General features: G+C 36.1%; 2 protein-coding genes and 3 long non-coding RNA genes across 6 annotated transcripts; 3 read left to right on the top strand and 2 right to left on the bottom strand.

The window, feature by feature from the left end:
* Positions 1–10,965: 10,965 nt before the first annotated feature.
* Positions 10,966–14,096, bottom strand: LOC110933848. Its single transcript, XM_022177049.1, has 2 exons — positions 12,059–14,096; positions 10,966–11,069 (listed from the first exon to the last, which is right to left on the bottom strand). The coding sequence occupies exons 1-2, from the start codon at positions 14,094–14,096 to the stop codon at positions 10,966–10,968; spliced, it is 2,142 nt and encodes a 713-aa protein (XP_022032741.1).
* A 15,539-nt stretch (positions 14,097–29,635) lies between these two features.
* LOC110937176 (protein trichome birefringence-like 38) lies at positions 29,636–40,991 on the top strand. The gene is made up of 5 exons (XM_022179575.2): positions 29,636–30,224; positions 31,100–31,268; positions 40,060–40,235; positions 40,319–40,477; positions 40,585–40,991. Exons 1-5 carry the CDS (start codon positions 29,878–29,880, stop codon positions 40,868–40,870), a joined length of 1,137 nt encoding a protein of 378 aa, XP_022035267.1. The 5' UTR covers positions 29,636–29,877; the 3' UTR covers positions 40,871–40,991.
* Positions 37,765–38,792, top strand: LOC118491123. Its single transcript, XR_004890450.1, has 2 exons — positions 37,765–37,935; positions 38,468–38,792. It is a non-coding gene; the product is annotated as an uncharacterized LOC118491123 (long non-coding RNA).
* A 3,148-nt stretch (positions 40,992–44,139) lies between the features above and the next one.
* Positions 44,140–48,929, top strand: LOC118491124. Of its 2 annotated transcripts, XR_004890452.1 has the most exons (4): positions 44,140–46,216; positions 46,310–47,298; positions 48,115–48,404; positions 48,485–48,929. It is a non-coding gene; the product is annotated as an uncharacterized LOC118491124 (long non-coding RNA). The 2 variants fall into 2 exon arrangements; XR_004890451.1 differs by having other exon boundaries at positions 44,140–47,298.
* Positions 48,930–52,219: 3,290 nt separating this feature from the next.
* LOC110937177 lies at positions 52,220–59,461 on the bottom strand. The gene is made up of 2 exons (XR_002590623.2): positions 59,187–59,461; positions 52,220–52,491 (listed from the first exon to the last, which is right to left on the bottom strand). It is a non-coding gene; the product is annotated as an uncharacterized LOC110937177 (long non-coding RNA).
* Between the last annotated feature and the right edge of the window lie 12,628 nt (positions 59,462–72,089).

Here is a 72,089-nt window from a genome sequence, read left to right on the forward strand (position 1 = left end):
TCCTGAACAGCTGGCAGGAATACATAATACTTTCCATGTATCAAATTTAAGGAAGTGCCTAGTGGACGAAGCCCAACAAATACCCCTGGAAGAGGTACAGGTTGACGAAAAACTCAACTTCATTGAAGAACCACTACAAATCGAAGATAGAAAGGTTAAAAAGTTACGCAAGAAGGAAATCCCGTTAGTCAAAGTCAAGTGGAACGCACGTCATGGACCCAACTTTACATGGGAACTAGAAAACATAATGAAAGATAAGTACCCTCATCTTTTTAAGTAATGACAAATTTCGAGGACGAAATTTTTGTAAGGAGGGAAGGATGTAATACCCCGAATCTTAATGTGCTGGTTATAAACGTGTGAAATATGTAATTTATATTTCATATATTGTTAAACGAGTAAGATAATTGTGTGAAAGGTAAAATATCTTGACAAACCTTGGCTAATATAGGAGACCGTTAATATTAATAATTAAATATATTATTTTATTTACCTTACTCCGTTTTTAATGAAACTTAGGTTAAAACGTAGATAAAAATATGCTCGTTCTAATGACATATTCGTCGTTTTATAAAACGTCATATTTTAAAAGTTATACAAGAAAAACGAGTTAAGCAGCTGAATTAATATATATAAGCAAGCAAGCTAGCAGGTCAAGCAGGTAGGTAGGCACGTCAATTGAATCCCACATCGACCAGGATTTGAGGTGCCTGCTTGCTTGCTTTAAATAAGAGTCTCAGTAGTTTGTTTAGGTACCAGTTTCTTTAACGGGAATGCTCTAGTATAGAGAATCCCGAGTATACGATACCCCGTTGGGTGTTGTTAGTAGTCGTTTTTGGAGCGTGAGTAGGAGCAGGAGTAGGGAAACTCTACATCAACGTGCCGTAGATAGTTTTGAGGTATACTCTCGTTTAAGTTTATGTTTAGTTATTTATTGTTTATTTTTAGTAGTTAATATTAGTTTTATTATTAGTAATAATATATTAGTAGTAGTAGTGTTAGTATTATTTTTAGGTACTAGGGTTATTGTCAGGGGCGGGTATTGGGTAGCCTAGCCTTAGTTAGGCATGGACTGATCACCCATGCTTAAACAAGGTAGGGTTAACCAATATCCAACCATGATAATGACTAGTTAGGTGTACCATTACCTAACCTAGGATTATGTAATTGTGTCAGGACCTTGAGACATAACCCAGTATTTCTAGCGGCTGTTAAGCAATTGCTAATCAGGTGAGTCATCATACTTGTCTTTTAAAACTGTGATAGTATACTCGTCCATAACTGGTAATAATGAGAATGCTGCAGTATGCATGTGTCAGTAGGGGTATATGGGATCCTATTATGCTTAATGAGGTGTGTCACTCTGGGAAGGGTAATAAGGTGTTGTACCCACAGGCACTTCGTGCTTATAAGGTCCAGCGACACACACTCATACCTATGTGACGACCGTAGGGGGACACAGCTGGAGGACCAGTATGTCTCTTGTACGGTGGTTTGTGACAAGTCAGATGTGACCTATAAGGTTCAATGAGGCCCAACCTGACTATAATGTGGTCACATGCCCATATTGTGTATGCATATAATGTAAAATGTGGTCTGTCTTTATAAAAATTGTATAGTATGAGCTCACCAGTATATATCTGACGTCGTTTTGAGTATACTTATCTCAGGTGAGTCATGAGGAAAGCTATAGGAAATACTTGACAGTTGTGGAGTTTTAGAAGATCAAGGAGTTCTTAGTTGCCAAAAGATTGTAAATAAATAAAGTGTGTACTCAGAATATTATAAGTTTTAATGAAAGTTTAGTTTGTTTCCGCTGTAAGTGTATCAATTGTGCATAATCACCCGGGTTACGGGGTGGGTGTTACAGTTGGTGATCTTTATAAAGACGTGTTGTATCTCGTATGAGAGTTTTAAGGTTGTGTGTTTATGGTGGTGATGATATGGCTTTGCATTTTGCATGACATTGTGTAATGTAGCCATGCTTAGCTTTTGAGTCCTATGGCTTCGGTTTCTTTGATCCTTTTAGGTCGTTTAAGCATGCGATGGCATTTTGGTAACCCTTAATGGCTTTTATATTTTTCGGTATCTATTATAATACTATCAATTTGTAACCACCTGATTCTTTTTGGCTTGTATGCTTTACATATATTGTATTTATGCAATGTTGTGTTGTACCTTATGTTAATTCCTTTGTACCATTTGTGGGTGTCTATACCTAAACGTTGGGTTGTATGTTGTGTTGCTATATTTTGTCTATGTTGATGTGTGGTTACTTGACTTGTAGCAGTAACATTTGTGTATGCTTATGGGTTATTTTGGTTTTAACTACTTGTGGTGTATTGGTTGTTGTGTAATAGTTTGCATTCTTTTAAAAAGTTGTTTCATTTCTATGGTGTTGTGCGTCAATTGGCGAGCCAAACTTTGTTGCAGTCGTGGCTCAACGTTGGGTTATATGTTGTGTTGTTATGCTTGTGTAGGCTCCTGGATGGTAACTTGACTTGTAGCATTGGCATTTGTGTATGCTTGTGGGTTTTTTGGTTTTACCCTCTTGTGGTGTGTTAACTGTTGTGTAACAGTTTGCATTCTGTTGCAAAGGTGTTTGGTTACTATGGTGTTGCGCATCATTTAGCGAGGCAAACTTTGTTGAAGCCGTGACCTGATGAAAAGTATTGGTGACCCAGAGATTTTGTTGCAAATTGATACAATTATAATTTAAAAAATTTGTTGGCGTTTGTTAACGGCTATGGTGTTTTAAATCTAGTTTTGTATAGTCTGTGATGGCTTTATCAAAGAAACCGACATGACCCAGATTTCTCAGCCAAAAATATTCTTTTTTCATACTATAAAAATCCGTTTTATCTTTTGTTTTTTGGATTTCTTTCGTTTTTGTTTTATGCTAAGTGTTATTGGCGATGATGAGTATGCAATTTCATACGGTCTTTATGACTATCGGCAACACAACGATTATGTTCTCTAGCCTATTCGTAACTACACACTCATAAGCTTATATTTTTTAAATTACATCGTATTTGGTTATGTTATAATCTAAATGATATCTTAACTCCTTTGTTTTAGTATGTCAACTTCCGACAATCATGCATACGTCTTCGAACGACTAGCTAGGCTTTTAAGGACGTCGTAGAGTCGAACCGCCAAATTGCTAACAAACTGAATAACCTAAGTGAAGTGCTAGGATGATACGTGCTAAATAGGCCGAGTTGCAAGTCGAAGTTGACGCGCTCATCGCGCATTTCTCCAGGCGTGATGTTGTTAGCGCGGCAAAATAAAATGCTAATATATTTGTAGTTTAAAACATTGATTGTTAATTTTGTTGTGTTAGATATGAACAATGAACGTTAATAAATGTAGTTTTAACTTATTTAGCAAATCGGATACGAAACATCTTTGAAGTCGCCTCGATCACACATCCAAAACCATGAACAATTATAAAGCATATGAAGAAAAATGCCTCGCTCACACGGTGTAAAATTTACTAGCCCGCGAGTCTAAATTCAAGTTATCTATTAATTTTTGAAAGTACTATCTTTTAGAACTATTATCAAAAGTATCATGCCTTCTTAACTATTGTAGAAGGGTAGCTAATCCCCGAAGGCTAGATCCACATCTTCTCGAAAACCAAATCGTTGGTTTGGTACCTTGGTTATGATTATAATGTATAACAACCCTCAAAAAATAGTCCTAAAACGCCACGTAACCGAAAAACCGAACTGGCATAACGTTATTTAGTTTGAAAAATGAAAAAAATAATAATTTTATGTCTGTCGCGGGCCGTGCCAGACTAAGCATAACCTTCCGCGGGTCGCGGAAGACCTGTAACTTTCCGGACACGCCTTGGGACACGTGTCGTCCACGTGTCACACCTACACCGGTGACTGGTCAATCCAAAACCCTAGCTAGAGGGTATCGCGGGCCGCGGCAGGATTAGCTTAGGGCTCCGCGGGCCGCGACGGGGTCTCAAAAATCGTATAAATCGAGCCTTCAGTCTGCAGTTGCAACTCGTTAAATTCTTTTCTTTCTCTCAACATTCTAAACGAAAATATATAACCCAGTACCCCTATTTTCACAAATTGCTCTGCCCCGTTGTAAGTGTTTTAACCCCTGATCACTGATTCAGTACCTTGTCCGATCGATCTTCTACCCAGGAACGGATGTCAAGGCGCTGCCTGATAAAGGCTATGCTTTGTAAACTACGTTGGCATTCTGATCTCGTGATGTATTAATAAAGTTGAATTGGGTTATTATACTAACACGGGTGCATTGTATATTTTTATTAGGAACTCAGGATATTCACCAGAAAATATTATCAGGAATCATATAGTAAAACCTAAGTTTACAATGTGAGTCATTCTCCTTTTTTCTCACATTATTGTGAGCCATTTCATTTAAAATGCTTTGCAAAACCTTAAATGCTTTTCGGTTATACTTACAGTGATTAAGTCTTTGTATTCTCCAAATTACTACCGGTATTATGGGGTTTTGTATATATTACTTGATAACCTTCACAATTGGACATGAGTAGCCAATGTGTGATATGACCATAGTCACAGATCCGTCGAGTGACAAGTACTTTGGAGTTTTTGTTAGATATAAACATTATAATCGCTCTTGATACTGTAAAATATAACAATGTGTCTTTTCATAAACTAGAATGAACTCGCCAGTATTTTCTTGATGATAAAATGTTTTCAAAACGCGTTTCAGGTAACTTGATGTGAAGCTATTAGAAGCCAGCTATGAAGCGCTGAAGGCTTAAATAAAGTGGCTATAGTACCTAAATAAAAGAAGGAAATTATGTTTTCAGCAACTAGGCTTTATCCCTATAAATACATTCTAAATGAAATATGGGTTTTAGCCTATTTGTTTAATATAAAAAGTTTGGTGTTTTACAAACTCTAAAATTATTTCCTAACTACGATCCTGATGATTTAATTCCGCTGTAAATTAATAAACACCGATACCACAAGTCAGGCTCGTCGCACCCGCTCCCAGGGTGGGGTCGGGGGTCGCAACTTAATGCCTAGTTTTTTGTTCGTTGAGCATGGAAAAGGCTGTAGGAAATGAGTTCACATGTATTGACATGTTACTTTCATATATATATATATATATATATATATATATATATAGTGTGAGGTTCATTGGAGAACATTAAAAAGTGGGGAACCGGGGAACACTCTTAACAATTTAACTTAACATGTTAAAAATTAGTTTTTTTTTTAAATTTGTTTCGGCACTTTTTTTTATATATACTTTTAGAATCATTTTTAATTAAAAAAATAAAAAATTAAAGATATTAAAAAAACAGTTAAAAAAAGGCTTAATTTTTTTTACAAAAATGATTTTTTGTTGGAATAGTTTCTACTCATTTTTATAAGGAAAAACGCTGAAAAAAAATTAAAAAAATTTATTTTTAACATGTTAAGTTAATTTTTTAAGATATATTTTTTTAAACATATTTTTATGTTTTTTAGTTTTTATTTTTTATTAAAAATGTTTCTACATATATTTATACGGAAAAACGATAATTTTTTTTTAGGAAAAGTTGATTTTTAACTTGTTAACTTGAATTTTTAAAAGTGTTCACCGGTTCCTCACTTTTTTAGTGTTCCCCAATGAACTCTCCCATATATACAGGGGAAAAATAAATTGAAAACCCATGTGAGTTGAGAAAACTCAAATAAATCCTATGTAACATTTTTATTTTTTATTTTTATAAAAGGAACAGGGAATGTAATATAAATGTACACGAACATTTTTATGAAAAAAAGCAAAAAAAAAAAACGCTTACTAGTTTTTTTTTATAAAAAAGTTGAAAATTTGTATGTTACATTTTTTTGATATATATATATATATATATATATATATTATGTAACATGAAATTTGTAACATTTAAAAAAAAACTACTCGGTGTTTTTTTGTGTTTCTTTTTTAAAAATGTTCAAATATATGTATATTAGAATTCCTATTTTTTTTTTTAGAAAAAAATGTTACATGGGTTTTTTACAAAGGTTTCTTGAGTTTACACAACTCAAGTGGGTTTTCTCTATAGCATTCCCCTATATATATATATATATATGTATGTATGTATATCACAGGAATATGATAATGAAGCGTTGAAAAAAATATAGTAGGATGGACTAGAAACACGCTATATTTTAGATTATATTATGTTGTTTAATTGTATGTTCTAGATGTTGTATTTCCTCTTGAACAATGTACTTCTTCTATTATGAAATGAAATTCGAATTATTTAAATATTGTCGCAAATAGTAAGTTATGAAGTATCGAGCAATCTCGTTTTCGTCTCACTCGGATGTTTCTGCCATCGGTTGGAGTGTGACAAACGTGACTCACGTTATTCGTAAGAAGTATGATAGTACAATGGGGTAACAAACTTACATGACAAATAAATATAAAATACGATTTTATATGTACCGAACGTGATTCAACCGTGTCTTTGGTGGGTGCATCGAACACCATTCATCTAGTGTTCATAACTCTAGTATTCATCTATTATGTCTTCAACCCCCGTTTTTTTACTACACCAATTGGCATACAAAATAGTAACAACTTTTGGTTGAGGACACACGACGATATTAAAACAGATACCACGCCTCCTCTATGACGAATGCGTATGTCTCTCAGGGTACAACAACTGAAACATTATGTGTACTACCGGAGATGGCTCTCGCACCAAGATAGCACCGGGTATAATGGTGTTCTAATTCATATGGAAAAGTAAAAGGATGAAGTTGGTGATGGTGGAAGAATTAAAGAGTACTCCTCTTTAATTTTTATAAAACTTTGTACACCTGTAATTTCTTTAGCATCTCCGTTTCATCTTTTCTCTCTCTCTCTCTCTCTCTTGTCTCCAACAATGAATTATGAGGTTCTTTTTATACTAAAACGTGAAACTCCATATTTAATTTCTATTATTTAAAGATAATTAACACAATAAAAACCTTTATTAGGAGTCAAATAAATGATTAATTTGATTTATGATATGTTAATGCCATATTAAATAAAATAATAAGAAATAACTGTTTCTAGTTTATTATTTTTCAAAATAATTGTTTCTAACCCGCTGGTAAGTAATTATTTTGAAATAATTTTTTTGTAACACGCCGATAGAAAACCTAAACATCTTCAAAACTTGTTAGTTTTATAAATTCATCATTTCTAACACGCTCATTAGAAAATGTTGATTTTTTAGAACTTATTATTTAACAAAATAATCATTTCTAATACGCTTGTTAGAAAATATAAATAGATAAAACATGTTATATAGCAACTGGGTAAGGATAGTGTAAAAAGGGGCTAAAGTGTGAGAAGTGTAAGAAGTGTATTATAACACTATATATAATACTATATAACACCATATAAACACTGTATAACAATATGTAACACCATATAATATTATATAACACTATGTAACACTATATATCATTATATAACAAATATAACACTATACATCTATCATAGACATGCTATCAGACAACCTATAGTGTTATATTTGTTATATAATGATATATAGTGTTACATAGTGTTATATGGTATTATATGGTGTTACATATTGTTATACGGTGTTTATATGGTGTTATATAGTATTATATATAGTGTTATAATACACTTCTCACACTTCTTACACTTTGAGCACTTTTTACAGGATCCTCTACCTATAGCAACTAATCATTTCTAACATGCTCGTTAGAAAAATATAGATGTTTTAAAAGTCATTGTTTATAAAAAAATAGACATTTCTGACACACTCGTTAAAAAATAGATCTTTTATAAACTTGTTGCTTTTATAAAATAATGAACTTCTAAGACTGCTCGTTAAAAATTATAATCTCCAACACACTTGTAAGAAAGAAAGAAATTTAAATGTTAACAAATGTTTTATATGAGTTTACAAAGTATACTTTTCTAATAGGCTTATTAGAACATGTTAGTATTTCAACAAAAAAAAAAAGATTTTAAACATACATGTTATTTTGTATATAATCGGTTCAGTAAAACCCATGAAACCCAAATATCGAATCAGCATTCATTTTGTAATAAGGTATCCAGATTAAGGATTGTACTTCAACTGTAAAGTTAATCTGACTCGTTTGTACTATATAAATATTTTTCAAAAGATATTTACAAGATTTTAAAAAATCTCGGTTAATATTTAAAAGAGTATAATGTCATTTTCGTCTTTGAGGTTTGACCTCTTTTGCGACTTTCGTCCCTCGAGATGTCATTTTCATCCAAAAAGTTTGAAATTTTATCATTTTCATTCCCTGAGGGCCAAATTTTGAGAGACAAAAGTCCCAATAAATTGTCAAAATCAAGAACGAAATGGCAATAAAATGCAAACTAGAAGGACTCGAATGCACAAAAAAGTCATTTTAGATGAAATAAGCAAAAATGATTAAACCTCAGGGACGATCTTAGTATTTTACTCTATTTAAAACTTTCATCATCCCAAAATCCTATATCAGAAGGTTTTTAAGATTGAATTAACAATCTTTACGAAAGTGTGTTTTAAAAATGTAGTAACTGAGTTCACTTCTATTAAAATAATAATCAAAATATATCATAATATGCCTCTCGTTATTAGTAAAAAATATGATAGTACAATCCGGTTACAAACTTATTAATAGAAAATACAATTTTATATGTACCGAACGCGATTCACCGCATCTTTGGTAGGTGCATCAAACGTCATTCATCTAGTGTTCATGGCTTTAGCATTCATCCGTTGTGTCTTCAACCCCACTTCTTGACTGCACCAATTAGCATACTAAAAAATTAACAGTTTTTGGTTGAAGACTGTGTTTGACATGAGGCCATTAAAATAGATTTCGCACCTCTTCTAAGACGAATGCGTCTGTCTCTCAGGGTACAACAACCTGAATGGTATGTGTACTGTCGGACATGGCTCTCGCGCACGAGATAGCACTAGGTATAATGGTGTTCTAGTTTATGTGAAAAAATAAAAGGATACAGTTGGTGATGGTGGAAGAATTGAAGAGTACCCCTCTCTAAATTCAATAAAACTTTGTACACAAATATTTTCTTTAGTATCTCTCTTTCATATCATATTTCTCTATTTTCTCTCTTGTCTCCAACAATGGATCATGAGGTTCTTTTTTTACTCAAACTAGAATTACGACCCGCCGCAATGCGGCGGGAATTCTTTAGTTATAACTAAGTCGATTTAGGACGCGCAGGTTATGTTGAACCTGTCAAGCGGGAAAAAATAGACAATGTAAAAATGTTCACCCACACACGTACGTTGCATCGTGTTAACTCGCAAAATTTAGAACGAAATGTAAAAACTTTAAACCAAAGACGCACGTTTACGATGTGTTAAGTCACAAAATTTAGAACGAAGCATAAAGAGAAAATTTTGCAGAAAATGAAAACTATAAAGGACCAAAGTTGAAAGCAAAAAAAGTTGTGAGGATAGATTGCAAAAGATAAAAATTTTGTGTTAAAAGTAAAAAACAAATAGTTTTGGGTTAAAAGTAATTTATGAAATACTTTTGTGTTAAAAGTAAAAAACAAATAGTTTTGGGTTAAAAGTAATTTATGAAATACTTTTGTGTGAAAAGTAAAAAAAAAAATTTATGTAAAACCCCCAAAGTGAAGGTTACAACACATAAGTAAAAAAATGAAACTGGTTAAATCGCAAAAGATGAAACTTTTGAATTAGAAGTGAAAAATCAAATTAATCAAAGGGGTTAAATTGTATAAGATGGAAACTTTTGAATTAGAAGTGAAAAATCAAATTAATTAAAGGGGTTAAATTACCAAAGATTAAAACTTTAAACTCAAATTGTCAAAGATTAAAACTTTAGGGTTAAAAAGGAAACAAATATTGTCAAAATTAAAACTTTAAACTCAAATTGTCAAAGATTAAAACTTTAGGGTTAAAAAGAAAACAAATATTAAAACTTTAGGGTTAAAAAGAAAACAAATATTAAAACTTTAAACTTAACTTGCCAAAAGATTGAAAATTGAGGGTTAAAAAGAAAAAATCCAATTTTTTTTGAGAAACTCCCAAAGCCATTGTTACAACTAACATATGCATAAAGTATTTGCTTTTTAATAAGGTTTTAATACCAAAACTCTATACTTGATTTCTATTATTTAAAGATAATTAACACAATAAAAACTATCATTATGAGTCAAATAAATATTAATTTGATTTATGACATGTTAATGTATATATTATCCTATATGTTAATAATAAAATGAAATGAATAGTAGAAATAACCAACCACACACCTGGCAATATTTCATTGGCTAAAACATTACTTCCTTCGTCTCATTAAAAGTGTCATATCTTGAATTTTCAAAGTCTTTATTTATAAACTTTGACCTTAAATAATTTTGTTTGTGTTAGATAATACTTGATGAAAGTTATATGATTTGAGTGTGTTTTACAAGTGTTTTTATCGGGTTAATTTTCATTAAGTTTTATATAACATAAAAAATATATAATTAAAGTCAAAGTTTATATTAAATAAAATAATAAGACATACTAAAACGTTTATCATATCATGATTCTTGAATAGAGATTAAGAGTCATATAACAACCAATTTACGACAAAGATAAATTTATACTAGAGTCATCAAAGTTTAGAAACATTTACTTAAACCACTCAACTTCGAGCATCGACATCTCATTCATCTTACCTGTATTTTGGACGTGGGCTGATTAACTTGTGAAACTCTCACATCGTAGAACACAAACTCATAAATAATTATCTATATAAGTCATATATAAATACTATTATTTATTGTCCAAAATTAGTAAAAATCCGTTTTCACTAAAATTTCCAACAAAGGCGTCACATAATTGCAACTAGAGGGTCGCATCTTTTGCATGTTATTGGGATCTCTAAGCTCAGGCTCTAGTCCTTGAGTTATGGGTCTTCTACCGCTTATGGTCTAGGCGTTTTTTTCACTGAATGGAATACCTGGGTCTCCAACCCTTAGATTCAAAACACATATATGATGATTAGGTGGTTGGGATACCGAAAGTAACGATTCCACTATAATCCATATAATCCACAATAGAAACCATATAATATTTTTCTCCAAACTAGTCCAAGTCTAAATGCCAATGGTTAGATTAATTTAATTATAGGCACCTTTAGGAAACGACAATAGTATACAAAGAATGTTTAAAAGTGCATGTAGCCCAATGGTATCAAGATAAGGTATTAATGTCAATCTCCTACAGTGGTGAGGTTTCTAGTTTCATTAGAAATATGTGGTGTAGATTGAAGAGTAATGTAATTTGTCGTTAAAAAGATTACACAAAATACGGTTAGAGTTTATTATCAACCAAATAAAAGAGAATTGCAATGAAACAAAGGAAAACATGATAACTAAATAGGACCTTTTTTTATAGAGTTAACCTAGCTAACATGGCTGAAAGTCTAATACAAAAAGAGTTCAATATTATCATGCTAACACTCGTAATAATATGAAAGGTGACACGGGTATAAATGAGGTAGAGTTTGGTCCAAATAGATTGATCGTTTAATCTGTTCAATGCATGAATCTTGCTTGGGTTTGGGTTTGGCTGTCGATGAACGGCGCAATATGTCAGTCTATTTAAACCCAAAACTAAACATATACAAATTGTAGATTACAACCAAATAAATGACCAACATCTTGACAACCCCATCAATTTGCTTGAATCGTATTAATAAGCGAGTTACACATATTATGTTCGGGTTTTATGATAAAGTTCAAATTCTGTGTTTGGGTTGAATTATTTTTTACAAGATTGACTAAAGGGTTATACTAAGATAATATGATATGTTTTTTTTTTTTTTGGCTAGTGAATGACATTTTTTTATTTACTAGTTTAATAAAAACTGGCCGAGTTACATCAATATCGCAGGTAAGCGAGCAACAAGCTGCGCCGCTACCCCTTTCTGAATAGCAAACCCTAGCCTATTAAAGATAAACCCCTGCCCCCCTGTTGATGAGCAGCTGCTGTGGACAACCTTTTGGACCCTAGTCAACAAACGGATGGCTTCTGGAGCTAGGGAGCCAAATGTGTCGAAGGCGAAGGGGACAAAAGCATGTTGATTATCAGCACATGCTTTAGCATGTTTATCCACCTTTTTAGATTCCGCTTTCCTTATAGCTTGTCCTGCTACAAACCCGCTTTCCCTTAAACCAGCTAAGGGGGAGACTCCTGTGAGATCCACACAAGCATGTTTCCCTCCCGCCCAGCCAAAGACGAGCAGATCCGCTGGTCTCAATGTAGATCTTCCTTCCATGGGATCTGTAAGGAAATTCACAGGGGCCTCCTTCTTGGCAGAAATCCCCGCTCTCCTCAATATGTCCCCCAAAACATCCCTCACCCAGTCGTGCCGATATTTGAAACCAGGGAGCTCCTTACAATGAATAGCATGCTCCCCGTATTTATCCATGCAGCCTTTACGGCAAATTGGGCAGATTTCGTCTTCTAAATACATAGGGATCATCAGCCGGTATTTGAGGATAGCCCTATACTCAACCGCCGACATGCATTGCCCCAGCCCCTCGATCGGGATAACAGTTAAAAAGTCTTGCGCATGGGGGCCTTTCAAGCACTCAATCACCGCCTTCTGGCGGGGAGACAAATCAAACACTTCTCCCAGACTCCGAGCGATTTTGTCAAATAGGGCATTCGCCAAAGTTTTTTGTGGCTTTGGGGGGGCGGTGTCCATATTATAGAAACCGCCAATATCAAAGTCTGGAAGAGAGACCCTTAAGTACTCAAGAGCCTGTTTGTAGTCTACGTCAAGTTTAACAACCCCACTGTTCCGAAGGATATGATCTTGCAATACACACGACTGAGCTCTAGATGCCACAAAAGCATAAACTCCAACATCCTGAGCTGAGAGGAGGCCCAAACCACCCAGACGCATCGGCAAAGATGCCAAACGCCACTGAAGGTCACCGAAGTAGGACCCCCCGCAAACAACAATGTCTTCGATAGCCTCTCGAAGACCATCATCAAAACAGGATACCGCATTTGCCATCAAGTGGGGTTGGCAGGTCCGCAGCCCAAACAGTAACTTAGCTACCCCCATGCATGACCTTAAAAGAAGAAGCTCGCACTGGGGGTCCTGGAGGCAGGGAAAGAGTTTCATAAGGTCAACCGCTGTCAAAGCCCGCCGCCCTGCTAATTCCTCGATAAAAACAGAATCTCGGCTAACCGCCCCCCCCCCCCCCCCAAGGAGTTTAACCCCCCTCTCAGGTCTACCTATCCCTCTCGGGAAAAGACTGTCCTGAACCTTGAGACCGTCACAAGATGGCCAGTACACTTCCGTTTTCTTAATATTGAGATGGAGCCCTAGGGATGGTCCCTCCGTGTTGATGATTTCCAATGCTTTAGCAACTTCCATTGCATTACCTATAATCGTGCCATCATCCAAATACCAAGCATGAAAGGGGAGGTTACAGTGCTCCTGGACACGGAGAATAAGGGGGTGTAAAGCTAGGGCAAAGAGAAGGGGCCCCAAGGGATCCCCTTGTTGCACTCCAGTGGTGGCCCTAAAACACTCGCTGCCAACATACAACCTAGCGGGTTGGGCGTACAGGAACTGGACCCACCGATAGATAGATGGACAACGTTGGTGGACCTGTTGGAGGAACGCTGAGCGGTCAACCATGTTGAAAGCATTGGTGAAGTCTACCGTAAGCAAGGCCATGGACCCATCTTCATGAAAAGAGTTCAGGAACCTGTTCGCACTATGAAGCACCGCCTCCGCCCCATTTGGTGTGCCAACCCCGAATTGAAAATCCCCCAAATACTGGGCCATGTCCTTCCCAACCTTCTTCATAGCCACCTTAGAGACCAACCTACGCCAGATGCCCCCCACGGCGATAGGCCTAATACCATTATCAGGTTTCAATAAGGGGGTGAGGGGGGCTGAGGCCACAAACTCGGCCAACACCTTAGGGCACAACCCCTCAAGCCACAGGTTGACAACTCCCGTAATAGCTTTGAGCAAACCCGAGGAACTTACCGAACCCTCACAACCAATAGTGTCCACCAAGTGTTGGGCCCGCATCCCATCTCTGCCACAAGATGTCCCTCTAGGGAAGGATTGGATACATTTAAGCACGTCATCCTCTGCTGCAATAATAGTGGGTTAGACAATAGGGTTGGAAGGCAATGATGGGGGTGGCACCACAGGGTGTTTATCAATAAGAGCTTTCATGGTCGATTCTCCAAAGGGGGCAACCCCACTGGAACATAAAACTTTGACCGCCGCCGTGAAATGCCCATCCCTGACCTTTCGCAGGCATTGCTTGATATTGGGATCCTTTTTATTGTCTTCGCCCCTTCCGGAATCCATCCTAGGAACCACAGCATCCCCCCCACTATTCAAGAGAGAAGATACCAAATCTGTGAAACCAACCCCATCTTTCCACAATGCAAGCGCCTGCAAAATGCTGCTGCACTGCAGGGATTTTCTATTACCTGATCTCCGCTCTTGCCTGGAAGAAGGCCTGACAACCCTCAGAGTACAACACGGCAACAAAAGCAACTGAACCCAGTTTTCAACCGAGCTTGGAGATGCCACCACTTTACGTAGGGCACCCGTTAAAACCTGAGCGAACGCCAGTCGACAACTGGGGGGAATGCATTTAACGGTTTGAAAACGAAGTGAAAAAACACGCTCGAGAAGGGCAAATGGTTTAACTGTAAAATCAATAGATTTTAAGGGACAAGTATAAAATCAGTAGATTTAAAAACCAAATCTAATTAAAGTTTGATAAATTTTTCATCTTGTTGAGGTATTGTATGATGTTTCAAAGTGGGATGATACCCAAGATGATGCGTAAATTATAAAATAAATGATATAAGTGACGAAAGAGGTTGCTAGACAAACTCTTTGTGACTAAAGAGGTTATATCATTTTGCACATTGATGATTTAGGTAACGCATTTCTGATCGGGTATGTTAAACTTTTTGTGGGGCTCATTTTTTCCATTTTACAATTCATCATGATGAAAGGTCATACAAGTTGTATACACCACTATTGGTAATCATTGGGTCGTTGACATATAGTAGCGGTAGCATAATTTGGACAGGATGGGCATTTGTTTTTTTTAATGACTTTTTTTTTTAATTTTTATCGTCGGTGAGACTTGAACTTAAGACCTTCTTATTTCAAATTCAGGTATTTAAAGACTTTGTCAAGGGACCAATATCACATTTGTGGGCATTTGTTAATAAATCATTTTTTAAAGTAAATTTTGTTAGAGAAAAAAAAACAATTTTAGTTCCTATGCTTTCTTTCGGAAAAGTTATGACCGTTTTAAAAATCGTAAGACAAAAATGTTTTGAAAGCTAACAATATGTTCTAAAGAATTGTATCATATGGTTTAAAATTTGTAATTACTTAAACTTCTAAAATATGTAAAATTATATATTTTGTTTTGTCCTTCTTATAATATAATATAATATAATATAGATTAACAAACATTTACAAGTTTTTGGATTACGTCATCTATAATACACGTTACTTTATTTTAGAGTTAAGTGTTATTTACGTTCTTGTGGTTTGTCTATTTTAGTCATTTCAGACGAAATTTTAAAGTTGTACTATTTTCCTCTCTAAAATTCTTCAAATATGTCATATAATTCCAAAAAACTAATCTAGTTAAAAATACTCATAACTCAGTCAGCTTAGGGCCGTAAATGACACTTAAACTCTAGAGATGTAAATGATATTTAACTCCTAAATTTTTTATTTTCTATTTTTTTTAAATTCTTCTTCTTATATTTATTAAATGGCACTTAAATCCTAGATTTTTTATTTTTAAAAACTTATTATTATATTAAATGGCACTTAAATCCTATATTTTTTTATTTTTAGAAACTTATTATTATTATTATTATTATTATTATTATTATTACTACTATTACTATTACTGTTGCTGACACTTAACTACTAGATTTTTTATTTTTTGGGTTTTTAAACTTCTTTTATTATTATTATTATTATTATTATTATTATTATTATTATTATTATTATTATTATTATCATTATTATTATTATTATTATATGACACTTAACTCGTAGAATTTTTATGTTTTACTCATAGGAGTTAAGTGACCTTTACATCCGTAGAGTTGAAGTGCCCTTCATATTTCTGAACTAACTGAGTTATGAGTTTTTTTTTTTTTTAATTGGGTTAGTTTTTTGAACTAAAATAGTATGTTTCGAGAATGTCATGGAGGAAAATGATAAAATTTTGAAATTTGGCTTGAAATGGCAAAAGTGGACAAACCACATGAACGTAAATGACACTTAACAAGGCATTGGTTCATGTTCGTTCGTTAATGAAATCAATGTGTTCATGAACACAAATGAACATTCATGATTACAAACGAACACAAAAAAGTGTTTATGAGAACAATCGAACAAGAACGAACATATATTAAATTTTAAATAAAATTAGCATCTTTCATCATAAAGGGTTAAAAGGTATATAGTATACTATATACTAGTGGTTTAGAAGACAAAGCCGGTGGTGGCCAAGAAGACGAAGTTGGTGGTCCTCGAGAAGACAACGCCAAGGACGTAGGTTTTTGAAGGTTGTGATTTTACGAAGGTTGTGAACCCTACTATCACGACCCCCGACCCCACCCTGGACGGAATCGGGAGCCGCGAACAGCCAAGTGGTACCGATGGTTATTTAGAAAAGTAGTGCAACGGAAATTTCATTAGGACCCTGAGTTAGGAAAAATTATCAGAATTTAGAAAACACCGGATTTTTATTTATTAAATAGATGGGATAAAACCATGTTTTGAAAGGTAGCTTTATTATAGAATAAATCCGAATACATAAAACAACTTTTCTTAATTTAATTTAATTGATAAATCAAGCCACTTCTGTAAGCCTTTTGGTGCCGTATCCAACTCTTATTCCGATCTGCTGTAATTACCTGAAACGCGTTTTAAAAAAGTTTTGTCAGGAGGAAATACTGGTGAATCATTCTTTTTGTCTAAAACGACGCATTGTTATAATTTACAGTATTAAGAGCGATTACAATGTTTATATATATCAACCATCTACCCAACGGTATTTCTCACTCGACCACCTATTCGCTATCTCGTTGTCCAATGGTGTCTGTGACTATGGTCATATCACCCCTTGGCTAACTCGTTGTCCAATGGTGACGGTTATCAAGTAATATATACAAAACCCCACATACCGGCTTTAATTGAAGACTACAAAGACTTAATCCCTGTAATTATAACTTTAAAACCAAACATGATTTTGAAAGCAAAATTTGTAAAAAAAGAGAATGACTCATAGTATAAGCATGATTTAGCAAGCTTCTTGATTCTATTCCTTCTAATAATTAAGCGTATACTTTATTGTTCTGAATCTTCTGATGATTTAACAGCTTGTTTGATTGTAAGTGTGTAGTTGGGAGTATTCTGGTAGTTTAACAGAATGGAATACGTATTTGTGTAAAACCCAAATCAAACCTAACGGTTCACGAGATTCGAACCATAACAAAATTCACAAAGTATCACACTATGGATTCCGTTTACCGAAATTCACAAAGTACAGCACTTTGGCATTTGTTAGATGGTTCCTGAATTGCTCGGACAGAACATCGCATCGGTGATTATTGGTTAGAACACTAACGTATAGAGAGAAAAATAGAAGAAATGAACAAAGGAAATGAATTCCTAAGCTTCCTATTTATAGGTAAGAAGTATGAAACTTCTAGGAAATTTCCTATAGCTTTTCTAGGAAGCTAGCTATACATTTTCTAGGAAGCTTCCTACTCACATATATCTATCCTCTTACACCTTCCTAGCACCTTTCTTTGATATTATCTATTTTCTATATATATATATATATATATATATATATATTTCATGTATATCTATTTAGGTGTTTAATAAATCTTACTTAGCTGATTAATTAATCTTACTTGGCTTAATTAATCTTGCTTAATCTTAATTAATCGCACTTAGCTTAATTAATCTAGCTTAGCTTAATTAATTTGGCTTAGCTTAGCTTAATTAATCTCGCTTAACTAATTAATCATAATTAACTTAATTAACAAATTAATTAATCTACTCAGCTAACTTAACTGCTAAGTTTATTTAACTATTAAGTTTACGTAGCTATTAAGTATTCTAGAAGCTCCTGCTTACGAGTTCTAATTTCTAGATACAATGGAACTCGTATCAGTGTATTAACTCAATTCAACTTTAACGATAATCACGAGATCAAAACCCTCACGACGAATGACAAAGTGCAACACTTAAACATCCATCGGACGGTTTTAATCGATCGGACGTAGAATCGTAGCAGTGACTAGAGTTATTACCCTAATACTGGCAGAGTTTCGGGATTTAGAATATAATACCCGAGCTATTACTTTTCTATAATAGAAGCTGAAAGAAGAAAAGAATTGAGCGAATTGAATTGAAACTATCTACTGCTATTTATAGGACTGGAAACAGGGCGCCTCGCGGCCCGCGTAACCTTAAAGGAACATTTACGCGGCCCGCGTGGGAGTGTGGATCAGATCGGAGGTTGCTGAGTCATCGGTGGTCGCGACACGTGGACAACACGTGTCCCTTAAGCTTATCCGGAGATCTGCCTTGCTGTTGCGGCCCGCGTAGACTACCATTATGTCTTACGAGGCCCGCGTGGACTCTCAATTTCTTGATTTCTTAGTTTTTCACAAGGATTAGGGTTTCAGGGGTCCGGGTTTCCACTTATGGAGCGTTTTTAGGATATTTTTGTGCGAGTCGTTACATCCTCCCCACCTTGTTTTAAATCTCGTCCTCGAGATTTGGGCTACGATATCTCTTTTAAAGTTATGTCACGTCTTGGTCAATAAGAATAATATTAAGGTAAATGATACCGAATCAAAATATCAAATTTTGTGAATATGAGTTGTACAATAAATAGGACTCAATGATTCAACTGCATTAATTCAAGAAATCGATGTCAAACGAATGAGATGAAATGATATAATTTCCAAGGTGACTAGGTTCAAGCCAAAAGAAATATATGATCAATAGATGTCTAAGTTGAATGTTTACAAGTTGTGAATGACTTTTAGGAACAATAGGATTTATTGTCAAAAGAAAACTTTCTTTGATTGTCAAGTGAGGAAGATTCAGAATCAACAAGCTCAACATGAAATAGACGCACGAAAATAATTTGTCAATTATCGAATTATGATATGAGAAAAATGTGTTGACATTTATTGAATTGCAAGGATACACCGATATACAACAGAGTTTGGTGTATCATTGTCTTAACACATAGTTGTATTAAGACCATTTTCAAGAATGAGTCAAGCGAAAGGTATATATAGATTAGCTCAAGCTACAAGTCTATACCGACGCCACAAGGTGTCGTAGTAATCGAAATAATAATAGCGGTGACTGAATGAGTTCACCATGCTTGAAACCAAATGAAAGTTCAACGAAGTAAATCCGAATGTTTGTTTCAAACAATTCTAGTAGGATTTCCGATTGAAAATGAAACAACTGAATACTGTTTTTCGATCGAAAATGATAAAGCAATAATTATCATGAAAGGCTCGATTGATGTTGTAAGAACCATTAAGAGATGAGATACACTGAAATATGACATGAATTTGTGTATCATTATCTTAGCACACGATTGTGTTAAGATTGCTTTTATAGGATAAACCAACAAAGTGGATTCAATATAATAAATAAATAATTAAATCCGTATATGATGTGTGCAAATGAGATTAGCACAAGTTTCAAATTTGGGAAAACGTCACCACAAGGTGATCGTGATCAAAGAAACAAATTTGTAATGAAGTCGAAGACTAAACAAGCCTGTTATGGTTCAAAACAAATGAAGTGCTTGTTGGGACTATTTTGAATATGATAGCTACAATCCCTCATATGGGACCTTGAATTGAATACATAATGCGAACAAGTTCGAACAATTGAACTTGGTTAAAACAAAACGAGTTCATATATCCATAAGAAAGTTCTGACATGGTTACAACAAAAACCATGTATACTATTCGAAAGAAATCGAGTTTTTTCAAAAAATCATCGATTTGATATCAAAGAATCATCGTTTTGTAAAAACGCGATTTACAAATGCAAAGATCAAGTATAGTGAAACGATATTTGAGTTTGGATAAAATAACAAATTGGAATGAAGCCCTCCAGTGGTCTTCATAAATCAAACGAACCACATGCGCAACAAACAGTGCATGTGTAACGTGTGGATTTACCAAGAAATGAAATAGATCAATAATTGCTACTATGAAAGAAATCCTCATGGTATGATGACCATTAGGGGAAGTAGAAACGTGAAGGCTAACTCATTATATGCAGAAGTCAGGATTTCAACGAAAGAAATATAAGAACTTTATCAGGAATTTCGTGTGATAACCGTTGTTAAGTGACGTTATCATGGAATGTAGAATAAAATGAAATAGAGGGAGTTGCAAAGGTATGTGACTCCTTTTTCAGTGATAATAATTATGACTCTGATTAGACTGTGCACCGATGGTTGTGAAATCTTGTCCCAACGTACCTCAGCGATATTCAGATCGTTTGTAGGATCATGTGGCAAAGTGCCGCTTTTTGATTAGTAGTTCTTCCACTGACGGAATTAGTATTGGTGTCGTCGTGCCCAATCATATTTTCCAAAGGTCTTGCCTCGAAAGTCGTGTGTTTTATACTTCGACGTCTGTGGTCGTATAATTTTAAGTTTTATGTGTTTTCTGTGCACTAGCACAACTTTACATGCTTCTTACTTGCGTTAATAGTTTATGGTAACGCATTGGAAATTCTTATACTTTTGATGGCGTACCAACTTAAAGGGTTCCCGTCATTTATTTTGTCGCATGAGTTACGAGACAAATGATCAAACGAAATAAGGTTTGATATCGGAATTAAAGATATATGCAAGAGATTTCTGATAAAGAAATCTAGATTTATTATTGACACATATGCTTGTGCTTTATTCCAAATTGTCAATTCTTATGGTTGTTGGATTTCCTTACAGATATACATATCTATATAATCATATATTTCACAAGCTGTAATATACATACCCTTAGTAAGGTCAATGTATTTAACAGATTCATATTTCCAGAAACAAGTCAGATATCAGGTCATGATACTATTTAGTGAAATCTTGTCACTTGTTTGACATATTATATACCTTCTTACCCGGTTCTAGCCGGAGAGGTAACCCCGTTATATCCGGACAAGCTGGAGAGTCTGCTACACCATACCCAGTCTTGCCAGAGAAGAAATTTGTATTTCCCATAAATAGTATTTTTCTTAAATCATGATTTGGAAAGTGCATTATTACTTTCAACAAAGATTAAGCAAATTAGTCTTCACATGACGAATCATGTTCTAGAACAAAGTAGTACTAATAAATAAGAAATAACAGTGGGGTCAAGTGTTATTGCTTATTTATTATACTTGCAACGTTCTAGTTATCATTCTCATGGCATACCAAAACCTATCACATTTTATTTACACAAGTATTTAGCTTATCTCGAAGCTTATAATAAGGCATCTTTTCTTAAGTTCAAGTCTAAATGCTATCATGTATGCTACCAGTTAATAGCAATTTCCTAACTCTTTTATTTAAGCTTAAGTATTATTATCACAACACCTATTGGCTTAAATCATTGGCTCTGATACCACCTTCTGTCACGACCCCCGACCCCACCCTGGACGGAATCGGGAGCCGCGAACAGCGAAGTGGTACAGGTGGTTATTTAGAAAAGTAGTGCAGCGGAAATTTCATCAGGACCCTGAGTTAGGAAAAATTATCAGAGTTTAGAAAACACCGGATTTTTATTTATTAAATAGATGGTATAAAACCATGTTTTGAAAGGTAGCTTTATTAAAGAATAAATCCGAATACATAAAACAACTTTTCTTAATTTAATTTAATTGATAAATCAAGCCACTTCTGTAAGCCATTTGGTGCCGTATCCAACTCTTATTCCGATCTACTGTAATTACCTGAAACGCGTTTTAAAAAGGTTTTGTCAGCAAGAAATACTGGTGAATCATTCTTTTTGTCTAAAATGACGTATTGTTATAATTTACAGTATTAAGAGCGATTACAATGTTTATATATATCAACCATCTACCCAACATTATTTGTCACTCGACCACCTATTGGCTATCTCGTTGTCCAATGGTGTCTGTGACTATGGTCATATCACCCCTTGGCTAACCCGTTGTCCAATGGTGACGGTTATCAAGTAATGTATACAAAACCCCACATACCGGCTGTAATTGAAGACTACAAAGACTTAATCCCTGTAATTATAACTTTAAAACCAAACACGATTTTGGAAGCAAAATTTGTAAAAAAAGAGAATGACTCACAGTATAAGCATGATTTAGCAAGCTTCTTGATTCTATTCCTTCTGATAATTAAGCGTATACTTTATTGTTCTGAACCTTCTGATGATTTAACAGCTTGTTTGATTGTAAGTGTGTAGTTGGGAGTATTCTGGTAGTTAAACATATAGTTTAACAGAATGGAATACGTATTTGTGTAAAACCCAAATCAAACCTAACGGTAGTCACGAGATTCGAACCTTAACAAAATTCACAAAGTATCACACTTTGGATTCCGTTTACCGAAATTCACAAAGTACAGCACTTTGGCATTTGTTAGATGGTTCCTGAATTGCTTGGACAGAACATCGCATCGGTGATTATTGGTTAGAACACTAACGTATAGAGAGAAGAATAGAAAAAATGAACAAAGGAAATGAATTCCTAAGCTTTCTATTTATAGGTAAGAAGTATGAAACTTCTAGGAAATTTCCTATAGCTTTTCTAGGAAGCTAGCTATACATTTTCTAGGAAGCTTCCTACTCACATATATCTATCCTCTTACACCTTCCTAGTACCTTCCTTTGATATTATCTATTATATATATATATATATATTTATTTATTTTTCATGTATATCTATTTAGGTGTTTAATAAATCTTACTTAGCTGATTAATTAATCTTACTTGGCTTAATTAATCTTGCTTAATCTTAATTAATCGCACTTAGCTTAATTAATCTAGCTTAGCTTAATTAATTTCGCTTAGCTTAGCTTAATTAATCTCACTTAACTAATTAATCATACTTAACTTAATTAACAGATTAATTAATCTACTCAGCTAACTTAACTGCTAAGTTTATTTAACTATTAAGTTTACTTAGCTATTAAGTATTCTAGCAGCTCCTGCTTACGAGTTCTAATTTCTAGATACAATGGAACTCGTATTAGTGTATTAACTCAATTCAACTTTAACGATAATCACGAGATCAAAACCCTCACGACGAATGACAAAGTGCAACACTTAAACATCCATCGGACCGGTTTTAATCGATCGGACGTAGAATCGTAGCAGTGACTAGAGTTATTACCCTAATACCGGCAGAGTTTCGGGATTTAGAATATAATACCCGAGCTATTACTTTGCTATAAAAGAAGCTAAAAGAAGAAAAGAATTGAGCGAATTGAATAGAAACTATCGACTGCTATTTATAGGGCTGGAAACAGGGCGCTTGCGGCCCGTGTAACCTTAGAGGAACACTTACGCGGCCCGCGTGGGAGTGTGGATCAGATCGGAGGTTGCTGAGTCATCGGTGGTCGCGACACGTGGACAACACGTGTCCCTTAAGCTTATCCGGAGATCTGCCTTGCTGTCGTGGCCCGCGTAGACTACCATTATGTCTTACGCGGCCCGCATGGACTCCCAATTTCTTGATTTCTTGGTTTTTCACAAGGATTAGGGTTTCAGGGGTCCGGGTTTCCACTTATGGAACGTTTTTAGGACATTTTTGTGCGAGTCGTTACACTTACATTATTAAAAGAAAAAAGGTTGTGATTTTACGAAGGTTGTGAACCCTACATTATTAAAAGAAACGTAATATACAATACACTATATTTATAAATATTTTATTATTGAGAATTTTAAAGTACTAAAATAGAACATAAAAAACTAAAATCATAATGAACTATCAAACACAAACGAAAACAAACAAATGTGGCCTTTGTCCAAGTTCGTTCACGTACATAGATGAACGAACGCGGCCTTTGTCCATATTCGTTCATTTAACTAAACAAACAAAAAAATTTTGTTCGTATTTGATCGTTTATTAAATGAATGAACACAAACGAATTTCCTGTTGAATAGCTAATAAACTATTCTTAAACGTTCGGTCCATTTGAAGCCCTAAGCATGTTCCTTTAACCTATCTTAAATCGCAGCCCTAAGCATATATTCCTTTAACCCATCATAAAATCGAGACTAGATGAGCAAAATCATGAAATTTAAGTGAAAACTATTTGTCTAAATCGGGGACTAGACGAGCGATATTAAAATCCAAAAATAGGTACAAAATGTTTTTTTCTAACTCGCATTTACCCATTATAAATTAGTAACATTTTAGTGCATAAAGGTGTTGTATGATATGCTTACGGAGGTTTTCAAAAATGGATTATTACATATATTCCCCTATTTAAAGCTCTAATTACATATTCACCCAAGGCAAAAATTATATTGCATATTTCCCCATCTTAAACAAAAGGACAAATATACCCTCTTAAATTTAAAACAAAACCTAGGAACTCTTCACAAATAAATTACAACTCCCCACTTCCCTCTAAAAGTCTGACATTTCATCCTCCCTAGGCACTTTCAAATCCTCCACCAGCCACCACTACCGGACTGCCTACAAGAAACAATTTTGAAATTTGGCCTGAAGTGGCAAAAGTGGACAAACCACATGAACGTAAATGACACTTAACAAGGCATTGGTTCATGTTCGTTTGTAAACGAAATCAATGTGTTCATGAACACTTATCGAACGAGTTTTTTTATTCGTGTTCTTTTTGTGTTTGTGCGTTAATTTTATGTAACAAATACAAGATGTTCATGAACACAAATGAACATTCATGATTACAAACGAACACAAAAAAGCATTGATGAGAACAATCGAACAAGAACGAACATATATTAAATTTTAAATAAAATTAGCATCTTTCATCATAAAGGGTTAAAAGGTATATAGTATACTATATACTAGTGGTTTAGAAGACAAAGCCGGTGGTGACCAAGAAGACGAAGTTGGTGGTCCTCGAGAAGACAACGCCAAGGACGTAGGTTTTTGAAGGTTGTGATTTTATGAAGGTTGTGAACCCTACATTATTAAAAGAAAAAAGGTTGTGATTTTACGAAGGTTGTGAACCCTACATTATTAAAAGAAACGTAATATACAATACACTATATTTAATAAATATTTTATTATTGAGAATTTTAAAGTACTAACATAGAACATAAAAAATTAAAACCATAATGAACATTCAAACACAAATGAAAACAAACAAATGTGGCCTTTGTCCAAGTTCGTTCACTTACATAAATGAGCGAACGCGGCCTTTGTCCACATTCATTCATTTAACTAAACAAACAAAAGAATTTTGTTCGTATTTGATCGTTTATTAAATGAATGAACGTAAATGAATTTCTTGCTGAATAGTTAATAACTATTCGTTGAATGTTCGGTCCTTTTGAAGCCCTAAGCATGTTCCTTTAACCCATCTTAAATCGCAGCCCTAAGCATATTCCTTTAACCCATCATAAAATCGGGACCAGGTGAGCAAAATCATGAAATTTAAGTGAAAACTATTTGTCTAAATCGGGGACTAGACGAGGGATAATAAAATCCAAAAATAGGTACAAAATATTGTTTTTTCTAACTCGCATTTACCTATTATAAATAGTAACATTTTAGTGCAAAAAGGTGTTGTACCATATGCTTACGAAGGTTTTCAAAAATGGAATATTACATATATCTCCCTATTTAAAGCTCTAATTACATATTTACCCAAGGCAAAAATTATATTGCATATTTCCCCATCTTAAACAAAAGGACAAATATACCCTTTTGAATTTAAAATAAAACCTAGGAACTCTTCACAAATAATTTACAACTCCCCACTTCCCTCTAAAGTCTTGACATTTCATCCCCCCTAGCCACCATCAAATCCTCCACCAGCCACCATTACCGGACCGCCTACGAGAAACAAAAATGGCGATGGGGGACAGAGCATGACCAGCCACGAGTAACAGAAACGACGACGAACAGAAGCACGTTTTTGAAACCCTAACCGGCTTCAAAACTTCCACAACAACCGACGACAATCGCCGACCGACCCTAATAGGAACAAATCCAACACAAGTATGCAAGTGTTTTATATGATTTGGGGGTTGAAGATGGGGACAAATAATTCAAGTTTGTTTGATTTAGTAGGGGTTGAAGATGAGGACAAATAAGTATGTGAATGTCCATAGTTGGGTGATGATGGATGGAATTATCATGTGGGTGGTGGTAGGAATGGTGATACTTTGATAACTTTGGCTGGTGGAGGATTGATAAATAATAATGGTGATTGGTCGTGGTGTTTAAGAAAAGTAACAACACGAAAAGGAAAAAAAAAGAAGGTTTAAGAAACGAAAAAAAATCACAAGAAAAGTGCAAAAATGGTTACCACTTAAAAATGTAAATATTAGATTTTTATGGTTTTGTAAAAAAAAAGGTAAAATAGTCATTCTCTAACATATTTTTAGTGTAACGGGTATATTTGATATTTTTGGTTTTGGGTATTACACTTTTCGTTCTTTATGTTTGTATCAGATTACAATGGATAGCCTTTAACTTCAATAATTACAGTCACAATCTTTTATTTGTAAAACTCGTTAAACCTTAGTCCTTTAACCCTAACCTGGTTAAAACCTTTAGTTAAGTAAGGTCATGTGCAACCCATGTGAGGGCAAAACAATCATTTAATATATAAGAAAAGACTGTCAAATTTTAAAAACTTATATAAAAATTATAAACCAAAACAATCATCATCATCATCTCCCCTAATTCACAAATCTCAAAAACCAGATCTACACCAGAAATCCTAATTCACAGATTTGCACTAGAAACCCCAATTCACAAATCTCAAAAACCAAATACCTGTCGGCAGATACCACTCGTTTTGGCTGGTAATTTTAGTAACATGACAACTGGCCATCAATGTGTACCAGGTTCATTGCCATGGGAACATGTTACCGGGAAAATTGTGATGTGTGAACGCGAAGAGACTTCCCAGGGTGGAAAAGGGGATGGTGGTGAAGGCGGCTAGTGGTGTCGGAATACATAGTTTCTGATCTAAATCCAATGGCTATGATTACGTCTGGAGGAACTCAATTAGGCATCCACCCCTCACCCATGGTTGCACCGTTCAGTTCCCGTGGTCCAAATCCACTCACACCAGAAATGCTCAAACCTGATTTCATAGCACTAAGGGTGAATATCTTAGCTGGTTGGACCAATAAAGAAAGTCCCACCAGCTTAACCGAAGACCCACGACAGGTATCTTGTTTTTGAGATTTGTGAATTAGGGTTTCTGGTGCAGATCTGTGTTTATTACTTTATTTAATTGTTACTGAAATTGTTTAATTGATTTGTTGTTGAAGGATGGAATCTACATACAGAACATTGATTCACACGCATTGAAAGAACCTTTTGTGTGGAAAATGATGATTGTTGTAGAAGTGGTATGTAGAGAGAGAGAGAGAGAGAGAGAGAGAGAGAGAGAGAGAGAGAGTACAGGGGGGGAGAGAGTGAGTACATGGGAGATGTGGGGAGATGATGATCGTTTAGGTTTATAATTTTTATATAAGTTTTAAAATTTTGACATTCTTTTCTTATATACTAAATGATTCTTTTGCCCTTACCTGGGTTGCACATGACCTCATTTAACTGAATGTTTTAACCAAGTTAGGGTCAAAGGACCTAAGGTGTAACGAGTTTTACAAATAAAGGATTGTGACTGTAATTATTGAAGTTAAAGGCTATCTATTGCAATCCGATAGAAACATAAAGGACGAAAAGTGTAATTTACCCTTTGGTTTTTAACAACGGGAAATATGTAATTAAAATTTTGACACGGGTAAATATGTAATATATGAAGTTTGTAAGGTGGATATATGTAACTGCCCCTTTCAAAAAAAAAATAATAATAATAATAATAATACTGATATTACACTTTTAACCCCAAACTACTTGATATTTTACTTTTAAACCAAAAGTTTTCATATTTTTCAGTTTAACCTTACAACTTTTTTACTTTTAACTTTGATCCCCTATACTTTTTATATTTTGCAAAATTTATGTTACGTTTTGTTCTAAATTTGGCGAGTTAACACGACACATTGTTCGTGTGTGGTTCAACGTTTTACGTTTAGTTTTACGCTTCGTTCTAAATTTTGCAAGTTAACATAGTGCAACGTGCATGTATGATTCGACGTTTTTATGTCGTCTATTTTTTATCCATTTAACAGGTTCGTCGCAACATGCAGGTTTTAAATTGACTTACTTATTATTTTCTATGTTTTATGTCTCGGACTAATTTTATGTATTAACATGTTGCAACTTTAATGTTGGTGGTCGCTAACAGTGGTGTGGTATTGAGGCTATTTGTCACGATTTTACGCCCCACCTTGTTGCGAGGGCTTAATACTAGTTGGTATTATTTTGTGAAATGCACGAAAATTTATAACTGATAAAGAAAGGTACAATGGGCTCCAGAGTCACGAGTGGTAATCAATTTCTCAAAAACATTTCCTCTTAGGAAATCTCAAAAAGCTATCTAAAGTGACATAAACATATATTTTATATAAACCATCATATATTCTATTGAAAAATCTTCTTGGGAGTTCGTTTAACTCTAAGACTCATTCATTAGAAAACCTATCATATACATCTATAATCTATTCCGAAATGGATACGGACAATGTTTTCTAACTCCCTTGTCCGGAGACCGGAGTACTTTCGGGTCGTTGACAAGACAAATAACTTATTCGGTGTGGAGTCGTAGGTTCGCCTTGAGATTATTGTTTGTATCCATCGATATAGCTAGGAGAGGTAACAAGGAACATGAACCACGGAAGATAAGGACTATACGGTTGTTCATGTACTTCCAAAAAGAAGTAAGCTTATTAAAAATGAAAAAAAAAAGGAATCTAGCTAATTAAACCTGAGATGACACTTCAATTCTCGCCCTTTCCATAATGCAAACTTTTCGATCTGCCATTTTCCATGTACCATGCATACGTCACTTTCCCATGATTTGAAATTTTAGCTAAAATGAAAATAATGCAATTTTAAACGTGACTTGATAGGAAATAAAGTTGTGCATTATATTTGATATTTTCATATTAAAGCCAATTGCAAATTTAGGTTAATAATAATACATAGACATATATAGTGACAAAATTTGTATGCATACATCAATTGATGAAATTATTGAGAGACCTAAAATATGAACCTTAGATGGACCTAACAAAGAGATTGACAAACAACAAAATAAAATGAAAATATGAGGAGGAGAGTGAAAAATGCATAAACCATGTGTAGAAATTAGAAAATATCTCTCCAATATTAACTAATAATGACTATTGACAGGTCCTCTTTGTATGTGTTCTAGTGCAATTAAAAAGACTTTTTGTAACTGAATTAGCCAAATATTGAACCAATTAGATCCACTTTTAGATCTATATTTTACATCCACCAATCATCTTGTTTCTTGTATTAATTTACATCTAATGGTTGTGTGTGCATGCTGATGAATGTTCTCTCTATATATATTAATAATAATAAAGGCATGAGAGACCAAGGGGCACAAAGACAGCCTTTTCTACACACAATAATTGATCAAGCATAATTCTCAGTACTCTCTCCTCCTAAGTCTTAACCAAAGTCCAATAAAGATATGGATTTTGGTTACCAAAGGAGATGCCTTTTGTTGACTGTTGTCATCTTTCTCCTTCAAGTGCAACTGTTTCTGGCTGTAACTTTGGCCAAAACACAAGTACCTTTGTCATCATCATCATCTTATAATACAAGTAGCAGGAGCAGGAGGAGCAGTTCATTAAGGGGAAGAGAATTATTAGGCTGTGATTTGTTTAAGGGAAAATGGGTAGTTGACAATTCATACCCAATCTATGCAGCCTCTAGCTGCCCCTACATCGATTCCGAATTCGATTGTCTTAAACATGGCCGCTCAGACACTCAGTATCTCAAGTATTCTTGGCAACCTGATTCTTGTAACTTACCCAGGTACATACACATCTCTCTCTAAATTTTGTTTATGGTTTTCAGTGGTTATTTTTGGAAATGAAATCTTTTTGTCCAATTTTAATTCTTAGGGATGTGACTGAAGTTGCATACACTTTCATACACTATCATGTCAAGTTGTTGTTGTTTTTTTTAATTTTTTTTTTGCTATAAAGGGGTTCGACTTGTGAGTTGTCCAAATTTGTTATTTTTTTTGGTTTACAACAAAGTGAAATTGCATCACTATAAACTATAAAGATTAAATTTGCAACATTTTTACATGGAGTACATAACAATCATCAATAGTTTTTAATTTAAAAATCTAAAATAAAATTTATTACAGAAGTAAGTTGTATGGAATATTGGACAAAAGTCGATGCTTGTAATGATGACAATTAATAATAGATAGGTACTTTCAGTACACTTCAGTTCAAATAATTACCACCTCATCTAATTGATGACATTAATTTTGGGTCCATAATTATTTTACTGTTCTATTAAGTAATTATTCGAGTCCATCTGTGTCTTTTTTGTGGTGTTCTAGTCGTAATTGTAAGTTTAAAGTTGGTTGGACCAGTGACTTAAAACCCACTTCTTAGCATGTAACTATTTGTGTTTTGCCCTAGTTAGTTAATTGTTATCAGTGTTTCTTTTATATAAAGTCTGCCTTTAAAAAAGTAACTTAAGTATTAAATCGTTAAACAACATATTTACAAAAGTCACTGTATTAAGTTTGGTGTTCATTGATTTACTACCGATACAATCATGATTGGTAACTTTGTATCGTAAATTTTTCGATACATTTTGCTAGTCGGTTTTATGCTATTGCCGCCGTTCTAAAAAAATAAATAACAATCATCGATGCATGCATAACATAGGTTTAACGGGTTGGATTTGTTGAGCAAATGGAAAGGGAAGAAGGTGATGTTTGTTGGTGACTCACTGAGTGAGAATATGTATCAATCCTTAGCTTGTATGCTTCATGCATCTGCCCCCAAGGCCCCTACTTTTCAGCACAAGGACTCTCTTACTACCCTTACATTTCAGGTATGCCCTTACTGTCCCACAGTAAATTTTGATATGTTTTACATGATGCACAATTGTCAAAGTTAGATTGATTTCATCTCTGATTTGTTACTGTTTCCTTTTGTGTCAGTTGTGTTAAACAATCATTCTGACAAGATTTTTGGCCCAATATTAGGAAATATATGAACCAGTACATAAAAAAATTAGTTACCAATTTGCATTGTGTATCTGACATATTCTTTGATTTATATAAAATGTTGTACTGATTCGAGATGGTGAGATATGAAATATAATAGCAACATTATGGGCGGTTTTTGTATATGTCAAGTCGAGATTTGATGGACCTTTTACCCTACAGTTTTGGTTTTTTGTTTTTATTTTAATTTTCGTGTTGTCGGCACAAAAGGTCAACTTAGCATAAGGACACTAGCCCAAAAGAAGAGTTTTGTTTATGGAAAAGTGGCCACGTACTGCAGGCGAGTAAAATATTTTTAGAAAATACACACACGTACGTTCTGTTAGCAAAGAGAGAGTTAGAGAGGATGAGAAAGAGTTGGTGTGTGTGTGTTTAGTTTACAGTTATATTATTTTTATATATCTATATATAAAATAATATTTGCTACATACAAGTTGCAAGTTTGGTTTCATATAGAATTTTAAGATGTAGGTCTAAGATACGTTGTTCATGTTCTCTTGATTTAGTGATATCAAGTGTTTATTCATATCAAAGTGGTAGGGGTTTGAGTCCCACAAAGTAAACGATAGATGCCTTTTGAAAGTAGATTGTAGGTGTGTAAGTGGTTTTGTATTCACACTACTAGAAAACTACATTTTTTCCTACAAAAGTTTCCTACAAATTTCCCACAACTCAACTTTTTTTTACAATTTTTTGACAAAAAGGAAAAACAAAAAAAAAACCCAAAACGTTTCCACAAATTTTCTACAAAATTGCCACACAATAAGCATTTGTAGCAATTTCGTCACAAAATTAACAACCTTTTCGACAAAATTCCGACAAAAATTATAAAATTTTATATTATTTGTAACTACAACAAAATAAATAATTTAAAAAATATTAAATATTAAATTTGTCGGAAATTTGTAGCAAATTTACACCGGTTGCTACATATTTCCTACAAAAAAAAGTTATTTTATTTGTTATTTATCAATATCAGAAAAATAGATAATTTAAAAAAATAAAATGATAAGTTTGTCAGAAATTTGTAGCAAATCGACAGCAGTTGCTACAAATTTCCTACAAAAAGACTATTATTCAACAAATTAAGAAGAAACCATAATTTTAAAAAATAAAAAACTAGATTTGTCGGAATTTTGTAGAAAACTGACACCAGTTGCTACATATTTCCTACAAAAAAAAGTTATGTTATATGTTATTCAATTAAAAAAAATAGATAATTTTAAAAAATAAATTAATAAATTTGTCGGCAATTTGTAGCAAATTGACAGAAGTTGCTACACATTTCCTACAAAAAGGCTATCATTCATTAAATTAAGAAGAAAACATAATTTTGAAAAATAAAATGTTAAATTTGTAAGAAATTTGTAGCAAATTGGCACAAGTTGCTACATATTTCCTACAAAAAAAGTTATGTTATTTGTAATTTATCAATTTTAAAAAAAAATAGATAATTTTAAAAAATAAAATAATAAATTTGTCGGCAATTTGTAGTAAATTGACAGCAGTTGCTACACATTTCCTACAAAAAGGATATCATTCATTAAATTAAGAAGAAAACATAATTTTGAAAAATAAAATGTTAAATTTGTCAGAAATTTGTAGCAAATTGACACAAGTTGCTACATATTTCCTACAAAATGTAATTTATCAATTTAAAAAAATAGAATAATAAATTTGTCGGCAATTTGTAGCAAATTGACAGCAGTTGTTACAAATTTCCTACAAAAAGCCTATCATTCATTAAATTAAGAAGAAAACATAATTTTAAAAAATAAAATGTTAAATTTGTCAGAAATTTGTAGCAAATTGACACAAGTTGCTACATATTTCCTACAAAAAAAAGTTATGTTACTTGTTATTTATCAATTTTAGAAAAATATATAGTTCTAAAAAATAAAATAATAAATTTGTCGGCAATTTGTAGCAAATTGACAGCAGTTGCTACAAATTTCCTACAAAACAGTTGTTTATAGAAAAAAACATAGTTTGAAAATATATAATGTTTAGTTTGTCGAAAATTTGTAGCAAATGAACATCAGTTGCTACAAATTTCCTACAAAAAGGTTATTTTAATTTATCAATTTAGAAAAAACATATTATTTTAAATTATAAAATGTCAAATTTGTAGGAAATTTGTGGCAGTTTATTCTGTACTACTATATCATACCTCATACTATACTATACCATATATTATACGATATTATACTATGTTGTACCATACGATACAATCTTATACAGTACCATACAATACAATCCTACACTACACTACACGAACGACACTACACGATACGACGCAACATGACACGACACTATACTATACGATACAGTATAGTATACTATATTACATTGTGCGATACGATACGGTCCTATATTATACAACACTACACTGTACTATACTGTACGATGCTATTATATACTAGAGTGAATTTCAAGGATTGTCCTTTATCTTTATACCCATTTTCACGCGTTGTCCTTTATGTTCAAATTTGACGAGTTTTGTCCTTTATGTTTTCATATCATACACGTTTTGTCCTTTAGGCCTAACCCAGTTAGTTTTTTCAGTTAAATTTGGTCATGTGCTTTGCACATGAGAGAATTTTTGTCAATTCAAAGGTTGCAGAAGCTTTGAGCTGTAAATTTGCCGTTGAACTTACCTTTGAATTGACAAAAATGCCCTCATGTACAAAGCATAGGATCAAATTTAACTGAAAAAACTAGCTGGGTTAGGCCTAAAGGACAAAACGTGTATGATATGAAAACATGTAGGACAAAACTCGTCAATTTTGAACATAAAGGACAACGCCTTAAAATAGATATAAAGATAAAGGACAATCCTTGAAATTCACTCTATATGCTATACAATACTACACTATAATATATTATACCACATAGTATACGATATTATACTATACTATATTGTAATATACGATATGATCATATACTATGCTACACTATACTATATTATATTGTACTATATTGTAATATACTATACTGTAATATACTATATTGTACGATACGATATGATACGATCCTGTACTATGCAAAACTACACTGCAATATACTGTAATGGACCATATTGGGTCTTAACGGATAACAACAAACAATAGTAAATCATGCATGTCTTGATGTATATGTGTTTGTGCATGTATGTGTGTCTATGTGCAAGGGTATGGTCCCAGATACCGCACCGAAGCGAACGCGAGTGACCATCACCCATATCAAATACTCACATCAACTAGGACTTATCTGCGTCCGTGCGGGCATGCGCGAACGCAGTTAACTGTTCCAATCGGTCAAGTGATGATAAGACTTACCTTGTGTATGAAAACGGTTGTTTTCGTCACGACAAGGGATGCGATAACAACCGCAATCGTTGCACATAGCGATGCGGCTCAACACCGCATCCTATGGATGTTTTCGTCACGACAAGGGATGCGGTAACAACCGCAGTCACCGCACATAGCGATGCGGCTCAGCACCGCATCCTATGGATATCTTCGTCACGACAAGGGATGCGGTAACAATCGTGGTTACCGCATATAGCGATGCGGCACAACACCACATCATATTGACAACGCAAGTAGGACTCACACTTTGACATAAGTGTCCAAAACAACAACTGACACTGACAGTCGTCACCAGTCCGCCCCACATCTTTGCAACGCTGGCACACAGACTGACAGCCGCAGCAGGACGTGGCATCACCTCAGGAAGTGTCCAACACTTCCGTGATCTACGCTTCTGACACACCTGCAACAGGCTGCGCGTCGTCGGTCTAGCCACTGAATTACCCTCCTTCACTCTTCGGCTATATATACCCATCCCAGACCAGGTTTGAGGTATCGCTTATCTGCTCTCTCTCACACTTACTACTATCACACACTTTGCTCTCAAGCAAATACTGATTCTGACGCCGGAGAGTGGTAACAAGGAGCACCCCCGCCCCATCCTCCTTGTTATGAGTCACAGTGTGTTTCCTTGTGCAGGAGACGGGTTAGCGGACGATCCAGCAACCGATCCTCAGAAAGAAGGGATTAACTCTACTTGACGAGACCAGTGAATTAACCTCCCCGGTTAACCACTGTTTTATCACTATGTCTACGTGTATATGCATATGTGTTTGTGCGTATATGTATATGTGTCTATGTCTATGCGTATATGTATATGTGTTTGTGCATGTATGTGTGTACCTTTGGTTATAAAGCTTGAATTCGACTTGCAGGTAGTTTTTGAAGCTAGGTCTCGGCTTAGGCTCGGGCTCGAATCGTTTAATATATAATCATATTTTACAAATAGTAATTATTATTATTATTATTATTATTATTTAAATATATACTTAATATATTAATTAAAAAAATATATAAACGGTGTGCTCGTTAAGGCTCGCGAGCCAGCTTGAGTTCGATAAGCGAAACTTAGACTAGTTTAAGCTTGAATCGTTTGAGTTTTTGTTTGGATCCGAACTCAAGTAGCTTGGCTCGTTTGCACCCCTAACAAATATAAGAGTTAAATGCTATTTTTGTCCCGGTGGTTTGGACCATTTTGTCAATTTAGTTCAAATGTTTCATTTTTCGCGTGGGTCAAAAAACGGTTTCACTGTTGGCATTTTAGTCCACTGGGTTAATTTCATCTATTTTTTCTCTTAACGAGAAGGACAATTCAGACATTTTATATGTAACTTTGTTAACCAGAAGGGCAATTCGGCCATTGTCATGATTGTATATGCGTATTAAATACTAGTGAGTAATGATTGTATATGCGTATTAAATACTAGTGAGTAAGACTTTACCTTTGCCAATGGACCACCACCACATTGGTAACTTGGATAAACTTAGGGGGGGAGGGGTGGTTCACTAGTGATAGTTTCTATCACTCACAAGCACCATTCAAGTTCCGCCATGTCATCAACCATTTTTCCATCACTCACAACCCTTTTTAGTGGGGGTGGTCATCACTCACCACCATACCCAACAATTTCCCCCCAACCAACAATTCCACTCACAAAACAAAACCATCACGCGTTGAAAAAATAACGAAAATGGATTTTCGTTCATATATAACGCGTTATCTAAATGAGGCGGGGTGGGAAAAATAAAATATCACTCGTTATACTTTTGCCATCACTCGTTATAATGCTACCGCCCCGTGTGCCCTTATTTGACACGTTAATAATTCAGAGAGGCATTTTTTTCATATTGTGACGTTAAAATGCCCGTCCACCGGACGAGTATAGAACTAGTTATATATAGCTTTTGACTGCATCAAAATGAATCGAGATTGATTTTTACCCGTGGTTCTTGAAATATATTGGCATCTTAATCATTTCTCATTAAGGCATATGCTATGAGCTTGGTTTAAAAAAGCGTGCTTTAAGCGAGCTTCCGAATTTCATATGGAATTTTCAAGTTTGCAACTTAGTTTAAATGGGGGCCTGTTTCAGTTTAAACCCTGCGGACACGTTTGTCTAAGCAGGTCGTGTTCGTGTCGACCTCACTCGTTAGCGAGTTGACCTATTTAACTGGTTTATTTTTACAAATTTATGTATAAAATATGTGTTTTATCTGATCGCTAAAATTGATAGGGTGATTTATGCCGAATTTAGAACTTTCCGTGTCTTTATCCTTATTACATCACATGCACTTTGTTTCTTCAGACACCGGAGCAATAATGGCAGTGGCAGTGGCATCAGCGTCTATGTTAGTAGCATTGAAGACTTTCCTCATTATATCGGCATGGGTAATGGCAGATGTGCTTGTTTACTCATTTGCCGCGGATGGCCAAGTCTCTTGTTTCCAGCCAAGCAAATGGTAATCTTTGTGAACAAGCTAGAACTATATATTTGTTCTTCTGATGATGAATGTTTCAATTGTTTGTCAAATTTATGGCAGGTGGATGCAAGTGGCAGAGTATGATTATATTGTGATTATACTTCCTATAATGGTAAGCAAGTTTATTTAAAATTTTCAAGGCTAAGTTATTGTTTGTTTGATATTTAAGTATTCCCTAAACATAATAGCCCCTATTTATACTAACAAAACTACCTTTTAAAGCTACATGTCGGATCGTGTCGTTGTTTTACACAAGTACCGAAATAACATGCTAATCCGAGGTCACTTTACTTTGCGTTGTTTTTATACTATAACTCGTTAGAGCAGCGTTATATTTTGTTTGGAATGCACATGTTTCTGTTTTAGTTTTCTAGCTAATTCATATTGAATGGTTATATACTGGTAATCTTTAGGCGTTTTTCTACAAGGAATCAAGCTGGATCAAGAGAATTGTTTTTTTAATTATATAATTTTTTTGTGGCAGGTAATTTCTATATACATTATGGAATCTGTACATGTTTGAGTTGGTCTTATATTCTAGTTTGTTTCCCTTTTACAGCTTTGTTAACTGTGGATACATTGCTATGCTGTTCCACTAATTGTCACCTGAAGAGTCTATGAAAGATCCATTATACGTTGTGCTAGCGAGATGTCAAAACCGGTAAGAATGGAGGACAATTCATATATATCCTGCTTAAAATAGGCCTGTTGTCAAAATGGATTCAAAATGGGATCAGCCGTGTGGGTCAAAATGGATTGGGTCAGGATAGGTTATTTTTAAACAGGGTTAATTTGATTCGGGTTCAGGTTCACGCCAATTTTGATTTGGGTTAGAAGGGTTCATTTTCAAGGTTTATTTGGTTTGTGTTAGGAGTTTTTACAAAATAAGCACGAGTCAAGATGAGTTTTTATAAAAATTAATTAAAGACCACTCATGTATAAATATGTTTAATAAAAGTAAAATTGCAAGAAACATAAGGAATTGCGTACTTATAATACTTTTTAATAATTTATTAAAATAATTAAGTACAAATAAATAACAACATTTTAATATGATATTTCATTTTTTAATATGTATGTGTGTTTGTATTTTGTTATAAGGGATTTTTACGTTGTTAGTTAGATTTTTGTAGGGTTGTGTTGATCGACCTGTTCGGGTTGATATGTGATGATTACGGTTTTATAATTTTCAGCTTCAAAAAGTTCAGGCGGAACTAGAAAGAGAGTGTGAGGCTCGACAAAACATAGAAGCCCGTTTCGAACTATTTCAACAAGAGCGTGAAAAAGAGCGGGCCGACCAAGACGCATGGCGAAAAAATATGGAAGAAATGGTGAAAAACATCGGAAAGAAGTAAACAAAGCTCTCGTTTTGTTAAGTATTGGAATGTTGGATTAGTTTTGAATCAAAAAACTTGCTCTTAATTAGGATTTTTTTGTGTGTTTTGGAACTTCTGGAATGTTTTAGAATCTTGCTTGTTGCAAATGTTTTGGAATGTTTTATAATTTTGATTGCTGTTATTTTTTTGGAATATTTTATATTTTGCTGCGTTTTTATACAATTAATGGTTTTTTAAAATTCAGAATTGTTATTTTGTCACAGATCTTTGTCACAAATCTGTTGCAGAAGAGTTTTATAATTTGTAGGAATTTTGTAGCAGAAGAGTTTTATAATTTGTAGGAATTTTGTCGCAAGAACGTTTTTAACTGTTTATAGGAAATTTGTAGCTACATTAAAAAATATATTTTTAGTTGTAGGAAATTTGTCGCAAACTGTGTTGATAACTTTGTAGGAAATTTGTTGGAAACCGTTAGTTTTGTAGATAATTCGTAGCAAATTTTTTAGAGAAAATTTATAAATTTGTAGGAAACTTGTGGAAAGTTTTATGATTTGTAGGAAATTTTGTCGCAAGAAAGTTTTATAATTTGTAGGAATTTTGTCGCAGAAAAGTTTTATAATTTGTAGGAATTTTGTCGCAAGAATGTTTTATAATTTGTAGGAATTTTGTCGAGAAAATAAAAAAAATATGAATATTTTTTTTAATAATGTTATTAATTTTAAAAATAAAATATCATAAAATAATATAAAAAAGGTAAAAACGTGGAAGAATTGTCGGAATTTTGCAAAAAGAGCGATTTGTCAGTATTTTGTAGCAAATTTTGCGACCAGAGATTTTGTAGGAATTTTGTAGGAGATTTTGTCGTATTTTTGTAGCTAATCCGGTTACCCACAAGTTTATTTCCTATGAATTTTTTTGTAGGAAATTTGTAGGTAAGGCCAATTTCAGACAAATTTGCTACAAATTTGGTTGTCACAAACTTGGCAATTTTCTAGTAGTGTCATGGTTAAAAACAAATTTCTAAAATGTAAACGTGTGATGAAGACAAAGCAGAAGAAACAAAACAAGGTTCACAAGTGTGTTATCATCGTGGAAAGAAGATATATATTTCAGAAAGTCTTTCTCCTTTACAGTCCTTGTGTTTCTAAACGACAGCCTTAGTTTTTTTCCTTTCTTTTTCTCTGCTTAAAATGACATGCGACCTACCACTTTATTTGTAAAATGGGTTTAAATAATTACATACTATTTTATAAACTTGTGGTGGAAAATTTTTTTTCTTTCTTTTTTTGTCCCATTACTTCTACATAGTTTAATTATCTGAAATGATATTTCAGTATGTAAAAAATAGCCCTTTAACAATGTGTTACACTGTTACCCCGATGTCTTAAGTTCAATAGATGAAAGTTTAAAATATAGTTTCGAGGGTTTAACGATTGATAAATGTGCAGGACTATGGAGTAACAATATATTTATATCGCTCCACATACTTGGTGGATATAGTAAAAGAAAGCATTGGCCGGGTACTGAAATTGGATTCCATTCAAGGTGGCGATGCATGGAAAGGGATGGACGTGCTGATTTTCAATTCGTGGCATTGGTGGACACACACTGGACGATTACAACCGTATGTTTCATCAATTTTCCTAACGGTTGCATTAATAGTGATATGTTGATTTCGTATATTATTCTTCAACTATAATCCCGCAGATGGGATTATATGCAATATGGTTCAACCATATCAAAAGATATGGACCGTCTGGAGGCGTACTTCAAGGGCATGACAACATGGGGAAAATGGGTCGATCTCAATGTCGATCCGTCTAAGACTAAAGTATACTTCCAAGGGATCTCCCCTTCACATTACAGGTAAGTGCTTTATCCAACATCAAGCAACAATATTCTGAACTATAATCAAGTACAATGCCTTTTAGGAATAAGTGAATTTACATTTGGTAAACTTCTTTTAAAATTAGGGGAAAGGAATGGGGATCATCATCCAAGAATTGCTACGGAGAACTACAACCAATACAAGGATCGACATATCCAGGAGGATTACCTGAAGCGCAAGGTGTTTTGAAGAAGGTTTTGGGGGCGGTACAAAAACCAGTTTACTTGCTTGATATCACGACGCTGTCACAATTGAGGAAAGATGCACACCCTTCAACTTATGGTGATGGTTCAGGCGTAGATTGTAGTCACTGGTGTGTTCCTGGGCTACCCGATACTTGGAATCAACTCCTATATGCAAGCTTTATTTAATTGACAGATCGATTTAATTTGTCTCATTACATATTTGTTTTACAGAAACTATATGCATCTTAGTTTTAATGAAGTGTGAAAATTTGTTCATTTCAAAGTTCATTGATTAGTATTGGTAAAATTTTGATTTGTCTATTCTCTTAGGTTGTAAATTCAAATGCAAAACAATTTTCATCCATATTTAGACGCATATAGCTACATGTATATGTAAGTATATACTAATATTAACAATCAATAGGTTTTGCAATAGATGATAAGACATGAACCCGAAATAGGTAAACACGAACACGACATGAAATCTTATCGCGTCAGAATTTCCAAACACGAACACGATAATAAACAGGTTACACGAAAGGACCTGTTATGACACGAAAAATTACCGGCGTGTCATCCGACCTGTTAAGACACGAAGGCGACCTGTTAAGACACGAACACCACCTGTTAAAATACGAACTCGACCTATAAAGACTCGGACACGACCTGTTATTAAATATATAAACTTTACTTTTAGGTAACTTTTATTTAAAATTAGGAGCCCCACATATTTTGTTTTCAAAATTATAAATGTGTCATTAACGGGTCTTAACAGGTTAACATGTATTTAACCTGTTAAGACATGAAACTAAAAAGGTCTTAACGTGTCATCCTGTTAAGGTTAAACATGATAACTGTTAACCGTATAGCCTATGATATGTCTACGCTATAGCTAAAATGAATGATATATGTTTAAAGTTGTCCCACATTGGTCTATATTGATTATTTTTATTTGGGTAAATTACTTTTTGAGTCTCTGTGTTTTATGAGTTTTAATTAGTTGAGTCCACAAGCAAAAAGTTTAACGACCTGAGTCTCCATAAGCATTTTCTTTAACCAATTGAGTCCAATTTTTGAATGTCTGTTAAATCTGCTGTTAAGTCCCCTCACGTGCAATCCACGTGAGGGGTATTTTCGTCCATTCCTGCACTTTAAATGCTGTATATCCCTTTTGTTTTTATATAAAAAATAATGTATATCAGATTATAAAATTTCTCCACCCCTTTTCTTTCTCTCTCTCTCTAACCCCATCACCTCCACCTCCACCTCCAGCCACGACTCTTATCATCGTCTTCATATATCCAGTAACTGTCACAGTCACCAAACACCAAGATCCACAACTTAATCAAAACCCATCATCCACAATGTTTTCCCAGCGGTTCCACACCAAACACTGAACTAAATTACAAGGGTGATCAAATTAATAACAAAGATTTGTTACATGGTTTTACCTAGACGGTACACTCACAACAATAATACGATTTGAAACTTTACTCTATTTTATCATTATTGGTATTAAAAAACATCCAAAAAGGGGGCAAATCATCAACTGTTGAAATCGGTGAAAACACATTCAAACTCTTTGATTAAATCATTCCGAGCAGGCGAAATCATCACCTCCGATTTTGGTTTTTCTGTCTTCGTACCAGAGTCGTTCACCTCCGTCTCTGGTGACCTATGATTTCGGCTACGGTTACCAGCAACATTACAGGGACGGGCATGGGTTCCGTGCAACCCATAAAACACAACAATTAAGGTTGTTTACCTGTAGATCTTTAAATCAAATCAATTACCTCTCTTGCACAACAATGGAATTGCCTCCTTGGATTTGTTGTAGTCCACGAGGTTCTTATGATTGTTGCAGACCCACATGCACAGACAACTTGATTGATCATGATGAAGATTTAGGGTTTTTAATTTTGTGGAAGAAGATGAAAGTGAAAGATTATGATGAAGATTTAGGGTTTTTAATTTTGTGGAAGAAGATGAAAGGGAAAGCTTATAAAGGGATATACGACATTTAAAGTGTAGGAATGGACGAAAATACCCCTCACGTGGATTGCACGTGGGGGGACTTAACAGTAGATTTAACAGACATCCAAAAATTGGACTCAAATGGTTAAAGAAAATGCTTATGGGGACTCAGGTCGTTAAACTTTTTGCTTTTGGACTCAACTAGTTAAAACTCATAAAACATAGGGACTCAAAAAGTAATTTACCCTTTTTATGTTTATTGTTTATGGACAATTCTATGATCCTTCTATTCCTAAAATACACCCCACATATTACACTTGTCCAAAATATAGAACTTGAGATCTTCCCACAAATGGTGTTTTAAAGAGTTTTCCTCTCCCACGGGGCTACCAATAACGGTGGTTTCTTTTAAATGGATCGGGAAAATAGACTCTTGCATGCTCATTGACACAAATGTCTGACCAAAGTGCTTGGGCTTGCACCTGACAGGTGTTGCTTGGACTCCAACTATATATCTACTCAAGTCGTGGTAAGGTTTGTAACAGTTGTTTCTCCCATTAACGAGAAAAATATTTTATTAAACTATTTAAAGTGTTAAAGCAGTTAAAAAACTCCAATTAATGTTGATTGAGTGGCTTGTCCGTTTCCATTTGCTAGAGCTACATATACCTTGTTTTTTAAAAGTAAACTTCGTTAAAAACGCTGACCTAACAAAGGAGAGCCAAGCAAACAACCACGGCCAATTATATCATGTACAAAGGAAACTTAAACCACACTTTCCAAAGAATGTTTTTATGTTTAGACCTACATTTAAGCCAAAGAAAACAAAGAGATCTAATATCTCCAAAAGTGTCTTCACTATCATCACGTCCATTTTAGAAGGCTTTCTCATTACGAGTCTTCGAGATAGCCCATGTGGTGATTAAAATCAGCCCATACACCACTTACTTTTGTCTAGAGTTTATGCTTCCCATCTTGTGGTACTCCAAAATGTCACTGAAAGAAAACGTAAACAAAGGAGGAGTTTTAGCCAGTTACATAATCTACTCCACATCCTCGTAACGAAATCGCAAGCTGTAAAAACATGTTCCGTTGTCTCCTGCACTTCTCCACAAAGCTCACACGAATCATCCTCCACATCAATGTTCCTTCTTATTAAAGCTTGCCTGGTAGGAACTTTATTTTGTTCCACCCTCCATACAAGTTTGAAGCAGTTGGAGAACCCATCTACATTTGTCCAGAATAACACATTATTCGCGGTCCCCGTTTTAGTCATCAGTTTCTTCATCGAGGCAGTAGAGAAACTCCCAGGATCATTTGTAGACCAATTCCCTAAGGGGCTGTTTGGTAGCCTCTTAATGACCATTCAGATGCTACCTTTTAATGGTTTAAAACCTCTGAATGAATAAGAGGTAACCTCAAGTATGAATGGTTATGAGGTAACCTCTGAATGGTAAATCATCACATGTCACATTCTTCTACCTTCTCATTGGTAAAATTCTTAATGGTTCCATTAAGAGGCTACCATTCAGAGGCTACCAAACAGCCCCTAAATCTTTTTGAGTCGATAAGGCCACTTCCGATAGACCCGACACACATTCTTTCCATTCCCAAACTTCCGCTGCTGTCTCTAGTGGCCGAGACCAATCCCAGCTCCACCTATTGGCCCTCGTATTCGATACTACCCTACTATTAACTTTGCAATCTATATCATTTTCTAATATGAATAATCTAGGCGACCGAAACATAAGCGGTTCGTTCCCAACCCACCAATCAAATTGTGAATCTTTCTTCTGTTTAACTTTAGCTTCGACTGCACTCTAATTATAATGTTCCAAACCCCTACTAACAACAGATTAGACGACCAGATAGACCATCTATTCTACGACCATGACACGCCGCCACTACCTTATGCCATAAGCTATTCTCTTCCAACCTATATCTCCAAACCCACTTCGCCAAAAAAGCATCATTAACATGACCCAGTCTTGATATCCCCAAAACCCCCAATTGTTTTGGAAGCACCACCCTATCCCAAGCAACCCAATACATTTTCCGATTACCAACCCAAGCCACCCCAAATGAAATTCCTCATCTATGATTCTAACTTCTCCACCACATTAACCGGAGCTTTGAGCTTTGAATAGCGAAAAATAATAAATAGGTAAAGTTTCCAACACCGCTTTAGCTACCATGATCCGACCCCCAATAGATAAAGTACGAGACTTCCATGATGCAAGACGGGTTTCAAAAATGCCCACAATAGGATCCCAATTACTAATCCTATTCACATTAGCTCCCACCATAATCTCCAAAAAAGTAAAAGGAACCACACCCCTCTTACAACCCACAATACCAGCCATTTCATCCCTGAACAAGCATAAAAAATTCTCAATAATCTAGCCACCACCTTCAAGTTCTCATGAGCCCAATTCCCTATTAACAAGGCATCATCCGCATACGGAAAATGAGATGCCAACGGTCCTCCATTAGGAGTTCTAATACCATCTAATATACCCAAATTACAAGCTTTGGAAATCATATTCGAAAAGGCTTCCATGATGAAAAGAAAAAGAAAGGGAGAGAGTGGATCACCTTGCCGAATGCCTTTATGACATTGAAATTCATAGGTGGGAGATCCATTGACTAATACCGAGGACCTCGCCGAATAAAGGACACCTCTAATCCAATTACACCAAACCAACATAAAGTTTATTTGAGTCACAATATATAGGAGAAATTTCCAATTAACATTATTGTATGCTTTTTCGAAATCTATCTTGAAAAGAAAACCTTTCCTACCTTCTTTCTTTAACCATGAAATCAACTCGCTAAGCATCAGCTATGAAGAATATAACGATCCTTGAGAAAGGCTGTTTGAGTTTCCGATGTAACCGAACCAATTACGTTTTTCAACCTATTTGCAAAAATTTGAGAGACCACGTTACTTATAATGCGAATGAGATTAATCGGTCGATAGTCCTTCAACTCAACCGGTTCTTTAGACTTAGGAATAAGAGTAATAAACAAAGAGCTACTCCCTTTACTAAACGTGCCGAACACAAAGAATTCAGCCATTAAATCCCCAAAGTCCTTTTCAAAAATCTCCAGAATCTCTTAATGAACTTGAAGTTAATCCCATCCAGGCCCGGGGCCCGATCCGACCCACAATCGAACACTGCACTTTTAATCTCCATCTAAAAAAAGGAGCCGTAAGTTCCATCGCCTCATTATCTGATAGTTTCTTCAATTCTGGGCAACATAACTTTGGCCGATTTACCATATTCTCCTCAAAATGCTTTCTAAAAAAATGGAGGACCTCTCTTTTTATCAGGTTAGGTTCCGCCACCCAATTAACTCCGATCAATAAACCCGAGATCCCATTTATCGCTTTCTATTGTTTATGAGCCTATGAAATAATGCAGGATTATCATCCTTGTGTATCGCCCAAGGGATGCGAGATCTTCGTCTAAGGTCCATCGCCTTATAGTGTTCGATTTCCGATATACCTTTCTAATTTAAGCCATTTTTCCAAGGGATCTCCCCATCACATTACAAGTAAGTGTTTCATCCAAGATCAAGCAACAACATTCTGAAATATAATCATGTACTAAGCCTTTCAGTATTTGGTAAACTTCTTTTAAAATTAAGGGAAAGGAATGAGGATCATGATCCAAGAATTGCTATGGAGAACTACAACTAATACAGGGATCAACATATCTAGCAGGATTGCATGAAGCCCAAGGTGTTTTGAAGAAAGTTTTGGGAGCGGTACAAAAACCAGTTTACTTGCTTGATATCATGATGTTGTCACAATTGAGGAAAGATGCACACCCTTCAACTTATGGTGATCGTTCAGGTGTAGATTGTAGTCATTGGTGTGTTCCTTGGCTACCCGATACTTGGAATCAACTCCTATATGCAAGCTTTATTAAGTAATTGACGTAACGATTTAATTTATCTCACTACAGATTTGTTTTATAGAAACTATTTGCATATTAGTTGTAATGAAGTGCGAAAATTTGTTCATTTCAATTTTCAAAGTTCATTGATTAGTATTGGAAAAATCTTGTTTTGTCTATTCTCTTAGGTTATGAATTGAAATGCAAAATAATTTTCATATATATATATATATAGGGTACGGTTCTAGAGTGAACAATCTTCCAAGAGTGAACTGCGTGAACTAATCTGGACCCTTGATTATTATGATCTTTAGATTTGAATAGAGTGGCATGATTGTAATTAGTTGATTAGATTTTACTATTTAATTAAATAGAAAAGGGTAAAAGTGTAATTCTAATTTAATTATCTACGTTTGAAATCCCCCAAATATTCTTCAATTGCCTATCCCCTAAATTTCTACATTTTAGTTTATGAATCCCCTTAAACACCTCTTTATTCACAACAATATCCTCTTTCTCTCTCACAATAATCGGCGACGACAGAAAGAAACCAAGCGGCAGATTGTCTGAGCAATAAATTCGCCGGAAAGTCATCTTATTTTCAACATTACCCCTTTATTCACAACGAATATCCTCTTTCTCTTTCACATTCATCGGCGACGGCAAAAAGAAACCCAACGGCAGATCGTCTGAACAATCAAATCGCCAGAAAAGTCATCTGATTTTCAACCACTAAAGGTACACAACGTAAAGTCTTAATGTTTATATGTTTCAGAAATTACTTGCATGTTGTTTTTGTTTTATAAATTAACTAAGAACATCAAATCAGAATTAGGGCTTGAATATTGTGTTTTGAAGGTTGTTTAGTCACAACGTTTTGGTACAATGGTGTGTTTTTTAGGAGTAGTTATTCGAGTACATGTTTAATTCCTTTGAAGGATATGGTTGATTTAACAAATTAGGGGATGTTGCTCTATTGTTATTCGAGTTTAGGTATGCTTGTTTGGTTTAGATAACCTAAAATCGTTTATGTACATCTGTGTACATTGTGATTAATTAGGTTGAGATTTCGAAAAATTGTTTATGTACACCTGTGTACAACGTGATTAATAAGGCTGAGACTTTGTAAAATTGTTTGGTATCTTTGTTTAATTTTTTTTTTTGAATATTAAGGTTGATTTAACATAATAGTGGATTGTACTCTGTTTTCTAAGGTATTTAAGGCTGGTTGTTTGGGTGAGTTGTAAAGTCGTTGTTGTACACATGTGTATATTGATGTTAAGCTGATTTGAACTAAATATGTTCAGTAGACTGCACTTTTTTAACCATATGTTAGTTTTGTCCGGTGTACACATGTGTACTCATATGTGACATGTTATTTATACTCTGTTTTTAAGCATTATACTCTATTTTTAGGAAGGTTCATTATAGTCCCTTGTACACAGGTGTATTTTTCCGTGATACACATGTGTATGATACTGTTGTACATATATGTATGCACACAGTGGACACATTTTCTAATGTAGTTGATATAGCTAATACTTTATTGAGCAGGCAATTTGTGTTCGAAACCACATCACATCTGGTGTTGGGCTGTATCATTTTCCAAATGAAGGATTTGCAATCAAGTAAGTGGATTAATGCTGGAGTCGTTAATTGCTTTGCATCAATGCTAAACCATTATGAAAATCAGTGAACAAATGAAGTAAATATTTTTGGGGAAGCTGATAAAATCAAGGGGACAAAGCCGTGATTGTTTTGCAATACTGAATATGGTCATTTTTACTTGGTTTGCTTTGATCAATGATGACGATTTTTTCAGTAAGACCACGCCGTACAAAGTGGTAATCGACATGTGAATACATATGGTTTTATTCCTAAGTGGACATACTATAACTGATTATGACATGATCTTTGATTTCAGAAGGATGTTTTCACAAAGTATATGAAGCTGGTTAATCATCCAAAGTATCGGTAGATTGAAAATACAGTGCCACAAAGGTTGGATTTTGAATGGAAGACGTCGGCAACACGGTCGATTGCGGGGTCTTTGTTGTGCGTCATATGGAAACTCGGTTTGGCATACAGTTGATAAATGGGATAGTGGCTTCCCACTTGAGCCGGGCACCAAGAAAGCAACGCTGACACGGTTACGGAAGAAATACGCGGTGAAATAGTAGAACACAAGTTTATTTTCTATCGGCAGATTGAAATGCACAAGTGATGTTTTGGTGTTTGATTCTTTTTTGAAATAGTGGAACACAAGTTTAATTTCTATTTGTATGGATTTTTTGTTTTTTAGACTATTTGACACCTTACTGAATCGTATAAAGGTTATGTGTGACGAATTTCATACAACACTTACACAATACAGATGTGCACAGTTGTAATAGAGTAAACTCAGTACAGACATAGTAAGCAGGTAAGTTATATAAATATCCAATTACACCTGTGTACAAACGTAGTAAGCAGGTAAGTATACATGTGTACATGTAATATACATTATATAAAACATATTTTATTGACCGTAGTACACTACTGTGAGGATTTATGTTTAATATTTTTCCAACAAAAAAGAAAGTTATGTATTTTGAAAGACATTTTACAAGTCATACCGTACTAAATCTAGCTTTCACAAACGGTTTAAATCTAGCTTTCACATTGGTGTCCAGTACCTAGTCCCATTGAGAGTTTCATACACGTTACTCGCAACCGACTCTGCACAATTATATTAAAGAAGGTTGGTAAAAAAAGGACAACAATGCTGAGGGTCTTCAAAGGCTCATTAACTAAAATTATGTTATTTACATGCAGCTACCGTGTATTATACGCATGTGTACTATAGTGTTTGCATGTATAAAAGAAGCAGTACACATGTGTACCTCGGACCTATATATTATAAACAAAAAAATGACTAAAACTCAAGTTCAAATATTGCTGTAATTTTGTAAGACCATGTGTTAATACAAATCTGATCAATCATCTTCCTTCTCCAAATCAAACACCAAATAATGCCAATACAATATTAATTCTTTCAAGTAATCTATAATAATCAATAATCAATAATTCTGTAGTTTTGCGTTAAAATGTGACAATAGCGACTCTAAGGTTAATCTGCGACATTTCGTCGAACAGCTTCCAGACGTTCATGTTCAAGTTCACGAACGCTACTAACTTCACCATCGATTCGATCACCACCCGTATGATTCGGATTTTCTCTGAGCTCTTGTGAGCTTTTCAAACCCTAATTCACCCTCTCCCTCACTCCTTTCTTCTTCTTCCTCCAATTCATTTGTATCTGTACAATAATGAAAAAACCAAACAAACATTAATCTATACATCGATACCATCATCTTAATAAAAACACAAAGAAAACAAAATAAATCAACAGAAATCAATTGAAATCAACTGCCTTTTCCGATTAAATGTTCGCCGGAATCCCATCCGTCTCCGATTGCCTTTTCGGATTAAATGTTCGCCGGAATCCAATCTGTCTCCGATTAATGTTCGTCGGAATCTTATGCCGTCTACGATTAATGTTCACCGGAATAGTCGAGCTTCTGATGAAAAATATGAATGTGATGAACTCGGTTTATGAAGTTTACGTTCTATTGAATGATAAAAGTTGAATTCGAAATCTGGTGAATGGATTGAAAATATGGTTGTTTGTTAAACAATTAAGATGATAATCTTCTAAAATTTTAAAATATAGAAACGATCTGGTTATTTGGTAACTGATTTTAATTATGAAATTAATGATTTAAAGTTATTTTTTTATATAATTACAATCCTAACCTTATCAACTCTAAAGGAAATCAATGGTCCAGATCAGTTCACGCAGTTCACTCTTGGGATTTTGTTCACGTTTGAACCTAATCCTATATATATATTCTGACGCATATAGTTACATGTATATGTAATTATTTATTAATTTTAATAATCCATTGGTTTCACAACATACGTCTAAAATATAGCTAAAATGAATGACATATGTTTAAAGTTGTCCCACATAGGTCTATACAAATTAATTTATTTTTATTTTTTATTGACAAATCTATCATCCTACCAATTTCTAAAATACACCCCACATATGGCACTTGACCAAAATATAAAATCTAGGACCTTCCTATAAAAAGTGGTTTTAAAGATTTTGTCTTCGCCACTGAGTCACCAACAACAATGGTTTCTTTTAAATGGGTTGGGAAAACAGACTCTTGCATACTCGTTGTCACAAATGTCAAACCAAATTTCTTAGGCTTGCGCCTTCGACTCACAACTATAAATCTACTCTAGTTGTGGTAATGTTTATGATAGTTGTTGCTCCCATTAACGAGAAAAATATTTTGCTATATTCATATCTGGTTATTAAACTATTTAAAGCGCTTAATGCAGTTAAAAAACTCCAAACAATGTTGATTTAGTGGCTTGTTCGTTTCCATTTCCGAGAGCTATATATATGTGTTCTCTACTTCGTTTTACAAAGCTTACCACACAATTACAAGAAACTAGAAATTTCCAACTGCAAATGGCGCAACTTATCGTTGCCATTTCAAAGTACAATTACTCTTTCGCCTATTGCCCCTTAAGAGGAGCGAGGATATATGCAAACAATGCAAATTTATGTTTCAGGGCCCTGTCTTTTCACGTGGACTAACCAACTTTTTGTAGGCGGATAAATTGAAGAAAGGAAAGGAATTTGAAAGTGTTGCAGCCGATAATCAAGAGATGGCTAACAAGATAAAGTTTGTTTAAGTTTGAAGTTATTTAGTATTTATCGGCCCAAAAAACAACAAGAACACATACGCTATTGACCAACAATTGATCGACTATATATTTAAAATAAACCAAAACACGTCCATCACAATAACCACAACCATCTAAATACTAAACTAATATCTTGGAAAACAATAAACCTCAACCACTCAAATATGAAACTATATATCTAAACAAATACTCTATTTTTTACCTAAAATATGACTCCCTAAATAAAACTCACTACTTAAATTCAAGTCCATAAATAAAACTTAGTTAACCTCTCTAACTATAAAACTATGACAAGATTAGTCCAACAATATATTTATCCAATTGTATTATTTGATTTTGTATTAAATTAAGGATTATGCTATGTTGTGAGTTGCTTCAAGATCTCATGCGTTTTTATTCTAAGTTAACGTTCGATGTACAATTAATATTTCAGCATTTTCTTCTTCTTTCTCAGAAATAAAATAATTTACTGTTTAACTTTACTTCAAATAAAATAATTAACAACATATCAAAACATGTTAGGTATACAAAATAAGAATGCATGGTTATCAACCAACCCACACTACAAAGAATTCTGGCAATAGCGGCGACTTTTGTCGCCGCTAATACTTCAATTTGTCGCCGCTAAAAGTATTAGCGGCGACTTGTCGCCGCTAATGAGTCGCCGCTAATGAACCGTTGCTAATGCTTGTCATGTCGCCGCTAATAGTATGTGTCGCCGCTAATTGCTTTAACTTTTTAGCGACGACTTTTGTTTTAGCGACGATTTTTTGTGGTCGCTAAAGCCATATATGACACGTCAGCAAATATTAATAGCGACGACAAATGTCGCCGCTAAAAGTCAAAAAAACCAATAAATTCTTTTTTTTTCTCGCTTAATCCCAGTTTTTGCAAATAACTGAAACCTGCTGTTTCTTTTAATTTTCCATACGCAAACAATAATTCAAACAATTCTTCAAACAAACCAAGTTTTAAACATAAAACGACAACAAAAGTATTTTGTTTGATTAAGTTAAAGTTTTGAAACCCCTAAGTTCAATACAAAATACATCATTCTCCCTCCTCGTCCGTGTCATTTTCGTTGACTTTTCTTGATTCCTTCTTATCCATAGCTTTGTAGAGTCGTTCCATAAATCTCGGGTCTTCAAACAATTCGTCAAAGTATTCCTACAAAATAAGATATACATTATTAGTTTAACAATTTAAACCCTTGCCGGAGCGCTTAATATTATTAAAAGGCATAGACTGCTAGTATGGAGTTCGAATGGTTCGTTTTGTTCAAACAATTGTGTGTCCTATATTTACATACATCAAGTATTTACACACATCAAGTATTTACAAACATCTATTAGCCGTAAAACAGTTCGAACTTGTCTAAAACAGATCAGTTTAACCGAAACAGTTCTACAATGATCAGTTTATTTATCAGAGAATCACCAAAATCAGTCTGTAATCAGCAAAAAAATTCTAAATCAACCAATAGTTCGAAAACATAACACACATTAAAGATTATCAACAACCAGATTCATTAGTAATTCCTTATATTCTTTCATCAATATTGCCATTCAGATTGATATTAAAGCTAACTAGTTCGAAAACTGAAAACTCGAAGTTAATGATTCAAACAGATTATGTGATTCACTTGTAAACAATCGTACGATTTAAAACGCTTAAAATTGTTATCCATTGCAGATTTTGTTTTCATTTTTTCTGAAATTATTACGAGCAAAAATCTTTGTTTTTGTTTCAATTTTCCAGTCGTTCATACAATCTTTAAGTGATCAGATCAATCCTCGTTTCTATCAGGGCAGTTGAACTTTGTCTGAACATCTCGAAGGTACATCGAACAAAATGATAGAGCTTCTTCAGCAACATAACCTTCAGCTATACAACCTTCTGGTTGTGCCTTGTTTCTGACAAAGTCTTTTAGTTTCTTCATATACCTTTCGAACGGATACATCCATCTAAAACATACTGGACCTCCAAGAATAGCTTCATCAGGTAAATGCACAACTAAATGAACCATAATGTCGAAAAACGCTGGCGGATAAATCATCTCCAACTTGCACAATATCATAACAATGGCATCCTTCGCTTTTTTCATGTCCTCCACCAACAGTGTTCTAGAGCATATTTGCTTAAAAAACGTACAAAGGTCTATTATTGGTGTATAAATATCTTCTGTCAAAAACCCTCGAACCCCAATCGGTATCAAACGTTGCATGAGAATATGACAGTCATGAGATTTCAACCCAGTAATGTTAGTATTGTTATCTGTCACTCTCGTACTGATATTAGACCCGAACCCATCCGGTAATTTAACATCTTTTATAAACTGACAGAAAAGCTTTCGATCAGTTACCTTAAATGAGTATTTTGGATGGGGACTATACCACGTGTTTCCCTTTTTCTCCAACCATTGAGACTTCCGAATATTTAGATTTTCCAAGTCGACCCGTGCGTTTGGCGTGTCTTTGGACTTGTCGTTCATTAAAAGAGTACCGAGCAAACTGTCGCACACATTTTTCTCGATATGCATTACATCTAAGTTGTGCTTCAGCTGCAAAGAAGACCAATACTCAAGTTCGAAAAAAATGCTTCGTTTGGACCAGTTTAACTCAAAAGCCTCCCGTTTTCTCGTAACACCTCCAAAATCAGGATGCTTGCCCGGTAGTCGAGGGAGTAGACGATTGAGTTGAGCTTCTATGTCAGCATGACTAAATTGTTTCGGAGGGGCTCTTGTATCGGGTTTCCCATTAAATTCCAAACTTCTTCTCCATGTATGGTCAGCATCCAAGAACCGCCGATGACCGACATACACGACTTTATTTGTTACACGTACTGAAGGAGTGTCTTCATTGCAAGTTGGGCATGCTTTGTAACCCTGTCCGCTCCAACCTGATAGACTACTACGAGCTGGAAAGTCGTTTATGGTCCATAACAACATCGCCTTCATAGTGAAAAATGTGTTAGTCGCTGCGTCTTTAGTACGTACGCCTGTCTGCCATAAATGCTTAAGCTCATCCACCAACGGTCTAAGAAAAACGTCCATATCCTTACCGGGTGATTTAGGTCCTGGAATCACCAAGGTCAACATGAATGAGGACTCTTTCATGCATAGCCATGGAGGCAGATTGTATGTGGTGATTACAACCGGCCACGTGCTATGAGCTGAGCTCATGTTACCAAATGGATTGAAACCATCGGCTGCAAGCCCTAGGCGGACATTTCGAGGTTCCCTCGAGAAGTCAGGGTAATTTTTATCAAAATCTTTCCATGAAGATCCATCAACAGGATGACACATTTTACCATCTTCTGATCGTCTGGTACTGTGCCATATCATATCTTTTGCCGTGTGCCTTGAAGAATACAAACGTCGTAGTCTTGGGGTTAAAGGAAAGTATCGTAATTTCTTGTGAGGTACCTTCTTACCATGTGTGTTTGGATCGATCCACCGACTCTCCTTACAAACAGGACAATTCTGCAACGATTGGTGCTCTGCCCAGAAGAGAGCACAGTCATTTTTGCACACGTGTATCGACTCATACCCCAAACCAATCTTCTTTAATATCTTTTTGGCTGCATAATGTGTAGGGGGAACCTTGTTGCCTTCTGGATGTGAAGATTGCAAAATCTCGAGAAGCTCATCAAATGAACTGTTAGTCCATTTATTCTTCGTTTTCACATGCATAAGCTTTGAAATAAAGTCAAGAGAAGAAAACTTAGTACAACCAGGATATAATTCTGATTGGACTTCCTTTAACAGTTCTTCAAAATCATCACGGACTCCCGTTGACGGTTCTTCATCGAGGTTGGTATCCTCTTCCATACGCTCAGCCATAACGTCTTCGATAACACCGGCCATATCGTTTGTCGGTGCAACCTCATCTACATCTATATGCGGAGGAATTAAACTTTCACCATGATGTGTCCACTCTGTGTACGTCCGGCAGATGCCATATGCATTCATATGACTTTTCATTTGTATGAAAGGTATTACGAGAGTATTCTGACATGAAGCACACGCACATCTAACATAGCCTCTGCAGTCGATATGTTCTTTACACCTCTCGATAAAAGACTTGAGTCCTTCCTGGTACTTATTTGATCTACGGTTTGGATTAACAAGCCAACTTTTATCGACAGGCATGATCATGCAACTGAAACATAACTTACAATTTAAGGAATCCACATTTTGAGATGGTTATTGACAACTAAAGGGTAGGCTGCTAAACCCACTTTTTGAATACTTTATCTCACATATGAATGTGTATATTACATGATTATTTGTTTACGAAAAATTCGGCAGCATTTCCCCTAAGCTCCCAAGTATATATATAAATATATACCCGAGGAGCAAAGAGGAAATGACAACCGAATCTTTCGTAAACAAACAATCTTGCAATACACATCCACGACCTAAACGAGATAAAGTATTCAAAAAGCAGTCCCAAAACGGGGACCACCCGAAATTAATTTCTAAATCAATTTCGGGCGGGTAATTCTAAGCTTGTTATGTTAATTTTAAATGATAATTTCCACTTAGGGCTGGTGTTTCTAAGCTTGTGATCTTGGTTATAAAATGTGTGCATCGCATGATGCAATTATGAGATTATTTTATATTTTTGTGTTTAAAAGGTTCACGCATCGGATCGCTACATGCATTTTAAAACCAAGCTTCTGATTATTTTCATAAACATACAAATTACGTTGAGTGGTTCAATATAATCTAGAGTTAATTACTTGTCGCCGCTAATAGTTTTAGTGGCGATAATGGGGAGTACTAGCGGCGACAAAAGTCGCCGCTATTGCGAGAATTCTTTGCAACAAAAGATCTATTTCAGCACCTAATAGAGCCTGGCCTCAAGGGGTTTCATAACCTAATGAAACCTAGTTTTTTATTTGCAATCTCACGCAGTTTCAAACTTCAAAAATGATAGTTAAAACTTATGTAAAAAGGTGCCGATAATCATAAAAACTGCAAGATAATGTCAAAATAATAGAGTAAAAGTGTATTGATCATGAAAATATGATTATCAGCTTTAAAGCCTGGTTATATTCAAGAATTTTATCATATTTTGCATTAGGCTTAAATAACTGTTGCTTTCATAAACTATGTTTAGTTCCTGATGTTCTTTTAAATTTTGTTTCACCATTTTTTTTTAAAGATTCAGTTCTGGATGTCCAGATAACCCATTTGATCCTCACTTTTCCATCCTGTGTATAACTGGTGGTTTAAAAGATGGAGAAACAAAGGTAAAGTTAATGAAATTGGAAGCTTTTCTTGGAGTACTAAGGCCAATGGCCAATTCTGTTTACCGAACACTAGACCTGGCAAACGGGTCGGGTCGGGTCACAGGTCAAAACAGGTCCGGGTCAAAACGGTTCGGGTCAAAACAGCCCCGATCAATTGCAAAGCCCGTGTCCCGGATCAGGAACCGAGTAAGCATGGCGAGCCGCATCAGGAACCGAGTAAGCATGGCGAGCCGCATCAGGAACCGAGTAAGCATGGCGAGCCGCAGCAGCTTGTATCTCGGATGAAGAAAGAGTAATTGCACCAGGAATGTTAGGTGTTGGTCAGGAAAGTTGAACTTGGCAGCATGCCCACGAAGACGTAAGGCTGCCGCATCGAAAGCTCGAGCCGCTTGCTCGGGTGAGTCGTATGAGCCTAACCAGAACCTCTCACGGCTGTTGGGCATCCAGATCTCGGACACCCATTTCCCCCATTTCCTCAGTCTCATACCTCTATACTTTGCCTCACGCATAGAAGAAGATCCTCCTCTTTCTGATTCAGGTTTCATCATTACTGAATCTTTTTTTAGTGTTTGTTACCTATGTTGTCAAAGACGCAAGGCGCAGGCGAGGCGCATCGGCCTCGCCCGGAGCCTAGGCGCAAGGCGCAAAAAAAGCGTGGGCTTTTTAAGAAAAGCGCACATAGAGAAAAAAATATAAAAAATATGTTATGCTTTAAAAATAAATAAGATTCCACATATAAAATAAAAAAAAAGCTATTATATATGCCATTTAAGATCATGTAGCTAATAGTTAGTAGCAAAAGTTTAGGACTTATACACACGTAGTGATACCAAAAGTTACTAGGACCTATACAAACGTTTGCGGCTACTAAAACATTTAAACTTTAAAAAGGAAGGGTTTACAGCTGTAAAAAAAACTTTAAATAATTAACATCAAAACAGAAAAGTGCGCCTGCTAGAAAAAAGCCCGCGTTTTTTACTCGTTGCGCCTTGTTCCGGGCGCGCGCCTGAGCACCGTTTTTACAAAAAAAAGCCCATATTTGCGCCTAAGCTACCACCAGGCGCTATAGCCTCGCCTCGCTGCGCCCGAGCGCCTAGGCGCGCGCCTTTTGCGCTTTTGACAACTATGTTTGTTACTCTTACTCAATTCATAACTATACGACTTGATATATGTGTGTGTCTTGTAAAGGTCAGCGCAGAAGAAGACGAAATAAGGCTTCAACTTATAAGTGAAATGCCAACGTGACCTTTAAAAGAATCTCACAAGCCGTTTAAAAAAAAGGAATCTCACAAAAATTCGGTTGTTTTTCGCACAGCCCAGATAATCATCCAAAAAGTTACTATCGTTGACTTTTACAGTTATACTAAACATTAAAAGCGGATCTAAAAATCTTAATTTCTAGAATCAGTTATATAGGAATCATTACATGTTAATTTCTGAAATCAATTATATACGGCCTAACTTTGATGAACATGCTATGATCACTACAAAGAATTCTGGCAATAGCGGCGAGTTTTGTCGCCGCTAATACATTCAATCGTCACCGCTAAAAGTATTATATAATAAATTTACAAAAATAGTCCCAACTCAACTGGTTGATCTGGTTATCAAATAAATTTACAAAAACAGTCCCTGTAACTAAAAAGTGTTCTAATTATATAGATGGTCCTTGTGGTTTTAAAAGGGTATATTGGTCATTTTACCTAGATTTAACAGAAAAATTAACGCCCATTGCCCTTAGTACCCCAAGTTTTACCAAATCGAAAAGATAGAACCTAAACCAGTTACAAAAAAAAAGTTATTCGATGCAAATGTAATGAGAAAAGATATAGTCGTCGAAGCGCGACATCTACGTCTATTGCAATGGGGTCTTTTGTGGTGCCAAAACTGACTAGTCAAGTCGGGTTGGGTTGGATGTCATGTTAAATGGAATTGAATCACACTAGGTTTGGAACAGCTCTGAGTGCAACTGAGCTGGGTAAAAAAAACGTTTCAAAAAGTATCACTTTTGTTCGGGTTAATTGACTATGAGTATGAAAGGTTGAAAAAATGAAAACAAAACAAACCGGTCAAAACATTAGCCAATTTCATTACTGTCTTCTTTATAATATGTCAATATATCAAATGAACATTATGTTTTCACGCAGATTCGGTAAAAAACATTACCCAATTTCAAGCCGGTCAAACCCAAACCAAACCAGTACCCGATTTCAAACCGGTCAAACACGAGGCTTTCCCCTAAAAAGCCAGATCAGAACCCGAACCTATTTCACCAAAAACCGGGTTTTGACTTTTTCTTTGAGCTAACCCCACAAGGTTTCAACTGAACCAGTTTGAGCCAAAAACCCCATTTGTGCACCTCTACTTCTCCTAATCTAAACTTCTCTTAGGTACCTACTGGAAATACATCTACTGCCATGTATAAATAGCCTAACCCAACCCTTGTGTTCTGAAAAAAAGCCCAACCCAACCCGCACCAAGACCTGCAACCCTAACCATACTTGTATTTGACTAAAAAACAGTCAAACATCATGAAATCAACAACAGATCTACTCAAATTACTAACATAACAACTGAAATTACAAAGAAATTTGAAATGTTCGTACCGTTTTCAAAGGGCGTCGGACAATCAGCAAGACGAGATGGAGGTGCTATGGCAGATTGAAGGTGGTGAGGCTCTCCGGCAGATTCAAGGTTGTCCTCCAGGGGTGTGTGAAGATTTCATCTTGGAGGGAAGAGGGAAAAATGCCGCCAAAACAGATGTGAGCCTTTTTACACATGTTTTATGTAGGGATAAACCCTAGCCCTTCGATTAGTTCAGTAAAGAGCGGTCCAGATCAATTCTAAATCCCTTGTCCCGGATTAAGACTTTTAGCGGCGACTTTTTAGATGTCGCCGCTAAAAGCGTCGCCGCTAAAAGTGGTAATTTCTTGTAGTGCCACAATGTTATTTTTTTGTAACTTCACATCAGTTCATCGAAACAACTTGAAGGATACCCACTACAATCCAGTTGACGTCGAGGACAAAAATAGTCTATGGTCGTCAGTATGCATATCGCGTCTAATTTGAGCCACCAAAATGTCGTAATGGATATTCATTAGCCGACTAAGTAATTTTATTGTGAAATTCAACGCCACATACTTCGCCTCATTAACGATCCTGTCATCATCATACACCATAATGCTCTGTTTAAGACGTGATACGTTTGCCGCACTTAATATGAGAGGAGTGGCAGATCTTGAACTTTTAAATAGGGGGCGTTGAAAATTTTAAAGAAAAACACTACAAGACACTAAAGCAATAGGGGTGACGGCTGTCGCTATTGATGGCAGAAGTCGTCGCTAAAGGCAATAGCGGTGACATGTCGTCGCTAAAGGGGCGCCACTATTGCTTGGACGCTAAAGGTCTTTTTTCCTCGCTATTGCTTTGTCGCCGCTATTAGTGCTTTCTTCGCTAAAGGCCTTTATTAATAGCAGCGACAAATGTCGTCGCTAGAAGAGATTTTTTAGGTTTTTTTGTTTATCCTTTTATTCAGATTTGTCATATCAAAACCTACCACTTTCCGGTTCACGACACACAAAAACTAGATAAACATAAACTTCTAGAAACTTTTGGTAAAATTTACACGTCGAAGCGAAAAAATAGGGTAAGCCGGGATCTCCCGAGGCCCAACTAAGATTCGCCTCCGTGTGAGAGCTACTAGTATCTGCTTAAATCTATGCGGATTATTATTACTCACGAGTAATCAGAGAAATATCATATACTTTACATTTTCTAATATTTTAAGATCACTGACACTTAAAGTTGGCATTATGGATGTGTCTAACTAATATGGACTGATTTAACACGATGTTAAACAAGTTCGAGTCATAAACTGGTCCTCACGTTAATAACACGAATAAAAACTTGCCTGTCTAATTAAGCATGTTCAAGAAGAGGTGGGTCTAGGGGGTTGAGAGAATGCTTGATCCCTCAACTTTCTTGGCGAAGTGTAATTTTTTCCTCCGGTTTATGTAGATCAGTCATAGTCATTGTATACACTGATTTTTTTTTTATCGAATCCGCCTCAGTTTATACTATGTAGATTTATAATTATACATATATCGTTGTTATAAAACAAGGTATCAGAGGACGAGTACTCTCCGAGTAGTTGCTACAAGTTAGGCTGACGAGGCCCGATTACTCTCGGCCTAGGCCGAGTACTCTGAACTCCGACTAGGCAACGCCTAACGACTTTTGCGACCACGATATACGTATCGTAGTCAAACCCATTCCTTAACCTGCTAACGTAGTTCGTTAAAGGATTTTATATATTGTAATTTTTGGTAATTTTATTTTACCATTGCCCTCAATGTTATTAAACATGTCAAGTGAGTCGTGTCAATAATCATGCTAGACGTGTTGTGTGAGTCATGTTATGAACAAATTATATTTAGTCATGTTAAATGCTTTGTGTCGTAAAATTAGCAACCGGTCAAAAAGTTAGCGACCAATTACGACCAAAATCAAAACCAGATCCTGTCGCAAAAAGGTAGACCGCTTTGTTTCATTTGCAAAAATCATCAAATGTAATTATTGAGAATTAAATTTATAAGTAGTGGTCACAAAATGGTTGCAAATATGCGAGAAATATAAAATAATACGACAAAAGTAGATTGCGGTCACAAAAATGGTGACCACTTATGGGTGGTTGAAAAAATGAAATATAATACTTCAAAATTTAAAATTTATTTATTAAATATCGGTCGCAAATATAATAATTTAATATATAAATGAATGAACTTTTAAGTTAGATGAAGGCCAGTCTCTTGCTGTCAATAGCGTCTACACCGAGGCTCATTCTGAAGCTCATATTTTTGACACATAAGGATGGATCTATCACTTTTGTAGAAGTTCTCAGTTTGTATGCAAGATCCAAGACAATCTAATTGCCTAGCAGCTCTTCATAACTTGAAGGGATTTAGAATAAACCCTATTTCACACCATTAATTATCAGGCAACTCTTCATACCTTGCACATTGCTAGCTTTGAGCACGTGTAGGGCGCTAAACAACTTGCATGGGGGTGGAACCCAGATTTAAAAGTTTGACAATGATTATACAGTGATTTTTGGACCATTAACACAACTAGACAATGCTTTACGATGACAGAAACAAAGCTTATGGTTGTGCTTCTATGGAGGAATTTGGGAGTTAGGATTTGGAAGGGAACATATAAAGACCATTTTGTTTTATTTGTTTTATTACCTTTTAATTGTAGACGTAAAGCTACCAAAACAATCTAGAGAAACGTCACACCGAGGTAACTTAATTATAAAGTTATACTCAATAACTCAAGGATGTTATACTAATAACTCATCTTATATATGAAGTAGGAATGCATAAAAGTCTGTCCAAATCGGCCGAACCAGAACTTGCCTGAGATGTATAAATCAGACTGATCTTTGGTGCTAGGATTATTAGGTTTTAGTTTACATTCCAGTCATTTTGAAAATGGCCCATAACTGACCATTTTACATTAAAGCCGACCAGTATGTAGCCCTTTGGTTCCTTACATCCTACTATTCATTGCTAGAGCATCACCAATAGATAACGTTTTTGGTGATGTTTTTAGATGCGATATAGGTACTTGTCTCACCAATAAAAACTATTCTATCTCATGACCTTTTTTTTTTTTTTTTGGTGAGATAGAATATAGAATATAGGTACTCATCATATAGGTACTTTTTTAATGTTTTTTTTTTCTTTCAAAAAAAAAAAAAAAAAAACTCATGACCTTTTTTTTGAACTACGTTCTATCTCATGACCTACTCACAAACAATAAAAACATTTCTCTCTCCTCTATCTTCACTTCCAATCACACGAGGGTGAGAGGGGTGGTCACCTCTTAAAGAGAGTTAAACGTACTCTCCACCCATCCAATCACATCTTGCCATCTCAATTTCTCTCTCTAAGTCTCCTTTTGCACTAAAACATAAGGGATGGTCACATCTCTTAGCGATAGGTAAACTATTTTTTTTAAATATAAAAAACAAAAAAATTGTGATTGGTTTCATTGGTCAAAAATTGCCTCCCTCACGCGGTGACTATACATCGAATTGTTACAAACATACGCGGCAAAGGTGACGGGCAGCGGTGTTCTCCACGTGGTAAAGGGGTTCACCGCTGCCTTTACCGCACCCACCCTGTTCGTTCACATTAACCCATTTTTTCTCATTTCCCTCCATATACACATCCACACTCTCTCTCCTCCAACTTATCATTTCTCTCATCCACATCACTTTATCTATCTTAAAAAATGCCTAAAATGAGTCTATTGGTGATGCTTTTAAGCTTGATATCATTGTATAAATACAAAAAATAAAATAAACAAAATACCAGATATGCACCCATTTATAGGGGTTCTCAAATCTTTGAAATTTGATAAGCCATGAGGGTAAAAGTTTCACAATTTCAATGAGTGAATATTTCTACTAAGCGGAAGCAAACCAGATCATTGAGATCTTCGTCGGAGCCAACAATAGTTATTGTTAGAATTGAAATGGATCAACAGGTTACCTACGATGGAAGCTTTTAAAAAAAGAATATTCTTATCGAAGATTCTTCTTGTCCTCTATGTAACGCTGCTGAAGAAACTGCAGATCATATTTTTATTGCTTGTCAAGTCGCCGCGATCGTTTGGAATGGTATAAGCGCTTGGTGTAGGATTCCTAACATTTTTGCTTTCTCTCTTAAAGATCTCCTTGGTGTTTTAAAGAGCTTAGAGCCTCGGAAAAAAAGAAGGAAGCGGTTCAAGGCATAGTTACGTTAGTGTGTTGGTGTTTGTGGCGGGCTAGAAACAAAGTTATTTTTTCAAATATTCCGGTTAGAATAGAGAGCATAGTTAGTGAAGTTAAGGCCCTTAGATTCCTTTGGTTCTCTAATAGATCGAAGCATAAAGGGATTGATTGGAGGGAATGGTGTTCCTTTGTAAATATGTAATAGTGTTTCGTTGTTTTGGTCGGCCCGGCTTGGGTCGGTGTAACGACTTGCACAAAAATGTCCTAAATGGCTCCGTAAGTAAAAACCCGAGCCCGTATATCTTTCCTATTTATAAAAATCTAAGAAAACAAAATTTCTTAGCTTGTCGCGGGTCGCGACCCATTAAAGGCAAGTCTCTCGTTGGGCGCGAGAGACTGATGATGATCCGGATAACATTGACCGACACGTGTCAAGCCTACATGGTGACACGACAGCCCTAGCAGTAGCTAGGGTGTCCCTCGCGGGCCGCAAGGGACTTCACTATGGGCGTCGCGGGGCGCGAGAAAGTCACAAATCAGCTATATATTGCTATATATTGAGAGTTGCATGGACAGTCTTCTGTGCTCGAAATTCTCTTCTAAAATCACCATATTCTGCTCTAACTACACGTCCAAAATACCGAAACGCTGCTACGATAACGGGGTAATAACTCGATCACTTCTACGATACAATGTCTGATCGATTAAAACCGATCCAATGGATGTTTAAGTGCTACCTAAATTTGGGCTATACTTTGTCATTCGTCGTGAGGGTTTCGATCTCGTGAATTATCGTAAATATTGAATTAAGTTACTCACCTAGTTTCGTTTGCATTGTATATCTTACTAGGTTTACCAGCATAACCAGAGGCTACCTGTGACTGTCTAAATCTGCAATGTGAGTCATCCTCTTTTTACCAAACTGCTCTCAAAACGCTACTTGTTTTCAAAGTTATAATTATAGTGATTAAGTCTTTGTAATCTACAATTACTGCCGGTATGTGGGGTTTTGTATACACTACTTGATAAGCTTCACCATTGGACAACGAGTTAGCCAATGTGTGATATGACCATAGTCACAGATCTGGTCGAGTGACAAATACCGATTTGGGGTAATTGGTTGATATATAAACATTGTAATCGCTCTTAATACTGTATATTATAACAATGTGTCTTTTGTACAAATCGAATGCACTCGCCAGTATTTTTCACTGATCAAATCTTTTTAAAACATGTTTCAGGTGATTTACTGTGAACAAGGAAAAGTGTCACGTCGCACTCCAGCTTAAGTGAAGTGGCTCAGTAAATAAATAAACATATTTTCTGTAATCAGGGAATTTCCCAGTGAAATTCCTCTCTTGTAAAAGACGGGTTTTGTCCCGATATTAATAATAAAATAATCCGGCGTTTTCCTTTTTAACGGTCCTGTTAAAAATTTCCGCTGCCAATTAAATACCAATACCACGGGTTTCTGTCCAGCGGCTTCCGAACCACGCAAAACGGGTCGGGGGCCGTGACAGAAAAGGTGGTATCAGAGCCACTGGTTTAAGCAAATTAAGTGTTCGGGAAATACTTAAATTTTAGACAGAAATTTTGTGCTTTTGTGAAATTTAATTGCAATAATTAAAAGTTAATCGGGAATTTTGTGTTTCCTTATATGTAACTAACAGCATGAATGAACTATCGGAAGCTCTCCGAAACTTTACAGTACATTCCATATGGAGACTACCGGGGAACAGACCGGGTACCAGGCTGAGGCAGAAGAGCCAATGGTTTTCCAAGCCTAGGAAAAGCCCAAACCCAAAAAGAGGAGGAGGCTTTTAGACTGGAAACAAGGGAGAAAGAAGAAACCTGCAACTCAAAAAGTAAAGAAAACTGTTGAGCCAAAAGGAAAAGAGACAGAAGTAGGAGAAAGTTCTGGCGAAGCCCCAACTTTACCACCCTGGGAGGAACTCGACATGAAACTGGCAAACTGCGACATTCTTGGACCCGCTGATGAAACCCTTATGAATTTTCCCGCTCAATCGGAACTTCCTATTAACCTGGAACCTGCCATCCCTGAACCTATTATCAACCCACAACCTCTTCCGGACCAAATGGAAGAATGGTGGACCAGTGATTGGCATTTCCAAAACATCACGAATAATCCTAACCCTTATTACCCACAGTTTGAACCAGCCCCTGCTACTTTTCCACCCATTAACTAGGAGAATGTTCCTGAACTACGCCGCTATGGCGAAGAATTGGTGGATGCAGGGAACCGAATCCGGAATGTGGGAGAGAATATCACCCGGAAGTACGATGAAAGGGAGTTTCACTTTTGAAGGCAGATAACAATAGAATAGGTGTTTTGTATAATAATAATATGTGGAAAAAAAATTAATAAAATAATAATAATAAAAATATATAATAGTAATAATAATAAAATAATGTATAATAATATAAATTAAACATCTGTAAATACAAGGCTTGTACGGATGCATATGTATATATATATATATATAAAATAGAAATGTCGCAATGTCGACGATTTTGGTTATATGTGCTGACTTAATGTGTGTTTGCAATATTGTGTTTATTTACTATCTATCTTTGTGATATTAATCCATATGTTATATCTATAATTCAGATGGATAATGCAGTAAACCAATCGGCAAATGAAGTTAATCAATCGGAACCAAATAATCAAGAACATTTTCTCAATAGAGAAGATATAGAAAATATAGTTGCTCAGGGTATAGCCAATGCTATCCCAGCAATCGTCGCCACCGTTAAGAATCCCGTTGAACCTTCCAAAGCCGACCATAGCAAACGCACCCGCGACGATAATTTAAGTTATAGCATAAATGGGGGCAATAATAATAATATAACTCAAGCCTCGTTACCTAAAAAGAGGAAAGTGATGACGACTGGTTGCACTTATAAAGAATTCCTCACCTGTAAGCCAACCGAATTTGCGGGAAATGAAGGAGCAACTGCTGCACTTCGCTGGTTAGAAAAGACGGAAGCTGTGATTAAAATAAGTAAGTGCGCAGAAGAAGACAGGGTGATGTATGCATCCCACCTTTTCAAAGAAGAAGCATTAGAATGGTGGAACACGGTGCTGCAAGCCAAAGAAAGTGATGTGACTTATGCCATGAGCTGGGAAGAATTTAAGGAACTGGTAGAAAGAAAATTTTGTCCTTCCTATGAAAAGGAACAAATGACAATTGTTGGGAGTATACTTCGAAATTCGTCGAGTATGCACGAATGGTGGAACACGGTGCTGCAAACCAGTTCCTGAACCACCGGATGGTGGATGTTAATTGTCATGACTATACTTCGAAATTCTTCGAGCATGCACGAATAGTACCGACTCTGGCCTCGCTAGAACCTGCAGTTATTTCTCGCTATATTTGGGGAATGATTAGCGAGATCCGCGACATAGTCAAGGCTGCGAGACCTAGAACTATCGACGATGCTGTCGAACTGGCCAATACCCTGACTGACGGGTTGGTTCGAACAAGAGAGGAGAATAGCAAAAAAAGAATTGGCTCAGAAAATTACCCAAGGTTTCCGTTTGGGTAATAATAATAATTCCTAGAAAAGGGGAACTGGGCAGTATTCCGCACCGCCATTTTGCAGAAATTGTAAAAGGAAACATTTCGGAAAATGTAAGGAATATTGTAATTTCTGCAAAATACCAGGGCAACGAGAGGAGGAATGCAGGAAGAAATCCACAGTCTGCTACAACTGCGGAGAGGCAGGGCATTTTAAGCCAAATTGCCCTCAATTGGTCAAGCCAGCTGACAACAAAGCCAAAGCGGCCGATGGAACTAATAAGAAAAATGCAAGAGCTTTTCAGCTAACAACGCAAGAAGCGGAGCTGATACCGGACGTGATAGCTGGTACGTTCCTTGTCCATGACGTTTATGCAAAAGTATTATTTGACTCTGGTGCAAACTAAAGTTTCATAAATACTTCTTTCTGTCAAGCTCTTAAGCAACCCTTACCCAAACTTAGTCAAGTTTTTATGGTAGAAACAGTAGAAGGAAACTCTGTCAATATTGATAAGGTCCTTCAAGAAGGAAAAATAGAACTTTCAGGACATAATTTCTCGGCGAACCTTTTACCTATGAATTTAGCTGGATTCGCCGTCGTGTTAGGAATGGATTGGTTTATAGCCAACCATGCTCGAATCCTATGTGATTAGAATTCCGTAGAAATCCGTACACCAGCAGGAGAGATGATTCTAATTACAGGAGATAAGCCACGCAGACCACTGAAGTTCGTTTCAGTAATGAAAGTTGCTAATTACGAATGAAGGAAAGGCATAGTGTATATGATTTCCATAATCATTAACACTAAAAGCAAAGAACTTAAGGAAATTCCAATAGTATCAGAATACCCCAATGTATTCCCAGAAGATCTACCGGGATTTCCACCAGATAGGGAAGTAGAATTTAGAATTCATCTAATACGTGGAACTGCTCCAATAGCTAAGGCACCTTATCAGTTAGCACCCACAGAAATGTTAGAATTGAAAAAGCCGTTAGATGAATTGCTAGGCAAAGGATTCATACAACCCAGTTCATCCCCTTGGGGAGCACTGTTGTTGTTCGTAAAGAAGAAGGATGGTTCGATGTGAATGTGTATCGATTATTGAGAATTGAATAAGGTTACCATTAAAAATCGATAACCATTACCTAGGATTGATGACCTTTTTGATCAACTTCAGGGAGCTAGGTACTTCTCTAAGATAGATTTGCGCTCCGGATACCATCAACTAAAGGTACAGGAAGAAGACATGCCGAAAACTGCTTTCAGGACTAGGTATGGTCACTACGAGTTTACAGTCATGCCATTGGGATTAACGAATGATCCTGCAGCATTCATGGATATGATGAATAGGATCTGTAAGCTGTACTTGGATAAATTTATAATTGTCTTCATCGATGATATACTTATTTGTTCCAAAAGCCAGGACGAGCACTGTGAGCACTTACACGCACTTCTAACTTTGTTAAGAAAAGAAAAGCTTTACGATAAATTTTCTAAATGTGAATTTTTGTTACAAGAGGTGCAATTTCTAGGAAACATGGTGAATCATGAAGACATTCACGTAGATCCTTCTAAGATAGAAGCTATCACCAGTTGGAAAGTCCCGAAGACAGCTACAGAAGTCCGAAGTTTTCTAGGACTAGCTGGATACTATAGGCGTTTCATCCGAGACTTTTCTAAGATAGTTGTTCCATTAACTAAGCTAACCTGTAAAACTGTTAAGTTTGAATGGGGAACTAAGTAGGAGGAAGCCTTTAGAATTCTAAAGCAAAGGTTAACAAATGCCTCAATTCTTGCCTTACCAGAAGGAACAGAAGATTTTGAAGTCTACTGCTGATGAAACAATGGTTAACCGGGCAGGGTTAACACACTGGTCTCGTCAAGAAGATTTAATCCCTTCCTCTCGAGGATCGCTGGCTGGATCGTCCGCCGATTGATCTCCTGCACAAGGAAACAAGCTGTGACTCGTAACAAGGAGGATGGGGTGGGGGTGCTCCTTGTTACCACTCTCCAGCGTGAGAATCAGTAATTTGCTTGGGAAGCAAAGTGTGATAGTAGTAGTAGTGAGATAGTTGTGAAGAGATCCCTCAAACCTGGTTTGGGGTTGGTATTTATAGCCGAGGAGTGAAGGAGGAGTTGAAGGGACGGATTGATGATGAAACAATGGTTAACCGGGCAGGGTTAACACACTGGTCTCGTCAAGAAGGGTTAATCCCTTCCTCTCGAGGATCGTTGGCTGGATCGTCCGCCGGTTGATCTCCTGCACAAGGAAACAAGCCGTGACTCGTAACAAGGAGGATGGGGTGGGGGGTGCTCCTTGTTACCACTCTCCGACGTGAGAATCAGTAATTTGCTTGGGAAGCAAAGTGTGATAGTAGTAGTAGTGAGATAGTTGTGAAGAGATCCCTCAAACCTGGTTTGGGGTTGGTATTTATAATCGAGGAGTGAAGGAGGAGTTGAAGAGACGGACTGACGACGTGCTGCCCCTTTGCAGGAGTGTCAGGCTTGTCGGTTGTGGAGGTGAAGCCACGTCCTACTACAGTGTCAGTCCATTGCTTACGTATGGCCTAACAGGCGGATGCCAGTGGTGCCACTTGCTCGGTGTTGTCAGTCCCACTTGCCTAGTGGGCAGGATGCGGTGCGGGCCGCATCGCTTCCTGCGGTAACTTTTGATGTTCCCGCGCTCTATGCTTTGACAAAGACATATGCGGGATGCGGTGCCAAGCCGCATCGCCGTCTGTGGTGACTGTTGTTGCTGCCCAGATCCCTTGTCGTGACGAAAATGTCCATATGATGCGGTGCCAGCCGCATCGCTATGCATGTCCGCTTTCATACACAAGGTAAGGCTTCTTCTTATCCTTTGACCGATTGGATTCGAAGGATGCGTCCGCGTGGACGCAGTTCTTTGCTGGTGGGGGTTTTTTGATAAGGGTAATGGTCACTCACGGTCAGGTGGCACGAGGTTTAGGACCATACCCCTTCAAGTCCCCCCAGTCTAGTGTTGCTGCCTCGTGCAAGTTGCATGTGGGAGGAGCACTGGACTATGGTGTCTAGAAGGTAGTTTCCAGCCTGGAGAAAATTCTAGGCCATGTAGATGGCATTCGCATTTCGTAAATCAAGCTGGAGATCTGGTAGAGTCATGTGACGTCTCTTCCGTACCGATGAGCAAGTTTCGTCTGATGTGAAATTCTCAGCCATTTGGGTAGCGGGCTACCTTTTTCTGATGTCATCAGGTTGGTTGCCACCTGTTGGTGTGTCGAACCAACTTCTAAGATCGTGTCTCCGTCTTCGAACCAAAACCAACCTTTGAGGTGGTGAATGAAGAAGAGAGGAAGCTTCGAACCAACCTTTGAGACAGTGATTGAAGATATCTATGTCTGCAACTTTAGTTGTTACCTCTGCGGTAGCTGATGCAATGCTCCAAGTGCTTTACTCAAGCTCTATGTTCAGCAATTGGACATGTAATGATGATCCCTTTTCGTGGGGTGTTCGTGTTCATCAGTTTAGCTCTCAAGTAACCGCACGTCCTTTGCGGTTACCTCGTTGCGTCATTGTTTGGCCATGTTTGGTCGAACAATTTGAATCTGTATTATGGGCCAATAAACATGGTTATGGGCAAGGTTGTGCCCACCATTGTTTATTCTATGCAGCGCATAGGTGGGCAAACAAAGTCATAAGCAGACTTGTTATCGATGTTCGGCCGCTTGTTGTTCAACGAGATCTCTTTAGATGATTGGATATCTCGTCCGCATTTGTTCTGTAGCCCTTTTCCTTCACGCTCCAATGCCGAGGAGTTTTCCTTGAAGTAGCTTCGTTCATCTGTGTGATGACTTAGTCGTGGCTCTTCCGTAGCAACCATTTGCGGAGCTATGGGTGTGTCCGCAGCGACTCATAAGTGTCTGCGGTTTTGTAACCCAAGACTCGCTTGAAAAGAGTGTGTTGCTAGGATATGGCTCTTGAAGGATCAGGAGTCAGGGTTGCTGATGTGCGATCGCGTATATTCCCATCCTTATTCCCTACGGAGAAGCTGTTTGCGCACCCTCTGTGGTTGTGAACCGGACACGAGGGATTTGAAGCTTGAAGAGAATGAAGGCAATGCGGTTTACCTGTTTCTGAGATGCGGTTCAGTCCAAAGAACAACGCTGGTTCTGAGCATCTGGCACACCTGTACGGGCTCGTGTGTGTCATCTCCGCATATTCCACGTGTGCTCGTGGGTATATGCGGATATAATTTATATCCCCTTATATAATGTAGAGATATATATTTTTTGCCTTTTTTGAGGGGTATGTAAAAAAACAACATGCGGTATGGGTTATGGTGCGGTATACCAGGGAAACCGCATGCCGCTTGTGTTTGGGTAATTTGTCGCTTTTTGTTGCATACGTGGCTGAGCGCATGTGTGAGTTGGTGGAAGTTGGTGAGATTTCCTGGCATGTGTTGAAATGAAAGGACGTTTGCACTGCCCGAGGTCATAAATGCACTGTAGCAGGAGTGTAAACGTTTCCTTTGTCAGGCGCGTGTGCGGACACGCGCGCGTGGTAACCGTCAGCGGAACCGTCGCTGAACACGTGGCGTTGCGTAATTCGTCCTTTTTTGAACGTGATGATTCAGTTATCCCTCCGCATTTATTGCGATGAGTAGATAAGGGGAAACCGTTTGTGGTTTCCCCTCACTTGTTTCAAAATTTCAAAAATTTCCCGGTGAGAGAAGGAAAGTTCCTTCGTCTTCTCCGATCAAGTGTTTGAAGTTTCCGGTGAGGTTTCCAAGTTCTTCGAGAACTCGATGTCTACTCTCTGTTTGCAACAGTGTTATGGCTGAACCATCTAATCCTCACAATAAGGATGGTGAAAACCCTGAACCTTCTTCGCCGGCGGCGGCTGAAGAAGATGAAGATGATGGTGGTGCACCCGGCGGTGGTCTACCGGTATTAAAGTGGTACAAGGGTTATTTTGAGACCCTGATGACCAACATTCAAATTCCCCAAGAGTTTGGGGCTACATACCCAGGAGAAGGTGACACCAGTGCCGACGCTCCGGCGGGATGTCTCACCTTGTGGGCTGACTTCTTCTATGACGGCAACCTCCGACTGCCATTAACGGTATTTGTTGCCGAAGTGCTGGAGTATTACCGGATTCATATCTCCTTTCGTGCTCTTGGTTTGGAGGTTACCGTCGAAAATTTCCGGCGGTT

The sequence above is a fragment of the Helianthus annuus genome, chromosome 4 (genome assembly GCF_002127325.2).
Source record: "Helianthus annuus cultivar XRQ/B chromosome 4, HanXRQr2.0-SUNRISE, whole genome shotgun sequence".
Classification (NCBI taxonomy): domain Eukaryota; kingdom Viridiplantae; phylum Streptophyta; class Magnoliopsida; order Asterales; family Asteraceae; genus Helianthus; species Helianthus annuus.

Bases quoted from the DNA above. Each gene is read 5' to 3' on its own strand.
- LOC110933848 (XM_022177049.1), bottom strand. From the start codon at position 14,096: ATGCGGGCCCAACACTTGGTGGACACTATTGGTTGTGAGGGTTCGGTA. The intron at 11,070-12,058 runs GTTTGTTGACTA...TATGGATTATAG, and splicing joins CCTAGCTCCAGAAGCCATCC to TGGAATCGTTACTTTCGGTA.
- LOC110937176 (XM_022179575.2), top strand. From the start codon at position 29,878: ATGGATTTTGGTTACCAAAGGAGATGCCTTTTGTTGACTGTTGTCATC. The intron at 31,269-40,059 runs GTATGCCCTTAC...ATAAATGTGCAG, and splicing joins TTACTACCCTTACATTTCAG to GACTATGGAGTAACAATATA. The intron at 40,478-40,584 runs GTAAGTGCTTTA...TTTTAAAATTAG, and splicing joins ATCTCCCCTTCACATTACAG to GGGAAAGGAATGGGGATCAT.